The sequence below is a fragment of the Lontra canadensis genome, unplaced genomic scaffold, assembly GCF_010015895.1.
Source record: "Lontra canadensis isolate GAN:19392208 unplaced genomic scaffold, GSC_riverotter_1.0 scaffold1, whole genome shotgun sequence".
Classification (NCBI taxonomy): Eukaryota; Metazoa; Chordata; class Mammalia; order Carnivora; family Mustelidae; genus Lontra; species Lontra canadensis.
In genome coordinates, this window is record NW_022630995.1 from 97511337 (window position 1) to 97583425 (window position 72089).

General features: G+C 38.9%; 2 protein-coding genes across 3 annotated transcripts in view; both read left to right on the forward strand.

Annotated features, from left to right (window-relative positions):
* The first annotated feature begins 6226 nt into the window (after positions 1-6226).
* Positions 6227-55115, forward strand: CFI (complement factor I). 2 transcript variants are annotated; one of them, XM_032859940.1, is made up of 14 exons: positions 6227-6340; positions 19183-19224; positions 21254-21533; positions 23191-23344; positions 26738-26919; positions 28183-28296; positions 28394-28504; positions 35720-35761; positions 36944-36979; positions 38768-38871; positions 39048-39151; positions 48027-48304; positions 52647-52751; positions 54784-55115. In XM_032859940.1, exons 1-14 carry the CDS (start codon positions 6284-6286, stop codon positions 54999-55001), a joined length of 1827 nt encoding a protein of 608 aa, XP_032715831.1. In that variant the 5' UTR covers positions 6227-6283; the 3' UTR covers positions 55002-55115. The 2 variants fall into 2 exon arrangements, with proteins under 2 accessions (XP_032715831.1, XP_032715840.1); XM_032859949.1 differs by lacking the exon at positions 19183-19224 and having other exon boundaries at positions 6235-6340.
* Positions 55116-63465: 8350 nt separating this feature from the next.
* The window catches only part of PLA2G12A (phospholipase A2 group XIIA), a 10825-nt gene continuing 2201 nt past the window's right edge, over positions 63466-72089 (forward strand). The window contains exons 1-3 of the mRNA XM_032859963.1: positions 63466-63795; positions 70203-70279; positions 71457-71622. Coding sequence (XP_032715854.1) covers positions 63585-63795; positions 70203-70279; positions 71457-71622 — 454 coding nt within the window. The 5' untranslated portion in view covers positions 63466-63584. The remainder of the gene's footprint in view (positions 63796-70202; positions 70280-71456; positions 71623-72089) is intronic.

Consider the following 72089-nt stretch of genomic DNA (forward strand, 5'->3'; position numbering starts at 1 on the left):
GTCTCCACCCAAGATTATATATTCCAAAAAAACATCAAGGCACCTGATAGTCAAATTGAGGAATCATAATTGTAGGTATAATCTCTTGAAAGCCGCTAGGATAAAGAGGCCCCTTACTTACAGAGGAAAGCCCATCAGAAGAACGTCAGACCTGTCCACAGAGACCTGGCAAGCCAGAAAGGGCTGGCAAGATATATTCAGGGCACTAAATGAGAAGAACATGCAGCCAAGAATACTTTATCCAGCAAGACTGACCTTCAAAATGGATGGAGAGATAAAGAGTTTCCAAGATCGGCAAGGCTTAAAAGACTATGCAACCACCAAGCCAACACTGCAGGAAATATTCAGGGGGGTTCTATAAAAGAGGAAAAATCCTAAGAATAGCATTGAACAGAAATATAGAGACAATCTACAGAAAGAAAGACTTCAAAGGTAACACGATGTCAATAAAAACATATCTATCAATAATCACTCAATGTGAATGGCCTAAATGCGCCCATAAAATGGCACAGGGTTGCAGATTGGATAAAACGACTGGACCCATCCATATGTTGTCTACAAGAGACCCATTTTGAACCTAAAGATACACCCAGACTGAAAGTGAAAGGATGGAGAAGCATCTTTCATGCCAATGGGCCTCAAAAGAAGGCTGGGGTAGTGATTCTCATATCAGATAAATTAGATTTTAAACTAAAGACTGTAGTCAGAGATACAGAAGGACACTACATCATTCTTAAAGGGACTATCCACCAAGATGATCTAACAATTAAAGGAAATTCATATGGGAGACTTTCAGAACAAATACAGTTCTTTGATATGTTGAAATCCTGGAACTGAATTTCTACAAGTAAAAGTTGTTCTCGGACTAAACCAGAATTAATACGGTGACTCAAGGTAAGAATGTCTCCAGGAGCTTTCCTGGAAAGGCTAATTGAAGCCTATAAAATGTATAGCCCGATCGATCCTGAGGCACCCAAAAATCAGAGAGCAGTGAATCTTGCTTTGCCAGTCAGTCAGCTCCAGATATAGGAAACTTCAGAAAATTGAAGGATTTGAAGGGAAGAATCTGACTGAGTTAGTGGGAATAGCAGAAAAGGTGTTTAACAACAAGGATGCGCAAGAGGATGAAAAACGGACCAAAAAAACTGGTTAAGGTTTTGGCATCACATGAGGCAGAGAGGAGACAGGTAGGGGATAGTAAATGGAAGGAAAAGCCTAAGCACAGAGAAGGCAGGCAGGAAGACTTAGATTCAGATCAGTGCGCTTACTGTAAGAAAAAAGGACATTGGGCCAGGAAGTGCCCTAAAAAGAAGACAGCAATGCTTGCCTCCAGAGACTGAAGGGGCCATGGTTTGGAGCCCCTCCCCGAACCTCAGGTAAAAATTGAAGTGGAGGGGAAATTAGTTGATTTTTTGGTGGACACAGGAGCCCAATTTTCATCATTACTTAAACCTGTGGGAAAACTATCTGGAGAGGAAGTTTGGGTACAAGGAGCAAATGGCACAGAGAGACATAAATGGACAACAGAAAGGACTTTACATTTGGCCTCGGGAGTAGTTAAACATCGATTTTTGGTCCTCCCTAATGCCCCATAAAACTTGATGGGAAGAGATCTCCTCCACAAGTTAAGAGCTGGCATTCAGTTCTCTGAAGGAGACATGACTATAACCCTGAGACAGCCCACTGTACAAGTGCTTATGGCAGCAGTAGATGAATACCTCCTTTACGAGCCAGTCTCAAAACCAGAGGAGACAAAGGGGGAGCCTTCTCCAAATCCTACAGGATGAGTTTCCCGAGGTCTGGGCAGAAGGGAAGCCCCTGGCTTGGCCAAGGAACAACCTCCAGTGGTGGTACAATTAAAGGCGACAGCTACGGCTTTTCGCGTTCGGCAGTACCCCCTTCCCCGGGAAGCAAAGGAAGGGATCAGGAAACACATTAACCGCCTCAGAGGAGATGGGATCCTAGTTCCTTGCAAATCTCCATGGAACACACCTTTGCTGCCCATTCAAAAGGCCGAGACTGGGGAGTACCGACCCGTTCAGGACTTGCGGGAAGTTAAACGGGTTGAAGATATCCACCCAATGGTGCCTAACCCCTATACCCTACTCTCCCTCCTGGGCCCCCAAAGAACTGTATATACTGTCTTAGATCTCAAGGATGCATTTTTCTGTATACCTTTAGCAAGGGAATCTCAGCCCCTCTTTGCTTTTGAGTGGTCTGACCCACAGGAAGGGTTTCAAGGCCAGCTCACCTGGACAAGACTTCCCCAACGATTCAAGAATTCACCCACCATTTTTGACGAGGCCCTACACGAGGATTTGCGTGAGTACAGAACCTCCAACCCGGGAGTCACTCTGTTACAGTACGTTGATGACTTGCTAGTAGCCGCTGAGGACTATGAGTCATGTTTGCGGGGTCGAGAGCTCTCTTACAGACTCTGCAGGGAAAAGGGTAGCGGGTGTCAGCGAAGAAAGCACAGCTCTGTCAGAGCCACGCCACTTATCTAGGCTTTGATCTCCACGAGGGAGTGCATTCACTGAGTCCAGGAAACAGGTGATCACCCGATACCCCCACCCCACCACATCCCAACAAGTAAGGGAGTTTCTTGGGACGGTGGGCTACTGTAGGCTGTGGATACCACGGTTTGCGGAGCTTGCCCGACCTCTCTACGAACTGACAAAAGGAGGGTTCACTATGATAGAGTGGACAGCTTAGGCAGAAGGAGCATTTCAGGAATTACAAACAGCCTTGCTGAGTGCCCCAGTGTTGGCCATCCCAGATGTTACCAGGCCCTTCCAATTATATGTGGATGAAAAAGCAGGGGTAGCCAAAGGAGTTTTAACTCAGACTCTGGGGTCTTGGCTAAGGCCAGTGGCCTATCTTAGCAAAAAACTAGATCCAGTAGCAAGAAACTAGATCCAGTAACTGGGTTCCCCCCTTGCCTCCACATAATTGCTGCAATGGCCCTCCTGGTCAAGGATGCGAGTAAATTGACTTTGGGTCAAAATGTTATCATAACCACCACACACGCTATTGAGGGCCTTCTCCGGCCTCCACCAGACCGATGGATGACGAACGTCCAAGTAACAGGGTATCAGGCCCTTCTCCTCAATGAACCAAAAGTGACCTTCTGACCCCCAGCGGTGCTAAATCCAGCCATACTGCTGCCAGAGGAGCTGGCTGACCATCCACACGACTGTGGGGAGGTCCTAACCCAAGTCACAGGAATAAGGCCGGATCTCAGAGACATTCCCCTCCCGGATGCCAAGATGATTCTGTTCACAGATGGGAGTAGCTACATGGTCAATGGAAAGAGGTATGCAGGGGTTGTGGTGGTTTCTCCTGAGCAGGAACTCTGGACAGCAGCCCTGCCACATGGAACTTTGGCACAAAGAGCGGAACTGATTGCACTCACTAAGACTAAGGCACTGCAGATGGCCAAAGGTAAAACTGCCAATATCTATACGGACAGCAGCTATGCCTTTGCTACTCTCCATATACATGGCGCTATTTTTAAAGAAAGGGGCCTATTAACAGTAGAAGGAAAAGGTATTAAAAACAGAGGAGAAATATTGGCTCTCCTCCAGGCTATTTGGGACCCAAAAGAGGTGGCTGTTATGCATTGCCCAGGACACCAAAAGGGGACTGATCTGATTTCAAAAGGAAACCACTTAGCAGATCAAGCCACAAAGCAAGCAGCTCAAGAAACAGTGCAAGAACTGGTTACACTCCCGGCTCCAGCCCTACCAGAAAAACCGAACTATTCAGAAGAAGATTTAAAGTATTTGCGGAAATGGGTTAAATTGGACTATGAAGGGGACTGGGCTAAGACTAAAACAGGAAAAATAATTCTTCCTCGAAGACTAGGTAAGAAGTTAGTAGACCAGATACATCGGGGTACTCATTTGGGGACACGCAAACTCAAGGAGCTTATAGGCAAGCAGTTCCAGGTTTCTAAATTAGGGCGTATGGTTCAGGATGTAGTTGATAGAGGTGCTTAATGCCAGGCAGTTAATGTGAGAAGAGCTAAGATGGGAAGAGGGAAAAGAGAAAGAGGTAAGGAACCAGGAATTTATTGGGAAATAGATTTTACGGAAATGAAACCCGGAAAATATGGGCACAAGGATATGTTGGTTTTTGTGGATACCTTTTCAGGCTGGGTGGAAGCTTTTTCCGCCAAACATGAGATAGCAGGAGTGGTAGCCAAAAAGCTACTAGAAGAAATAATTCCTAGGTTTGGGCTGCCTCTTGCGATTGGGTCAGACAATGGCCCTGCATTTGTGAGTTCAGTCTCACAGGCATTGGCCAAGGCCATGGGCACAAATTGGAAACTACATTGTGCCTATCAGCCCCAGAGTTCTGGGCAAGTAGAGAGAATGAACCGGACTCTTAAAGAGACGTAGACAAAACTAATTCTGGAGACTGGCAGTGGATGGGTAGATCTCCTTCCTTTCACCCTCCTCAGGGCCCGATGTACACCCTATTTAAACAAGGTGACCCCATTTGAAATAATGTTTGGGAGGACCCCCCCCCACTCTGTCCTTGGCTACAGGAGGTTGTCCTAGCAGAAATGACTGATCAGTCTGTACTCCAGTCACTGCAGGCCTTACAGTCTGTCTTAAAAAGAGCCCACGCAAGGATCTGAACTGCCCACACTGGGACGGAGACGGGGGTGGGGGGTGGGGAACCACATCCTTACCAACCCGGGGACTTGGTTTGGATACATCGCTATCAAGTGGGGAACTTGGAGCCTCGCTGGAAGGGACCGTTTACTGTTATCCTAACCACCCCCACGGCAGTAAAAGTAGAAGGCATTAGGGCCTGGGTTCATGCGGTCATATCAAATGAGCCAAGAGTAAGGACGCCCCCCAGAAATGGAAGCTGCAGCCAACAGACCCCGCTGACCATGGACTAAAACTAAGACAAAAAAAAAAACAAAAACCTAAGTTTATTATTGCTGTACTAAAGAAAATTGGAGCGATAAAATGTTAGTCATACATGCTCAATATAACATAGAACTAACTGAAAAGTCAAGGATTTGACTAATCTCCAAAGAAAAGGAGGGAATGTAAGGGCCTGCCCCTCCCAGAGGAACTGGCTTGTGGACCCCAGATGTAGGGGCGGGGCAGGCCGGGTGGAGACATCAAATCGGTGGGGCGCGCATATATCCACTGGGGTGAATTGGGATTCAATTGGCCGCCTGTGTAGGGGTAGGGCTCAACCACCCCCATAAAGGTTGGTCTGCGAGGCTGTTGAGGGGAGAAGAAGGAGAGCTGTCAGAGGAAGAAGGAAGAAGAAGCAGCAGAAGGAGAAGAGTCAGCGGGAGCAGCAGAAGAAGAGTCGGCGGAAGCAGAAGAAGAGCTGTAACAGGTCTTGTAAGAGCTATAAGCGCTGCCGGCGGTCCCGTCCCGGGCAGCCCTGAACCACCGGCGGCCCCGAGTCGCCAGTGGCCCTGAGCTGCCGGGGGTCCCAGTGGCCCCGAGCAGCCAAGCCGCCAGTGGTCCCACCGCCTGCGGCCCCAAGCTGCCAGCAGCCCTGAGCCGCCAGCGGCCCAGACGCCAGCGGTCCCAACGCCAGTGGTCCAGACGCCAGCGGTCCTGTGCCACCAGCACCCCGACGCCCGTGGCCCTGAGACGCCTGTGCCCCAAGACACCAGCGGCCCCAACGCCAGCGGTCCCAACGCCAGTGGTCCAGACGCCAGCAGTCCCGTGCCACCAGCACCCCGACGCCCGTGGCCCTGAGACGCCTGTGCCCCAAGACACCAGCAGCCCCAACGCCAGCGGCCCCGCCCACACACCGCAAACCTCAGCAGATATCATTTGATCACAGCATAACTGATGTATGGTAAAGGAACTGTTTTGTGGAGGATTAAAAATGTATTCATCACAGCCTTCAATGTAATGTACTTGTACTTCTTATCTCCTGTTCTTCAACCTTAAGGGGAAACCATCATTTTATTTTACCAAAAACAAATTTTCTCTCATTGTAGTTTCTGTCTTCCCTAGAGAACAGAATTGAGGCGTTGTCTAGCAATAAAGTGGGGAAATCATTTCCTCTGGAGAAAACATACTCCCTGTTGGTCACCTCCCTCAGCTATTCACTGAGAAGATCTTTTGTGGTTTCAGTTACGGTAAAACTCTGGATTTTAGCCAAATCCTCTGAGTTCAAAAGTACAAAGCACTTTAGGACGCTTGCTCTTTCTGAATGTTTTTTCAAAGGTTAAAAATTAAATTTTGAAAGACTACCCAGGGTAAAGAAGAGAGACAGACACTGAGTCTCCAACATGAAGCTTGCTCATGTTATTTTGTTACATTTGTGCTTCTGCCTAAGTTTTTGCAAGGTAAGTAATTCAATATTTATGTAGACTATTTTAATTTGTTTTTTAAATATTATCAAAATGTAAATAAGGTGTTAAAGACATGGGGGAAGTGATGAAAAAATAAAATAAGAGGAAGTCAGAGAGGGAGACAAACCGTAAGAGACTCTTAACTATAGGAAACAAACTGAAGGTTGATGGAGGGGAGGTGGGTGGGGAGATGGGGTAACTGGGTGATGGGCATTAGGGAAGGCACTTGATAAAATGAGCACTGGCTGTTACACTTAACTGATGAATCACTGAACTCTACCTCTGAAACAATACACTATGTGTTAATTGAACTTAAATAAAATAACATTTTAAATAAATAAATAAGATAAAAAGTAAAAAAAAAAAAAGAAACCTTAAGTATATTATTTTGACTTAGAGATTACATAGTTCAGATACCAACATCTGCAGTATATAGTCAGTAACAAAGATTTTATGTTAATATCTTGATGAAAGAGCTTTAAAAAATTGCTTTTTTCATGTGCTCTTATCTGTACATAGAAATTGAACTGAATGAGAATTTTACTAATATAGGTCTGTAATTTATAGTAATTATATTAAATCAAAAAAATATCTACCAGACTCCTCCTACATGCAAGGTGTAGCGCTGGGCAAAGAGCATGTCTGATCTCCAAATAGCTCTTTGTACGGTTGTAGAAAAATGACATAAACATGACAATGAGGAAATAATAAGATTTAAATAACTTTTGAGAAGGAACTTTTGAAAGATATTTAATTGCCAAAAATGTTACAAATATCATGTGTCAAAGGACCTCAATGAGAGGAAAAATCCCTTCCTGCTGAGAGGTCATGAAGAGTTTATGGACCAAGTGGGATTTGAGCTGGATTCATAATTCTGGGTTACTGTAGAGAAACAGAGTGATTTGCATGCTTTTCAGCCTGGAAAAGCAGGAGGTGCTACGGTAGAAGATTGGTAAAGCCCTAGTCTCCTCCAGGTGAATAAATCCATTTGATTAGAATGGAAACTTTGTGGGGAACTTGGGTAGTCAAAACTGGTATGACAGATTATAGCCAGGTTGGAAGGTCATCTATTAAGGTTAGATAGACTTAAGATCTCTTAGACAACTGTTGATGATTGCCTACTTTTGTGGTCAAATCATTTTGAAACAAGATTACAAAAACTGTCTTAATGCCAGCTTAGAGAAGCAAATATTTAAAGAAAACTAAGAAATGAGAATTACTGATTTTAAGTTTCCTGTAATTCTAAAATATATATGCAGTGCTTGTAACAGAGAACAAATGGAAATAAATTAAGTGTTCATTGAAAAGAAATTGATTAAATTATTGTACATCTATAAAGGAACTATCAGGTAGCTATTAAAATGATGCATTTTATATTTGTTGAGAAAAAAGCCTTACTAAAATCTTACTTTTGTTAAAGAAGAAAATATACATACATTTATGTATCCATGTGTATGTGTACATATGTGCACACACACACACACACATACACACACACAAATACACACATATAGCTGCTCATGTAAACAGCAATTTAAAAGTTCCTGGAAGGTATATATCAAATAGATACCAGTTGGTATCTCAGGTGATGCGATTACTGGTGATTTTTATTTTTTGTTTTATATACATTTGTGAATTTTCAGAACTAAGAAATTCTGTTTTATTCGTTATTCATTTTTTTAAAATACCAAATAAATATGTATTACTTTGGAATAGGAAAAATTTATTTTTGAGGAAAAGACATTTCAGCCACATTTTTGATTCCCAGAACAAAAACAAAAGAGTATTATTCACTTATAGAAAGGGAAGAGCCTCTTTTACTGAATAATCATTCAATAATAAAGTTGTCTTCTTTTCTTTAAAAACAGAATTTTGTAGGAATATTAGTTTATAAAATATTAGTTTATAAAAGAAAAATATTAGTTATAATATTAGTTTATAAAAGAAAATGGAATACTGAGAGATAACCATTTTTTATTAGCATATAATATATTATTTGTTTCAGTGCTACAGGTCCGTGAATGATCAGTCTTACACAATTCACAGCACTCACCATACATAGCACACACCCTCCCCAGCACCCAGCCATCTCCTCCAGCAAACCTCAGTTTTTTGAAATAACCATTTTTAAATGGAAGTTGCCGTAGAGACAACATAAATGTGTTCAAAGAAGTTTTAAAATGTGTCTACATTTTCTAAATGAAATCAAATACATACATCTGGGAGAAATTTTTGTTATTTTGAAAGCTAGGACCAGATTTCCCTCTAAGGAATAAAAAGTCCCATCCCTTTTATATCAAAACTTTTTGATGGATTTATTTGAAAGTGGATTATATCGATGGCAGGAGTGAACTGGCAATGGGATAGACTTAGGTTGTTCTGAATAGTGAAGTGAGAATTCTGGTTTTATTGCCCAGACATAGAGATAAGGGGACTCAGGTTTCTCTGGGAGATAAAACCAGAACACGGAGGGATTGGCTGCTGTATTAATAACCAAGGTATATTAAAGAGTAGAAATAGAAATAACCACTCAATATGGTTATTTACTACTGTGAAGTGTTGTGTTATAACATAAACTCTGACCAAACCTTAAATTTTTATTTATCCTTAAAGTTTATTACAAACCTGTTTATATCAGTAATATTTTGGAAAGAAAAAGCTAGGGTGATGTTCAGCAGAGTGAAGAGATGATGGAAAGACAATATGCAAAGGAAGCAACATGTAATGCAGAGAGTGAGGTCAGCAAAAATGGCAGAGTAGGCAAATCCAAACACTGTCTTTACATACACACACAGTCATGAAGACTGTCAGAAGAAACTTTGTCAGAACTCCAGTTATTAAACAAAGCCCCACAGCACCCAAATGAATACTGAATGAAGGAAAAGGCAACTTAAAAATGGGAGGAAAACTTTGTGGCATTTCAACTTGCCCTAGCCCTACACTGTCCCCAGTTCAGTAGCAGTCTTGAAGATAGCAGTCCACATGTGGAACTCTCATCCCTAGCTCTAGAAGGAGCAGAGCAGACATTATTTTAGAAGAATGGTGTTTGTCTATTTTAATCTGCCTGGAGGATACTGGAAAGACTGATCAAACATATTTGTCTTTGTTTTGCCTAACTCAGAACGCACTCAGAATGGAAAGCCAGTGGGCATTCCTCGAAAACATTGTGAGGCATCAAACAACCTGCAGCTACCCGGGACAAAAGATTACAGTTGAGACAAACAGTAGAGTGCCAAAGCCTGGGAGGAAAAGTTAGGGAAAGAGTTTCTGTGGGAAAATAACCATTCAAAATTCCCTGTGAATACTTAGGAATTTTTTAAAAAGCAGCACATATGTCCAGGGCAGGATGCATGTTCAGAAAAGGTCTAAGAAGACCCTAAACCAACACCTCTAGGTGATCTCTAGGCTCAGTGCAGGCATGATGAAGTGAAGGCTAAGAGAGAATTGTAAACGGCCTGGCTAAATATTGCGGGGGGGTAATCAAGCACAGGGCCAATTTGCAAAGTCTAGATGAGGTTTTTTTGTTACTGATTTGAGGAGTTTCTTATTCTTTATATTTCATTTCTTTCTCTTCTCTTCCTTCTCTTTCCCTTTCCTTTTCCTTTTCCCTTCCTCTTCCCCTTCTCCTTCCTCTCTTTCTCTTTCTGTGTCTCATTCAAAGAAATATTTGTCTAAACACTAGCTGAGTGCAAGGTAAAGGAACAGAAACTTCAGAAACCACACATGACAAAAAACAAACTTTGTTTTACAAAAACAGTTTAGATAACTCACTAAACAAACAGCTACAGTCTATAGCAAGAAAGAAAAGCAAACCTTGAGGAGAAAGAAAAATCTGATTTCAAGAGTTACTGCATTATAATATTCAAAATGTCTAGTTTTAACAAAATGATGAAGCATGTAAGGAAACAAGAAAATATGGCCCTTTCACAGGAGAAATTAACAGAAATGAGTAAGAACAGACTTTGGACTTACTAGACAAAGACTTTAGACTGACTATCTTAAATACTTTCAAAGAGCTAAAGGAAACCAGGAAGATGATGTATGAGCAAATACAAAATATCAATGAAGGGATACATAGATATCATAAAAATCAGAAATTCTGGAGCAGAAATGTATAATGACAGAAATGAAAAACTTACTAGAGTTTTAATAACAAATTTGAGCAGACAGAAAAGTAAGTGAACTTGAAGATTAGTCAATTAAAATATCAAGTTTGAAGAGCAGAAAGAAAAAAATAAGAGAAACAGAGCTTAAGACCTGTGGGACACCATTAAGAACACCAAAATATACATAAAAGGAACCTCAGAAGAGAAGAGAACATGTTAGAATATTTGACAAAATAATAGCCAAAAACTTCCCAAATTTGAAAAAAGATATGAATCTACAGATTTAGGAAGCTTACCGGCCCCCAAAAGATAATGCAAAGAAGTCCACACCAAGGCACATTGTAATGAAATTGTTAAAAGCCAAGGAACAAAACAATATCTTGAAAGCAGCAAGAGAAAAGAAACTCATCATGGACAAGGAATTTTCAGTAAGATTACGAGTATATTTCTCATTAGAAACCATGGAGGCATGGAGAAAGGAGTGGGATGATACTCTTAAAGTGCTGAAAGAAAAAACTGTCAATCAATAATTCTATATAGAACAAAACAAGCCTTTAAAAATGAAAGAGAAATTAAGATATTTTCAGATAAACAAAAGCTGATGGAGTTAGTTACTAATAGACAAGAAACTCACTCTAAGAAAGTCCTGTAAGCTGAGCAAAAATATGCTAGACAGTAGCTGGAAGCCATAAGAAGAGATAAAGAACTTCAGTAAAGATAACTAAATAGGTAAATACAAAAGTCGGTGAAATTTTATTTTTGGTTTGTAGCCCCTCTTTTTATTTCACGTGACTTAAAAGAAGAATGTAGAAAAAATAATTATAAATCTATGTTAACATGCATAAAATTCATAAAGATGTAATGTGTGACCATAACAACATAAAAGGGGGTGGGGTTTACAAGCAACAACATGTAAGAGCAGGGTTTTTATATGCCCTTGAAGTTAGGTTGGTATCAATTCTAACTAGATTGCTCTACATTTAAGATGTTAAGTATAATCTCCATGTCAGCCACACACAAAAAAATCTTAAAAATATATAGAAATAAGAAAATCAAAAGAGTTCACTACGAAGAAATCAACATACACAAAAGAAGTCAATAACAGAGGACATAAAGAACAATAATTACAATACAGAGAACAAATTGCAAAACAACAAAAGTTAGGCATTCCTTATAAACAACTTAAATGTAAGTGGGTTAAATTCTCCAATGAAAGGCATAGATTGGCAGAATTTATTTTTTAAAAAACTAACCATGGTCCAACTATATGCTATATGCTATATACAAGAGACTCTATATACATGATCCAGCTATATGCTTTATAAAGAGACTTTAGATCCAAAGACACAAATAGATTGAAAGTGAAAGGATGGAAAACAATATTCCATACAAAGAGTAACCAAAACAGAGCTGGAAGTAACAGCACTAATATCAGATGAAACAAAGAACATTAGATATTGATAAAAGAGTTCATCTAAAATATATAATTATAAACATATACACACCAAACGGTCGAATCCAAAATACATGAGACCATGACATAACGGAAGGGAAGAAGAGAATTCTATAATAATAATTGGAAACTTCTATATCCCACTTTCTGTAATAGAATTTCCATAATAGAAAATCTAGACAGAATATTAATAAGAAAATAAAGAATTTTAATAGCACCATAAATCAACCAGACCTAACAACTAGACAGATAGAGCACTACACCCAACAGAAGCAGAATACACATTTTTTTTCAAGTGCACATAGAACATTCTCCACCATAGGCTATATGTTAGGCCACAGAACATATCTCAATACATTTTAAAATGTTAAAATAATAAGAAATAGTTCCTCTAAAGATGATGGAATAAAACTAGAAATCAGTAACAGAAAGGAAACTGGAAAATTCACACATATGTGGAAATTAAACAATATACTTAAAACAACTGGTGGTCAAAGAAATCACAGAGTAAATTAGAAAACACTTAGAAATGAATGAAAGCAAAAATACAACATACCAAAACATATGAGATATGGCAAAGCAGTTCTCACATGGAAATTTATAGCAGTAAATGTCTACACTAAAAAAGAACAAAAATCCTTAATCAAAAACCTAACCTTACACCTTACAAGAACCAGAAAAAGAAGAGCAAGCTAAATCCAAAGCTAGAAAAAAGAAGGAAATAATAAAGATTAGAATGGGGAATATACTGAATTTTGTCAAATGCTTCATATTTCTGTGGTGTTGGTAATTATTTCTGTTTCATTTCTGACTTTATTTATTTGGGTCCTCCATTTTTTCTTGATGAGTCTGGCTGAAGGTTTATCGATTTTGTTTATCTTTTCAAAGAACCAATTCTTGGTCTTATTGAGCTTTTCATTTTTCTGTCTCTATTTCATTTATTTCTGCTCTGATCTTTATTAGTTCCTTCCTTCCACCAACTTTGGGCTTTGTTTGTTCTAGTTCCTTCAGGTATAAGACTAGATTGTTTATTTGAGATTTTTCTTGTTTTTTAAGGTAGGTTGGCATTGCTATAAATTTTCCTCTTAGAACTGTTTTTGCTGTATTGCAACAATTTTGGACCATTAAGTCTTCATGTTCACTTGTCTCTATTTTTCCTCTTTGATTTCCTCACTAATCCATTGGTTACTCAGTAGCATGTTGTTTAGCCTCCCAAAAAAGTAGAAGAGGAAGATGGTGAAGGAGGAGAAGGAGGAAAAGAAAAGAATGTAGATGGAAAAAAAAAATGGTAAGATAATAGAATCAATTAAACTACAAGCTGGTTCTTTGAAAAGATCAACTAAATTGACAAACCTTAGCTAGATTGACAAAAAAAGAAACAAATAAAATCCGAGAGTGAAAACATTACTGCTGACCTTACAGAAGTCAAAAGAATGATAAGAGTTCTGTGAACAATTATATGCCAACAAATTATAACCTAGATGAGTGGACAAATTCCTACAAACACATTACCAAAACTGAATCGAGAAGAAATAGTAAATATGAATAGACACATAACCAGAGTTGAATCAATAATTAAATTTTTTTTCATCAAAGAAATGTCCAGTATCAGATGGCTTCATTCATAAATTCTACTAAATATTGAAAGAATTAACATTAATTCTTCTCAAACTCTTAACTCAGAAAAGGAGTGAATACTTAATTCATTTTATGAGTCCAATATTACTCTGATAACAAAGTCAAAGATACCACAAGAAAAGGTACAAAGCAGAAATAAAAGCTATTGTCTTCACTGACCTCCCCCCATATCAGATATTCCCAGAGATTTCCAGCATTCGTCATTCCTCTGTGTAAGTCCAGAATTCCATCCAGCATAACTTTCCTTCTGCTTAAAGGACTTTTTTTTTAACTTTTCTTGTAAGGCAGATATACTGGTGATTAATTTTTCACCTTTTTTGTCTTAGGAGGTTGTTATTTGCCTTAAACTTTTAATGATGGGGCACATGGGCGGCTCAGTGATTAAGCGTCTGCCTTTGGCTGAGGTCGTTATCCCAGGGTCCTGGGATCGAGCCCGACATTGAGCTTGCTGCTTGGCAGGAAGCCTGTTTCTCTCTCTCCCACTCCCTCTGCTTCTGTTGCCTCTCTCACTGTCTCTCTTTCTCTCTGTCAAATAAGTAAATAAAATCTTTAACGAGAAAAAAACTTTTAATGATATCTTTGTTAGGTATAGAAGTATAAGTCAACAGGATTCCCCCACCCCAATATTTTTTAACTGTTACTCCACTATCTTCTTACTTGCATTAGTGATGAGACCTCTGCTGTCACACTAAACCTTTGTTCCTTTGCCCATATTGTGTCTTGTCTCTTTGGTTCTTTGAAGATTTTCTCTTTGTCGCTGGTATTATTTGAACAGTTTGAGTATGATATGCCTTCATGGAGTTTCCTTCATGTTTCTTCTGCTTGGGGTTCATTAAACTTGTTGGAACTGTGAATTTATATTTTTCATCAAATTTAAAAAAGTGTCAGCCACTGTTATTTCAAATATACTTTTTGTTCCCATTTCACTCATTCCTTCTTTGGAACTCCAGTTACACACATGCCATGCCACTTGAATTTGTTGCACAGCTCATTCATACCTTGTTTGATAAATCTTTGGGTTTTCTAATCTTTTCTTCTGCCAAGTCCTACCTGTAGTTAGTTCCATCCAGTATAGTACTTTTTTTTTAAGATTTTATTTTTTTATTTGACAGAGAGAGAGAGATCACAAGTAGGCAGAGAGGCAGGCAGAGAGAGAGGAGGAAGCAGGCTCCCCACTGAGCAGAGAGCCCTATATGGGGCTCGATCCCAGGACCCTGGATTCACGACCTGAGCCGAAGGCAGAGGCTTTAACCCTCTGAGCCACCCAGGTGCCCCTATAATACTTTTTTAATCTCAAATATTGTAGTTTTCAACTCTAGAAGTTCAATTTGGATCCCTGATGTTTTTCATGTTTTTGATTAACCGTTTTAACATGTAGAATACAGTTATAATAAATATTTTAATATCCTTGCCTGCTTATTCTAACATCTGTGCTAGTGTTCTGGGTGAATTTCAGCTGATTGATTTTTCTCATTATGAATCATATTTTGCTGCATCTTTGCATGCCCAGTATTCTTAATTGGATATCAGATACTATGAATCTTACTCTGCTGGATGCTGAGTATTTTTGTATCCTTATAAATATTCTTGAACTTTGTTCTGAGATGTAATTAAGTTACTTGAAAACAGTTTGATCCTTTCAGGTCTTGGCTTTAAGCATTCTTTTTTTTTTTTTTTTTTTTAGATTTTATTTATTTATTTGACAGACCGAGATCACAAGTAGTCAGAGGAGCAGGGGGGGGGGGGGGAGGAAGCAGGCTCCCCGCTGAGCAGAGAACCCTATGCGGGGCTGGATCCCAGGATGCTGGGATCATGACCCGAACTGAAAGCAGAGGTTTTAACCCACTGAGCCACCCAGGCACCCCGGCTTTAAGCATTCTTACATAGGACCAGAAATCCCCAGGAATCACAAGTGGTGAGAATGAGCACTGTTCATGAGCCCTGTCACCTAGAATTCATTTCGGTGGTTCCTTCCCCAGTCTGTGGTAGTTTCGTCACACACACGTGCTGATAAATAATCACTGAATACTCAGAGGGCATCTGCTAAGAAGCTCCAAAATCACTATCCTTCTTTGCCTGATGTCCAGTATCTTAAAAGTCATTGCTTTCCATATTTTGTCCATTTCTTGGTTGTTTTAAACTGAAATATACACCTGGTCCCTATTATTCAATCTTGATGGGAAGCAAAAGAATTCTTATTTAATGTAATTTTAATATATTTTAATTTAGATAGCCACATTTGGCCAGTGGCTCTTATATTAGATAGTACAGTTAACAATTGCTGGTTTTACCGAGATTGATTTTTTAAAATACAAATGTAAACTACAAATGAGCATATTTTTAAAAATGTATCCTTTAATAGTCATTATATTGAGTTAATTCAATGATCTCTCAGTTCAGCCCTGTTAGAGGCAGTCTCATATACATTATACATTGGAATTGTTCAAGTTCATTTCAGGTAGAGCTCCTGTCTCCAAACTCCATGTTATCACATTTTTCTGAATATAAATAGATTCAAAATAAACAGTGTTGTCAGAGTGAATTTTAAGGATGAAGGGATGAAGAAACAAGTTGAGCTTTCAGTTTTTTCATTCTAATGACCATTTGGAATTTTTGTTTTTAAAATATAAAATAATAAAACAGTGCAGACCAGCAGGTGTGCCAAGTGCAAACAATAGTATATACAGGATATATTTTACCAAATTTGAATAGTATTTTTTAAATAAATTTTATTCTTATAAATGTATTTACTTGTTCTTAAACTGCAATATTATTGGGGCATCTGGGTGGCTCAGTCAGTTAAGCATCTGCCTTCATCTCTGGTCATGATCTCAATGTCCTTGGATTGAGGCCTACATCCGGCTCCCTGCTCAGTGGGAAGCCTGCTTCTCCCTCCCTCTGCTGCTGCTCCTCTCCTTGTGCTCTCTCATTCTCATTCTCTGTCAAATTAATTAATTAATTAATTAAATCTTTTTAAAAGCCTGCAATATTATTATTCATTACTATAACAGACCTATATATAGGTATAATTTTTTCCCTTTTTCACCAAATGCATTTATTATGTAGTTAAAAATATTTATCTAATTTTTCCTTATTTGTACTGTACTATATTTTTTATTCTTTTATTTTTATAAACATGGTTTTATATATATGAATTTCAGTGAAAGAAGATGTTTGCTCTATACATTTTTCTGCGTAATATATCATTCATTTTTTTCATGGTTTTTACTGAAAATAATTTTATTGTGTAGGAAGTAATGTTTTATAAAAGTATCTGTTCTGGGGGCACCTGGGTGGCTCAGTTGGTTGAGCGTCAGACTCTGTTTCCACCCATGTCCTGATCTCAGGATCATGACCCCAGGGTAGTGAGATTGAGCGTGGTGTTGGCCTCTGAGCTCTTGCTCATGCAGAGCTTGAGATTCTGCTTGAGTTTCTCTCTCTCCCTCTCTCTTCCCCCCCTCCCTTGCTTGCTCTCTTGCTGTCTCTCTCTAAAATAAAATATATATATTTTTTAAGGTGTATGTTCTGTGTGTCAAATACACTAGGCTTGCCATTTTTCAATAGACGAACACTTTTTTGCAACTCCTATTCCAAAGGGCTGGTTTCTTTAACATTCAGAGTTCCTACAAAACAAAACAGCCAAACAAACAAATAAACAAGACAGCAATCCAGTATACATCAGCAAAAGATATGGTTAGTGCAAGGAGAAAAATAAAAATCTCTCTTAAAGTTTGAACGTATTGAAAGATGTTCAGCCTCACTCATTGGGGAAAATTGCAAATAAAACTGTACTCTGATAACATTTTCATATGCTAGATTGGCTAAGATAAAAAAAAGTTTAGTGAGGCATGTGTTCTGTGGTCAAGATTATGGAAAATAGGCACTGTCATAGATTGATGATGGGAATGCAAATGAAAACCTTTATAGAGAGAAATTAGGCAATATCTATCGAAGTTAAAAGTGCTAATTTTTTTTATTCAGCAGTTTCACTCCCAGGTAAGTACTGACATGTATTTAGTATATGTGGGAAATGATGTGTATTTTATAAAAAGATTCACTGTAACATTAGTTATAATGACAAAACATTGGAAAGGGCCACTGGTTGCAAATTGCACTAGTGTTGGGCGACAGAGGTAGGAAAGAAAACATGAGCTCATGTGCAGTGATGATCTCTGGAAAGATTCACAAAGAACTATTAAATGGTTGACTCTGAGGTGGGCCTGTGTAGGTTGAATGGATAAGGAAAGAAAGGGAATATACTTTTTATAGGCACCCTTTTGAACCTATTTGTAATATTCCTTTGTGTTTCCTGTTTTTAAAAAATTAATTAAAAATAAAAACAACAAAATTTCAGCCATCTTACCTTCATAATAAAAAACAAAACAAACAAACAAACAAACAAAAACCCAATAAACTAGGCCAATGATTTTTTTTCATCTCTGAGGCAAAAATAATGGAATTGATCCCAAAGCAATGTTTTCAATTTTTAAAGAGCAAGGTATCAGGGTCCACCCTACCTATGCACACCATACAACCATTTTCCTACCATTTCCAACAACAACATGCTGGTCCTAGGACAAACAGGGTAGTTATTTAAAAAAGAAAACAAACAGCAAAAATATCAAAATTCAAATTCTTTATGCAAATTAAAACAATTCATCATTATGTATTAGTAGAGAAATATTACTTTTTTATCTGAATAGGACAGCGGCTGCTTACGTATCTGATTGTCGAGGTATCAGAGCATGACTTTATATCAGAAACAGGTGTAATGCAGGATGGACAGATCAAAGGAGAGAAAAAAATGTAGAAAAAATTGCTAGCAAAGACCAGGATGAGAAGAAACTGAAGCCACAGAGGGGCTAAGACTCTTTCAATGGAAAGACTTCCCATATAGTGATTAACTTTCAGAATAGAAGCTCTTTATTCACTTCTGGAAAAAACCCAAAATTTCATATTATTTACTCTTTTTGAATCTTTTCCATTTTTTTCTCAGTGTTTTCCAGGGATATGATGATTGTGCCAGTTAGTTAATGCCATGATAATAAAATCACCATAAAATCTCAGTGGCATAAAATTTTATTTAGTGTACTAGTCTGCAGGTTGGCTGGTGATCAGGTGATCTAAGCTGGACTCTGTTAGAGTGTTTCTTTGCTAGCCTGGCCTTGTTCTTCTCATAGCTATGGCAGAGAAGCAAAAGGACAAACCATTTGGACAAATACTTTCCAATCTCTTGTGTCCCATCTGCTAACTTCCTGTTAATTAAAGCAAGTCACATGGCCAGACCCAGAGTTTAGAGTTAAGAAAATACACCCTGCCCCCAGTGAGAAGCACAGCAAAGGACTGGAAGGTAGGGAGGGTAGAACTGGAGCCACTTGGAATCCGCCACAGTTGCCATCATATTTGCATTTCTATAGGGACTTAAATGTTTATTTGGTTTTCCCATGTATTTTTCATTTGATCTCTCAAACAGTTCTGTGAGAATATTATTTTTATTTTCCACATTTTATGGAAGAACAGAATCAGAAAGTAAAGTCATTTACTGAAGATCACATAGCTACGGAGCCGTGGAAGGGGAGCAGTGGAGGCCTTTTCTGTGCTTTGGTCATTGTTAATGGTTCTTTTTCCTTTGTTTATAGGATATAGATGAAAAACAAAAACAATGGACAAAGACAACACAGGTAAAGCTATACAGCTGTATATTGGGGCTAATAGGAGTTTGTTTCTTGATTTCTAATTGCCAACCATCTATTTAATATTGTATCATTGTAGCCGTGCCTAGAATAAAAAGACAAAATTCACATCAAAATAATTGCTACATCATTGCAAATAACCAAGGAAAGGGTCAAAAACAAACCAAACCAAAACAAACCCATATGCACAGAAAAGTAAGGTAACTAAAGGAGTTGAGTTATGTTTTGTAGATGAATAGACTATAGTCATGATTGCTAAAAATTTTTGAACATGTGCTTCTAGTGTATGTGAATATATTTAGTAATAAATAATAATTACACTGCTATATAAATAATGCACCCTAAAAAACAAATACAATTTTAAGCACATAAATAATATTTTAATAATGTTCATCAATCTCAATGAAATAATGTCATTAAACACACTTTATTATTTTTTAAAATTTTTCATTTGCCTTAATGGCATATTAGCTGCAAAAGATACTTCAGAAAGAGGAACACACAAGAAACACATAGGGAGAGGTTCATCATTAATGATACCAGATATAAATCTATATTTCAAATACTCATTTTAATTCTACTAACTGGGTGACAGGACTGACTTCTGTCATATTTTATTTTATTTTATTTTATTTTATTTTATTGTTAAATAATACAAATAAAATTATTTAAATAATATAAATAAAACTATTAAATTTTATTTATTGTATTTTATTAAAATATTTTATTATATTTATCATATTTTATTGTTTTTACTCCCATGATGTGGCTGATGAACAGCTTCTACTAGGGTTAGAGTTGTAGACTCTGCCATTTGCTTTTCCAGTGGTGTTGCGCTTTGGCATTTTTTTCAATCCAACATTCATTTCATGCTATGAATCTTTAAACCACTTACCCATTTGTGAAGATTATTTTTAGTTAAAACTAAATCATATAATCCATAACAGTCCTTAATATGGCAAATGTATATGATCCTCCATCTTTATACAAAAACCTTCTCCTTACTCAATATCCCCTTCCAATTATCACCCCATTTCTGTGTCCCTTTACATCTAAACTCTCAAAAAATTTCCTATTGCTTTTGCTTGCTTGAGTGTCTTTCTAAACCATTCCCATACTGTACTCCTGCTGTCTCTTACCAGTTTCCTGACCAGTGACCATCCCATTTAAAGCATACAAAATCCCATATTCCCATTCCCTAAATACATTCTGCACCATCCCTCCTGTGTTTTGCTAACATCAGCCCTCTGCCAGCATCTGTCCTTTCTCACCTTGCTCAAATGCTACCACCTCCATGAGGCCTTTTTAAATTCCCCGAGGAAAGTTAAGCAGTTAATTTATTAATTCCCCTAGAAAGCCTAGCTCTCTTCCATTCTGGCTCTCCAAGAGTACTGTGTTATATTTGTACCACTGCTATATCAATTACCACAATCTGCCTTCTCCTCAGTTATTATGTTTCTGTCTTATTGCCTACATATCAAGCCCTTGGAAGACAGAGCCCATGTACATTCATCGAAAAGAAACTTTATACACAGTAGGAGTTTAACAAATGATTTTGCATTTATTAATAAAATTGACCAATTTATTCATCAGTTCATTCCACGAGACTATATTTAGCACCAATTTTGTTACTTCTTAACATGACTTATGAGATTCATTGATTTCTTCCAAGGCAGAATTTTATGTTGTCTTTAGGATAATAATAGCTCCTATTGATTTCATGCCTCGTACCTGTCAACCATTATATGTGTAGAATTTCTAAACCTTGCAATAGCCTTGCAAGAAGCTATTACCCCCATTTTCCAGATGAGGAAACACACATTTCATGATGGCAAGGGCATATAACTTTAAGTACCCAAGCTAGGAATTAAAGTCACATTTGTGATTCTGTAAGCGACTACACCACATCTCCTCATCTGTACTGTGGGCTGGGTGAGTCTGTTTTGTTCCTTTCTGTCACTTAATCATCTTCAAAAAGAAGACTTTAGTTTGTCAATGTTTATTTTGTGTTTTACAGCTTTCTGCAATAAAAAACACACCTCAAAATGATCTGGTAGACAAAAAGTGCTTAACTGAAAAATACAATCATCTCTCCTGCAGCAAAGTCTTCTGCCAACCATGGCAGAAATGCATCGATGGGACCTGTATTTGTAAACTCCCATATCAGTGCCCAAAGAATGGTACTGCAGTGTGTTCAACTAACGGGAAAACCTACCCAACTTACTGTCAGCAAAAGAGTGTTGAATGTCTTCGTCCAGAGTCAAAATTTTTAAATAGTGGAGCATGCACAGCTCAAGGTAGGAAAAGCCTAGTTGAATCTGTGACGTAACAAAGAAATTGTTTGCTCTACTTTCTATTAGAAAATAATTTTGCTATGAAATGTTACGATGCCAATTCAAAATTCCTCTCTAGACCCAGTTGCAATTGCGATGATAACCAAAGAAATTCAGGTCACCAGAATATAGTTAGCCTTCGAGTCCACTGCACAAGGCCCTGAGGCCAGTCCTTCCCCCTCAGTGCCTGTGCCACTCTCTGCTGCCTGGCCCTTCAAAATTATCCCCACCCTCACTTTGACTTGGCTAGCAGAACTATGCCCAGAGCCGTTAAGTTGGTTTAGAACCCAATGAACAAGTCTTTATGTGAGGTTGATACTAATAGAGAGGTGTACCTCTAGACCTCCAGTTCCAATAATTTCTTCCAGCATCCATCCCATCAGCCCCTACCCTTAGGGAGCCCCAACCCCACTGACCTTGATCTAAGGGGAGCTCAGGCCACTGCTAACCTAGGACATGCTCTAAGCTAGCAAACTTGGCACATCAGACAAAAGAGCTTGTCTACACTCCATCCAGGTTTCTAATGCAGTGAGGAGACTGGGATGCCAGTAGGTGGATTTGTGGAGTGGTTAAGGTTAGGAGTCTTATTGTCAGATTGAGTGGCAAGCCCCTCCACCCAATCTCAGTTATTGACAAGCTATGTGACTATCAGACCGCATTTTCCACATCTGTAAAATGTGAATGACACTAGTTCCTAACTCATATGACCCTCATAAAAATCAAATAAAATGATGTATATAAAGGTCTTCGCACAGTGTTTGGCACACAAAAAGAGCTCATGAAATTTTAACTATGACAGCAAACCTCAGGCTTATCTTCTAATATTAGTTATTGCAGGCACTTCATGAACTGATTGAAAAAACACTCAAAACATTCTCTCTTTAAGGATTTGTTTATTTGTTTTAGAGAGAGAGGGAAGGAGAGGGTGCAATGGGGAGGGACAGATGGGGAGGGAGACAAAAACTCAGAGTCCACGCTCAGTGAGGAGCTTGACTGGGGCTCAGTCTCACAGAGATTGAGATCATGACCTGAGTCAAAACCAAGAGTCAGGAGCTCAACCCACTGTGCCACCCAGGCACCGCAAAACATTCTTTTTAGTTACCATGACATATGATGGCACACAGCACCTAAATCTCTGTGTGATGCTGAGTGAAGAGGTTGAGGCACTGTAGAGCAGGAAGACGAGAGCTCCCTACTGCCTGTTGGACAGGAGGGAAGAAATACTGGAGATTACTTTGTCAGTGGCAGACTTTTGTTCTCTTGAGTCATTAAATGCCATAAATATATGAGAATACATAAAACTTTTTTACGTTCTAATTATTGTTTGGCTTACATTGAAGAGCACACACTTGGGAGTGAGATCAATATGGTAGCTTTCAATTCCTGGCTTCCCCACTGGAGCAAACAACTTAACCTCATGTGAAAACATGGGATAAATAATCAGTATAGTCTTCACAGGGCTGCCTCATGAAATAATTGCTTACTATTATTTGTTAAAATCTTCATGGTTTTCAAAGTTAATTTGAAATGCTCTTTTTTGTTATTTTAAAGGCTTTTCATCAAGAGGAGAAAAGGTGAATGCCTAAATATTGCTCATTCTTTTGGTTCTTTTAAATTTTAGGACAATTTAGTGTTTCTGTAAAGTACGGGGATACCACTTCAGAAGGAATCGTTGAAGTAAAACTTGTAGACCAAGATAAGGAAATGTTCATATGTAAAAAACCCTGGAGCATTATAGAAGCTAATGTGGCCTGTCTTGAACTTGGATTTCAGCTGTGAGTCCTTGTTGTCAGTGGATTTTCCCAGGATTGGTTTTATTGTTCCACCTATTTGCTTTTTTTTTTTTTTTTTAAGATTTTATTTATTTATTTGACCGAGAGAGAGAGAGCGCGCAAGCAAAGGGAGTGGCAGAGGGAGAAGCAGATTCCCCGCTGAGCAGGGAGCCTGAGGCAGAGCTGAACCCCAGGACTCTGGGATCATGACCTGAGCCAAAGCAGAGGCTTAACCAACTGAGCCACCCAGGCGCCCCAACTATTTGCTTTTTGATTACCCACTCTTTCTCTGCCTTAATTTCCTCATATGTAGCCTGAGAATATTAACTACCTGTCTCATAGCATTGTTATGAGGATTAAATATGTTCATGTTTCACTAGCACTTAGAACACCCCTGAGCACAGAGCACTTGTAAGTTTGTTGAAGTATCTGGATATATGAATCCTTTGTAGTTCCAGAGAATTGTAAATATGTTTATTACCATCTGTCTCTACTTGTCTATAATTATGTCCACTTTTTCATACCTAACATTGTTTATCTATGCCTTCTCTTTTTATCAATCTTAAAGAGATCTATTTGATTGTGCTTTTGATTTTTACATTTTATATGTAAATTGTCTACTATGACTTTCTCTCAACTTCATTAAGTTTGTTGTCCCTCTCCTTTTCTCTACTGTATTTTTCCTCATTCCTTGATTTAAATGCTTACTTAACTCACCAATTTGTAACTTTTCTTATTTTCTAATATAAGCATTTAAGGTACAAATATCCCGCTAGATAATGCTTCATCTGCATTCCATAAGTCTCAGTGGCATAAAGGTGGTGTTTATTTATTGTTCAATTAGAAATATTTTTAAATTTTCAGTATAATTTCTTTTTTTGATTTAGAAGTTTCTTTATTACTTCCCTAATGAATATATATCTGCTTTTAGTTAACTTTTTGTTATAGAGTTCTTATTTAATTGTATTGTGTTAAGAGAATGGTCTCTATATGATGATAATTGTTTAAATATTTGTTGACACTTGCTTTGTGCTAAGTATATTTTATTTTATTTATTTTGTGCTGAGTTTATTTTAAATGTTTCGTGTGCAGGGTTCTATATGATAAATATGTTGTCCATTAAAATAAGTCATCCTGTTAACTGCTTTGTTCAAATCTTTCCCTAATTATTTACATACAAGCTTTCTATGTCTTTATCTTTTAAATGTGTCCTTTATAAACAGCATGTATCTAGATTTTTTTAAAAAATCCAATATGACAATAACTGTCTGAATTAGTCCATTTACAGTATTGTGATTATTTACATTGTTGAATTTATTTTCCCTATCTTATTTTAGTAGTATTATTTACCCTGCCTTTTCTGTGTACTTGTTTCTTCCTATTCTAATTTCTATTGGGTTTAATAATGTTATTGTATTTTTTAAACCTCCCACCCCCCTCTACTTGGTTTGTAAACCATATACATCCTATTTCTGTTCCTTTAGTGGTTATCATCACATTTATACCATGAATTCTTGACTTAGGAAGTCCTCACCCTCTTAGGAATAATATAAAAAGTCACTATTTCTACCAAGTTTCCAGTATTTAGTTCCACATTATTTTTATATATCTCTGAAGTTAATTTCTATTTTTATATAATAAGCAGTTGTTATTACTGTCATTCAACTAGTGTTTACTCAGATTTATTTCATGTTTACCAACATCTTAGTTTGTTGCTGCTTCTTACATTTTTCAACTTTATTCTGAATTTACTTTCTGTCTTCTTAAACCACATCTACTAGTAGTTAATTAGTGAGAGTATCTTATTAAGTTGAGCCACAAGATATTTGTGATTTTTGACAGTTTGTGACCTACAACCTATAATTCAACCTAATGGGAAACTCTCTCAGTCTTTGATCTCCCAGTATTTTGCTCTTACCATATTTTGTATGAGCTCATGGACAGACTTGTCTTACTTTGTTTATTTATTTTTAAAGATTTTATTTATTTATTTATTTGAGAAAGAATGAGAGAGATAACAGAGGGAGAGGGAGAAGCAGATTGCCTGCTGAGCAGAGAGCCCCACTTGGGATTGATCAATCCCAAGACCCTGGCATCATGACCTGGGCCGAAAGCAGATACTTAACCTACTGAGCCATCCAGGAGCCCCCAGACTTCTTCTCTTATTTTAGCCAGGGGTATTTCCCTTACTTCTTTAAGAGCTCATTGAGTCCCTTGACGTGCTCCCTGCTCAGCTGGGAGTCTGCTTCTCTCTCTCCCTCTGCTCCCCCTCACCCACATGTGCTCTCTCACTTTCTCTCAAGTAAATAAATAAAATCTTAAAAATGAAAAAGAAGAAGAACTCACTGAATGCATTTTATCTAGTACTTTTAGATAGTTTTAAATTGAGATTTTTTTTTTTTCAAATCATTTACCTGTGAGATTGCCCCAATGGCTCTCATTTGTTTTGATGCTGTTTGGCACAGTTTTATGACTCCTTTTTACCATCATTATTGATCTGAAATCATTAAAAATGCCTTTCTTATTTCCTTTAAATACCTAATATTTATATTGCCATTATGGCTTTGTTATTGTTTATATTTATCTGATGCATCTTTGCTCAACCTCTTATTTTTAACACCATTTCTTTCTAAAGAGAAGCAGGGAACAATTGAATGTTCTAGCAGAATATTTTACTGGAACTCATCATCTCTAGTATATTGAGTCATAGAGGTAGCACAAATTCTGAACAAATTGAGAAGTCCAAGCAATGGCATATAGATGCCAAAATATCCCCTTAATATTGTCGAGGCTACATTGAGGACATGGCTAGGTTTAAAAAAAAAAAATGAACCTGCTATAATTAAACCAACTTAATCTCCCAAATTCTAAGCAACAATGGGACCAACCAGGTAAGGCTTACAGCATGAGGCCTGTGAAGAGGTCCCCAAAAGAGAAAAGGAAAGGTGAGATAACCTTGCCTGATTTGTAATTCCAAAATTCCCTGATTGATTATTCTACTCCTGTTCCTTGAGCAAAAAGGAGTTAAGAGATGGAGAGAAGCCAAGAATGATGCATCTCAGGTTGGAAAGAAATATCAGGAGTGTGGAAGAAAGCATTTTTAGCAGGAAACAGAGAAGAGGAAAGTAATATTTGCTGTGTTTGCCAGCTTTGAATTTTGGCTAGCCAATGTAAATTGATTGTTTTCATCACTCTTTACAAAACCAGCTGAGAATATCATATTCCCATTTACAGGTGAAGATACTGAGGTTCAGAGAATTTAAGCATCCTGTTCAATGTATTGCTCATATGTAAAAAATTAGAGGAAATTACTTCAGTTCCTTACCTCCCAAGGTAAGGTTATAAATGCAAAGTACTAATCATTCTACCCTAATGTTTCATTTATCCTAATTGTAGAGGTGCTTTTGATATTCAAAAACAGTTTGAGTTTCCTGAAAATGTCTCTGTAAATTCCACTAAATGTCTCCAAGTGCATTGTCAAGGATTCGAGACAAGTTTGGCTGAATGTACTTTTACTAAGAGAAGAACTAGAAATGACCAGGATTTTGCTGGTGTGGTTTGCTACACACACAATACAGGTTGGTAGAGGAGTTGCATGAAACTTCCAAACTTCCTTCAAAACTGTTTATTGCATGCCACATCTGTAGTAAACAAACATGATAGATACTCAGTTGCTGTAATAGAGGCAAAATCATTTTGGGGGCGGGGTGCCTGGGTGGCTCAGTGGGTTAAAGCCTCTGCCTTCGGCTCAGGTCATGATCCTAGGGTCATGGGATCGAGCCCCGCATCTGGCTCTCTGCTCAGCGGGGAGCCTGCTTCCCCCTCTCTCTATCTCTCCTGCCTCTCTGCCTACTTGTGATATCTGTCAAATAAATAAATAAAATCTTAAAAAAATCATTTTTGGGGCTTTAGAACGTAAATTGCTGCTTTTCCTCTATTGTACCTTTTTTGTGTTCAAATATTACTTCTCTCCAGGTTCCTATATGGGGAGCAAAGTTGCCTGACTCCTCTTTGCTTGCTGAAACACCTGGATTAAAGTTAATACAACAAACATAAGTAATGCAAATATCAGAAGAAACCTCAATATCTCCTTTGAGAGGGCCAGCCTACACCCTTCAAAATATCTTTAAAATATTCAAGTGACCACAGTCTCAAGACAGTCACTGCCACTTTTCTCCTCGGTCCTGACACTGGAATATTTTAGTCACATGTATGGTTTTAAAGGCTAAACACTTTTTTGGTGCTTAAAAAAAAAAAAATACCATCGAAATATAAATGACACTGCCCAAGTCAGAGGATGGAAGGGAGGATTCCTGCAGGAGCACAAGAGGAATGGGTGAGCACCCATGCTTGCCAGTGTGAGCAAGGACCTGTGGTCCCTGAGCCCCTTCCCCAACCTCAGCAAGCACAGACCTCTGCGGTAAATACTGGTTTTCAGAGATACAAAGGACTCCATAAACCAGCTTTGGCATATGTTTTCCTTATTAACCATATATATTATGTTGATGCTACCAAAACGTTTTATATCATTTTCTATTTGATGCCTGACTTTATCTTAATGTCCTCGTTATTCTAAATGTAATCAAGATGTCACCTACAACTCCCTACATAAATTTCACAAAGAGGGGCTCCTGGGTGGCTCAGTGGGTTAAGCCTCTGCCTTTGGCTCAGGTTATGATCTCAGCGTCCTGGGATCGAGCCCCACATCGGGCTCTCTGCTCAGCGGGGAGCCTGCTTCCCTCTCTCTCTGCCTGCCTCTCTGCCTACTTGTGATCTCTCTGTCAAATAAATAAATGGAATCTTTAAAAAAAAATTTCACAAAGAGAATTCCTAATTTACAGCTCCTCCAGCAAATGACTCCTTTCACTGTGTGAATGGGAAATACATTCCTCAGAAGAGAACCTGTAATGGTATCAACGACTGTGGAGACCTGAGTGACGAACTGTGCTGTACAGGTAGAAGATTCGCCCACTGCATCTCAGATTCTATCCTCTGTATTTTAAGTATGAAAAAAACAAAAATAAAAACCTTCTTCTATTTATGTTTGTGTAGGATGCCGAGGGAAAAGTTTCTTCTGTAAGTCTGGTGTTTGTATTCCAAACAAATATAAGTGCAACGGCGAGGTGGACTGTATTACAGGAGAGGATGAAGTTGGTTGTGAAGGTAATTAAGTGTTTGTGTTACGTTTTTCTATGACTTGATCTGGGGACCCAGAAACTTTCTTTTAGGTAAATTGTAATCTTAAGCAAGTATAGGGGAGTCTTAGTAAGAGTACTACTGAGTGGGCATTTGAAGAACTATGGAATGTTCGTTTCTCAAATTTTCTTTTATTAAATACATTTGTTATTTCAGAACTTTGAAATAAAGTTTCGGGACTGTGACCTGAGCCGAAGGCAGAGGCCTTAACCCACTGAGCCACCCAGGCACCCCCAGAACTTTTTATTAGTAAAGCTCCCACATAACAAAAATAGATTATGAGAATGAACCAATATGTGCCTCTCTCTCCCTTGAACAATTAGCAGTGTTTTGCCAGTCTTGTTCAGCTTGTTTGTTTGAGTACTTTAAAGCACACTTGAGATATCATGTCACTTCACCTAGATGCATTTCTAATGCTACACTTTATACATACACAAAATACTCTCATTAGTATTCCTAATAATAGTAATTCCCTAACATTGTTTAATAACAGCCCATGTTCAAGTTTTCCCAGCTGTTTCAAAAATATATTTTTTTAAAGATTTAATTTATTTATTTGAGAGAGAGAGTGAGCAGGAGGGAGAGGGAGAGAGAGTCTGAACCAGACTCCAAGCTGAGCCCAGAGCCCAGAGCTCAATGGGGGGCTTAATCCCACAACTGTGAGATCATGACCTGAACTGAAACCAAGAGTCCTCGGATGCTTAACTGACTGATCCACCCAGGCACCCCTCTCAAAAACAATGTATTTGAATCAAGTTTCAAAACAACCTAACATTGTATTTGATTGTTAAGTTTTTAAAGTAGCTTTTATTCTTTAAGAGTCACCCACCTGGAAATACAGTAGTCTAATATCTTTGGGACACAGCAAAAGCAGTTCTAAGAGGGAAGTTTATGCCAATTCAGGCCTGTTTCAAGAAAGAAGAAAAATCCCAAATAAATAATCTAACATTATATATAAAAGGACTAGAAAAGGAAGAACCAAAAAAGCCCAAATTTAGTAAAAGGAAGGAAATAATAAAGATTAGAATAGAAATAAATGAAATAAAGACTAAATTAAATTAAATTAAATATGCCAATGAAACCAAGAGTTGATTCTTTGATAAGATAACCTAAATTGATAAATCTTTAGGCAAAGTCATTGAAATAAAAGAAAAAAGAGTCAAATAAATAAAATCAAATATGAAAAAGGCAAAGAAACTGACACCATAGAAATACAAATATTATAAAAGACATTTATGAAAATGATATGGCAAAAAATTGGACAACCTAAAAGAAACTGAAAAATTCTTAGAGACATACAATTTTCCAAAACTAAATCAAGAATAAATAGAAAATCTGAACAGACTGATTACTGGTAATGAAATTGAATTGGAAAAAAAAAAAAAACAAAAACTCCCAACAAACAAAAGTTCAGTACCAAATGGCTTCACAGGTTAATTCCACCAAACACTTAAAGAAGATTTAATATATATTCTCAAATTATTCCAAAAAGGAAGAGGAAGGAAAACTTTCAAATTCACTCTACAAGGCCCGCATTACCCTGATACCAAAACTAGACAAAGACACTACAAAAAAAGAAAATTACACATCAATATCCCTAATGAACATAGGTGCAAAAGTCATCAACAAAATATTAACAAACCAAATTCAACATTACATTAAAAGAATCATTCACCGTGATCAAGTGGGATTTATTCCAGGGATGGTGGTTCAATATCCTCTAATCAATCAGTATGCTATATCACATTAACAAAATGAAGGATGAAACATATTATCATCACAATAGATTCAAAATAAGAATTTGACAAAATTCAATATCCATTTCATGAAAAAAACTCTCAACCAAGTGGGTTTAGAGGGAATACACTTCAACCTAACAAAAGCCATATATGACAAACCTACAGCTAATATCATACTCAGTGGTGAAAATCTGAACGTTTTTCCTCTAAAATCAGGAGCAAGACAAGGATGTCCACTATTGCCTCTTTTGTTCAACGTAGTACTGGAGTCCTAACAATCAGACAAGAAAGGAAGGAAGGAAGGGGAGAAGGAAGGAAGGAAGAGAGAGAGAGGGAAGAGAGGGAATTAAATTTGTAAAGAAAAAACTGTCACCATTTGCAAATGACATGATACTTTACATAGAAACTCTAGGGTGTCTGGGTGGCTCAGTCAATTGAACATCGAATTCTTGGTTAGACTCAGGTCATGTTCTTTTGGGTCTTGAGATGGAGCCCTGCATTGGACTCTGAACTCAGTGGGGAGTCTGCTTGAAGATTCTCTCCCTCTTCCCCTCCCTGCAAACAAATAAATAAATAATTAAAAAAAAAAAACCACAAAAACTAAAGACTATACACACACACACACACAATAAGAACAAATAAATGAATTCAGTAAAATTGCAAGATACAAATTTAACATTCTGATATCAGTTGTGTTTCTATATACTAGTAACAAACCATCAGAGAAAGAAATTAAGATAACAATCACATTTACAATTGCATCAAAGGAATAAAATGCCTAGGAATAAATTTAACCAAGGAAGTGAAAGACTTACACTCTTAAAACTATGAGACATTGATGAAGGAAATTGAAAGTGACACAAATAAATGGAAAGATATACCATGTTCATGGATTGGAAGAACAAGTATTTTTTAAACATCCATATTATCCAGAGTAATCTACAGATTTCACATAATCCCTATCAAAATATCAATAGTATTTTTCACAGAACTAGAGAAAAGAATCCTGAAATTTGTATGGAACCACAAAAAACCCTGAATAGCCAAAGCAAGCTTGAGAAAGAACAAAGCTGGAGGTATCAAAATCCTAGATTTCAAGATATACTACAAAGCTTTAGTAATCAAACAGTATGGTACTGGCACAAAAGCAGACACATAGATCAATAAAACAGGATAGAAAGTCCACAATAAATTGATGCTTATATGGTCAATTAATCTGCAACACAGGGAACAATAATACACAATCTAGAAAAGACAGTCTTTTCAATAAATGGTGTTGGGAAAGCTGGAAATGTACATTCAAAAAAATGAAACTGGATCACTTTCTTTCACCATACACAAAATAAACTCAAAATGGGTTAAAGACCTAAATGTATGTTGGTTAATTGAATTTAAATTTAAAAAGAAAAGATCTAAATGTGAGATCTGAAACCATAAGACTCCTAAAAGAGAGCATAAGCAGTAATCTCTTGGGTGCCATAGCAACATTTTTCTAGATATGTCTCCTCAGACGAGGGAAACAAAAGCAAAAGCAAACTGTTGGGACTACAACTAATTAAAAGCTCTTGCACACAAAGAAAAACATCAAAATAAATAGATGACCTATTGATTGGGAGAAGATATTTGTGAATGATATATCTGATGGGGGTTAATATCCAAAATATATAAAAACTTATACAATTCAACACATACACACACACACACACACACACACACACACACACACACACACAAACTTGATTAATAAATGGGCAAGGACTGAATAGACATTTGTCCAAAGAAGACATAGCGATGGCCAACAGACACATGAAAAGATGGTCAACATCCCTAATCATCAGGAAAATGTAAATCAAAATCACAGTGAGATACCACCTCACACTAGTCAGCTTGGCTAGTATTAAAAAGACAAGAAATAGTATGTGTTGGCAAATATGTGGAGAAAGAGAACCTTTATGCACTGTTGATGGGAAAGTAAGTTGGTACAGCCACTATGGAAAAAGGTATGGAGGATTCTCAAAAAAGAAAATTATATATATGTATATACAACTACCATATGATCCAGCAGCTCCACTACCAGGTATTTACCCAAAGAAAGCAAAAACACAAATACAAGAAAGATTTATGCATTCTATGTTTATTGCTGCATGATTTACAATAGCCAAGATATGGAAGCAACCTAAGGGTCCACTGACAAATGGATGGATAAAGAAGATGCAATACACACACACACACACACACACACACACACACACACACACACTGGAATATTACTCAGGTCATAAAAAAGAATGACATCTTTCCATTTGCAACAACATGATAAACCTAAAGAGTATTTTGCTAAGTGAAATAAGTCAGAGAAATACAAATACCATATGATTTCACTTACATGTGGAAATTAAACAAAACAAATGAACCAACAAAGAAAAGCAAAAACAGATATGTAAATACAGGCAACAAACTGGTGGCTGCTAGAGGCGGGTAGTGGGGAGAATGGGGGAATTAATTGAAGGAGATTAAGAAGTACAAACTTCCAGTTATAAAATAAGTAAGTCATGGGATGAAAAGTACAGCATAGAGAGTATAGTCAATAATATTGTAAGGATGTTGCATGATGACACATAGTAACCACACTTATTGTGGTCAGCATTGCATAATATATAGAATTGTTGAAATATGAGGTCATATATCTGAAACTAATATAACATTATATGTCAACAATAGTTCAATTTTAAAAATGTTACCTACTGGGGCACCTGGGTGGCTCAGTGGGTTGAGCCTCTGCCTTCGGCTAGGGTCATGTTCTCAGGGTCCTGGGATCGAGCCCCGCATCGGGCTCCCTGCTCAGCGGGGAGCCTGCTTCTCCCTCTCTCTCTGCCTGTCTCTCTGTCTACTTGTGCTCTCTCTCTCTGTCAAATAAATAAATAAAATCTTAAAAAAAAAAAAGTTACCTACCAATCCACCCCCAATTTTTTTCATGCCATTGATTTTTAGAGAAACTTGATCATTTGCCTACAGGATGTCCCTTATTCTGGATTTATAGAGTTTTGATTAGATACAAATTTCAATATTTTAAGCAAGAATTCTTGATGGGTAGTGTTGTGTCCTTTTTACTACATAAAATGTCATGTTCTCTGTGTATCCCACTTCTAATGATGCTAAAATTGATCACTGGACCAGTTTGATCTTTCCTTTAAAAATTTCCCCCACAGTCTTTCATCTTAATGGTTTTTAGTGGCCTGTGTGATTGTTGCCTAGATCCAATTTGTCTACAGGAACTGTAAGATGGTGAATTCTAAATCAGCATTCCTTCTGCATTTATTAACTGGTTTTCTATAGAGAACTTTCCTTTATCAGCTGTTTTGTTTCCATGAAATGCAATTCATAGAAGAAAGGAAACATAGTTTTTAATTTCTTCCCTTTACTTACCAAGTTTCAGAGCAATGCGTTAATGCTCTTTTTTTTTTTTTTTTTTTGGTGCTCATCGTTAATGCTCTTTGTTTTTTGGTGCTCATTGAAAAACCTCTGATGGTAAAAATACTTACTAGGTATCTACTCTGTGTCACACAGACCAACTTCTTGCTTACATCAGTGCTTTCTTGAAGTTATTATATTCATTAATTTTCTCAGTGACTATTTATTAAGTTCTTACTATGTGTGTCAGGCCCTGTTCTTGAAAATAGAATCTAATTATTTTTATATTCCAAATGTGATTTAGAGCTAAGCATTAAATACATGGTAGATATATATATGGATAAATGAATTGATAATAATTACATTTTGTCACTGCTTGGTATTGGACTTTATTGAAGTCTTGTTTAGTTTCCCATTCACATCAGTTCTTAAATGTAAAAACACACTTTTTAGGATCTCAAATCATATTATTTCTTTTGAAGTTTATATAAGCAGTTGAGCAAAATACTTTTATGTCCATCAAATATAGTTAAAACCTTAGTAAAGAGAGGAGAGAAAACTTTCCAAACATCTTTTAGGGAGGAAGACAGTAAGTCATGACTCTTGCTGGTGAAGCTTGAGAGTCATTCCCTCCTGGTTCATCGAGATAGAATTGGGACATACAACACAGAGTATAAGTTTAAGGTGTACAACATAATGGCTTGGCACACATATATTGAGAGACGATGACCACAGTAAGTTTAGTTGACATCCATCATGTCATATAGTTACAATTTTTATGTGTGTGTGTGATGAGAACGTTTAGGATTTACTCCCTTAGCAACTCTCAAATATACCATACAACCATGCTAACTCTAGTCACCGTGCTGTACATTACACCCCCAGGACTTACTGATCTGGAAGTTTGTACCTTTTGACCAGGTTCATGTAATTTCCCAGACCCCACCCCTGCCCCTAATAACCACAATTTGATCTCTTTTTCGATGAGTTTGTTTTGTTAGATTCCACATATAAGTGAAACCATGTAGTATTTGTCTTCTGAAGTTCTATAGTTTGATTTCACTTTTTCAGTATAATGATATTTGAGGTTTCTTCTCATCTTCTGTCTGTTTTACCTCCCTCTCCTTCTTCTGATTCAAAACTCTAAAGTTTAAGTTCAAAGAACACAATTTGTTAGCTTATCAGGAAGGAAAAAATCCCACTATCAGGGAGAAACTATAACTTTTTTTAAGAGATTTTGTTCATTTATTTGACAGAGATCACAAGTAGGCAGAGAGGCAGGCAGAGAGAGCGGGAGAGGAAGCAGGGCTCCCTGCTGAGCAGAGAGCCTGATGCAGGGCTCGATCCTAGGACCCTGAGATCATGACCTGAGCCAAAGCCAGAGGCCTCAACCCACTGAGCCACCCAGACGCCCCAAAGCTTGCTTTTTTTTTAAATCAAGTTCTTGAATCCATATAAAAAATACATTAAGTCAACTGTCATTGTTACTTCAGTTTACCCTTCTTTAAAGTGAGCACCACCTTTTGTATTTCAGTAATGGTTCTAATTTTTCCTTCTCTAAGAAAGAGCAAGTGAGAGAAGAGATGTAAAATAAAAACATTAATATATTCATTGATCTGTCAGTGGACAGATCAGAATCACTAAACCAAGGGAAGTTTGGAGTATAACTTGATTTCATGTATCCTGGAGAGCTCACCTTTAATAAATATAAGTTTAAAAGAGTTATAAATTTATATAACTGTATAGTAAACTTGCTGTCCATATGTGTTCAAATATATCCAAAATATACACCTTTTTAAAACTCAAGTAAAAATTATTTCCTTGATATAATGAAATTGGTGTGTGTTTAAATGCAATATGAAACATCTGTTATGTGGTATTAAAAATCAAAGAAAGATGACATACTGTGATTCCCTTTTATCTTTGTAAAAAATTAACTTGTCATACTGTTTCTAAGATATTAATGATTGGTGTATATTTTATCCAGGTGAATATCATCTCTGCTACAAAAAATGTTTTGTTTTATTTTTAGGAAATGGAAATTCTGAAATTAAAGGCCATCCTGAAATTAAAGGTAAATCCATTTTTATAAGAGAAAATTTATATTACAGAAATGAAAACAAGGATAAAGTTTTATAGTTTTATGATATATGTATATCATTGATATGGTACACATTTTTCTCAAAAGTTATCCTCTGCTGTGGTAAATTTTCATTTTTTTTTCCATGGGACTTTTTACATGTGGCTCAAGATAAAAATTTTATTGAATTCTTGGAATATTGCAGCAGAATTGAAGCAAAACAAAGCAACTGTTGTCTTCTTATATATATTTTTAAGGATTTGTTTATTTTAGTGAAAGAGTGTGTATGAGAGAGTGAGTGAACTTGGGGAGGGGCACAGGGAGAGAGAGAGAGAGAATCTTAAGCAAATTCCCCGGTGAGCGTGGAGCCGGATGCAGGGCTCTATCTCATGATCCTGAGATCATGACCTGAATGGAAATCAAGAGTCAGATCCTTAACCCACTGAGCCACCCAGGTACTCCTCTTCTTGTATTTTAACGTAGCTATTAATTGCACATGTTATGGCCACGTGTTAGCAATTACTCAGCTTTCTCATTAGTGTAGGCAGAGAGGCCTTTTTAGCGTCAGCTCAGTACTCTCAGTCAGTGTTAGTAACTGTTCTCTACCTTATGTAAGGACTTTGTGAATCGGAGTTGAAGAAGCAGCTTTCCTTCTCTGACCCAAGCATTTTGCCTATTCTAAATGCAAAAAACCACAGCACCATGGGTCTCACCATTCACTGTACAACAGACACCTCTAGTTGGTGCCTGCAAAATTTCTCCATAGTTCCTCCTGAGCCTTCACAATAACCTAGGTATAGAAAGGAAATAAGATGGTGTGCTTTGAGGATTTCTACTGTCCTTTTTAAACAGAGGACAGGTTTTTGGATACCTGGGTGGCTCAGTGGGTTAAGCATCCAACTCTTGATTTTGGCTCAAGTCGCAATCTCAGGGTGGTCAGATGAAGACCATGTCTGTGGAGCCTGTCTGTTTAAGATTCTCTCTCTCTGCCCCTCCCCCGCTTGTGCTCACCCATGCATGTGCATGCAATTTCTCTCTCTCTCATAAATCAATCAATCAATCAATATAGGACGGGTTTTAAGATAGAAAATTATGATCAAAGTTTAAATAATCTTAATTATTTGATTTTTCTTATGAACACAACCATAAACATTGGAACTTTTTGTTTTATTTTAGAAGAGACACAATTTTTGACTGCTAATATGGATAAAGGTAAATTAAAATTATTCTTTTTTACTAGTGCTTCCCTGGTTTACATCTGCATTTTAATGTTGTGTGTGTATGTATGTATGCATGTATATGTAATTAATTCAAGCAACAATTACCTTTGCTATCAATGTAAATAGAAAAAAATAACATTACTCTTCTCCTTATCACTTTTAAGAAAAACAAACAAATGCTCCACATCACTGGGCATCAGAGAAATACAAATCAAAACCACAATGAGATACCACCTCACACGTCAGAATGGCTAAAATAAACAAGTCAGGAAATGACAGATGCTGGCAAGGATGCGGAGAAAGGGGAACCCTCCTACACTGTTGATGGGAATGCAAGCTGATGCAGCCACTCTGGAAAACAGCATGGAGGGTCCTCAAAAAGTTGAAAATAGAGCTACCCTATGACCCAGCAATTGCACTACTGGGTATTTACCCTAAAGATACAAACGTAGTGATCTGAAGGGGCACGTGCACCCGAATGTTTATAGCAGCAATGTCCACAATAGCCAAACTATGGAAAGAACCTAGATGTCCATCAACAGACGAATGGATAAAGAAGATGTGGTGTGTGTATACACACACACACACACACACACACACACACACACAATGGAATACTATGCAGCCATCAAAAGAAATGAAATCTTGCCATTTGCAACAATGTGGATGGAACTGGAGGGTATTATGCTTAGTTAAATAAGTCAATCAGAGAAAGACAACTATCATATGATATGAGGAAGTGGAGATGCAATGTGGGGGGTTTGGGGGGTAGGAAAAGAATAAATGAAACAAGATGGGATCAGGAGGGAGACAAACCATAAGAGACTCAATCTCACAAAACAAACTGAGGGTTGCTGGGGGCGAGGAGGGTCGGGAGATGGTGGTGGGGTTATGGACATTGGGGAGGGTATGTGCTATGCTGAGTGCTGTGAAGTGTGTAAACCTGACAGTTCACAGACCTGTATCCCTGGGGCTAATAATACATTATATGTTTATAAAAAAAATAAAATAAATTTTTAAAATGTGTTAATTCGCAAGGCTAATTTTGAAGTGAAAACAACATTTTAGACCTACATTTTTTTTATTTGCTATGAGTTTTGTCATATCAGTTTTGTCAAAAACAACCGGATTTCAATCATGACCCATGAAAATCTTTAAACCTTTAGTTAGCCTCTTTCTGCCCCACCCATGTACCTTTAGGCGGAACTTCAGAGAATCAAGGCAATTTTCATATTAAGCTAGAATTTTTTTTATTATGTTATGTTAGTCACCATACAGTACATCATTCGTTTTTGATGTAGTGTTCCATGATTCATTGTTTGCGTATAACACCCAGTGCTCCATGCAATACTTGCCCTCCTTAATACCCATCACCAGGCCAACACATCCCCCATCCCCCTCCCCTCTAAAACCCTCAGTTTGTTTCTCGGGAGTCTGAAGTCTATCATGGTTCATATCCCCCTCCGATTTCCCTCCCCCCTTCATTTTTCCCTACCTTCTCCTAATGTCTTCCACTATGTTCCACAAATAAATGAAACTATATGATAATTGCTTTTCTCCGCTTGACTTATTTCACTTCTTGTAATCTCCTCCAGTCCCAACCTTGTTGATAAGCCAGAATTTTTAAACAAGGTCAATAGTACCAATTAATATCTAAAATAATTTATTAATCTATCCAGCCTGTTTTGTTTTAGCAGTGACTTTGCTGTTTGGGTGGCAAAAATAATCAAGAAGTAATGGGTTCAAAATCATAATGATACAATCTCTTCCTTTCTTGAAGAAAGAAAACGGATAAAGTCATTTCTCCCTAAAGTGTCCTGTGGAGTTAAAAACAGTGCGCCCATTCGAAGGAAACGAGTTGTAGGAGGAAAGCCAGCACACATGGTAAACCTGTTACTTCCCAGGAGTAGCCCAAGTTTGAAAAACAAAGAAAGGTGGGGGAGATATGTAATGATAAGAGACTGGGACTTTTGCAATGGACATATCTTAGAGCTACCTGTCTATCACTATCTGGTAGAATGGCAGTGACCACACTAATGTCTCACTAATGTCTCTTACAGGGTGACTTCCCGTGGCAGGTGGCAATTAAGGAAAATATGAAAATCAAATGTGGAGGAATTTATATTGGAGGGTGTTGGATTATAACTGCTGCACACTGTCTCAGGTAAAAATGTCTCCAAAAAGATTTTGGATTCCCTGAAATAAGGAAAGTGTGTAATAGAGACTGTGGCAGATGCTAGATAAAAACATGTGACAAATTCCACTCTCTTGACAGCTAAATCCCCTCCAGTATTCATGACTGGAACCCCAGAGGCCATGGCCCTAGAACCTACTGTGGTCTTCCCTCCCAGATCAAATTATGATTCCAGATGGCAAGGTCAGATCAAAACCAGAGGTACCAAGTTATGTCACGTGACTCATTTGCAGGATGGGAAAGCAAGTAGATACTCTGTACATTTTATAGAGTTAGGACCAAACTGCTGAGAAGAGTTTATGACTGAAAAGCTGATGAAGAGATGATGCTAACCAGGCATTTTCTCTGGTCTCCCTTCGACAAGGATGTTGTTTAAAGAGCCACGTGCATTTAAAGTCTTCAAATGCACAAATCTTTTTGGCCCCTTCCACAGACCCTTGCATGTATTTGATGTGCGTTCCAGACAGTAAAGGAACTGCTCTAAACTCTGAGCTAATTGTCTCACCTGCTGCTCTAGCACTGGCTTGCTCGTCTTCTGCCTGTGTGTATCTCTGATGTTTCTTCTTCTTCCCATAAGGAGACGAATCATATGGGACTACAACTCCACTATGTCCTTATTTAAACTTTATTACCTCTTTAAAGACTCTCCCCAAATCTAGTCATATTGGGGGTTAGGTTTTCAATATATGAATTTGGGGGGAACACAATTCAGTCCATACCAGTGGCTAAAGGGCAACACACAAAAGGTGTTGATAACAAGTTAAGGTCAGCAGGAGGACAGAGTTTGGGATTCCAGTCTCAGTTCTGATCTCTCGAATGAATGAAACGTCATCTGTTGAGCGCCTCTTCCAGACCAGATAATGCGTGTGGCACTTTCCCATATGTTATTTTGTTTTAATATTCTTAACAGCCCTAAGAGGTAAATGTCAGTCTTCCCATTTTGTGGATTAGCAGGAGACTGAGAAGTTATATAACTTGGCTAAAGTTACACTTCTAGTCAGCCCCAGAAACATAGTTGTCATTACCATCTGTCACTGTACAATGCTTTTGCAATCTCGCTGACTATATTCTCTATGCTGTATGTTAATCCCCTTGGTTTATTTACTTTATTGCTAGAAGATTGTACTTCCTAATCCTCTTCACCTATTTTGCCCTATTTCTCATCTTCTTTCTCCATTTATCTATCAATAGATGCTTAGGTTCTTTTTCATATCTTGGTTGTTATAGATAATGCTGCAGTGAACATAGGAGGCACATATGCCTTTAAATTGGTTTTCATTTTCTTTGGGTAAATACTCAAAAGCAGAATTGTTGGATCATATTGTAGTTCTATTTTTAACTTTTTGAGGAACTTCTGTACTGTTTTCCTTAGTGGCTGTACCAATTTACATTCCCACCAACAGGGAACAAGTGTTCCCTTTTCTTGAAATCCTGGCCAACACTCGTTATTTCTTGTCTTTTTGATACTAGCCATTCTGATGGCTTTGATTTGCATTTCCCTGATGATTAAAGATGTTGAGCATCTTTTCATGTGTCTGTTGACCATATGTATGTCTCTGTATATCGTTGGAAAAATGTCTATTCAAGCGCTCTGCCCATTTTTTAGGTTTTTTTTTAAGTCATTTAAGTTCTATGTATATATTAGATAGTAACTCCTTGTCAGATTTAGGATTTGCAAATTTCTTCTTCCATTCAATAAGTTCTCTCTTTGTTTTGTTGACAGTTTCCTTCATCATACAAAAGGTTTTTAGTTTAATATAATCCTATGTTTATTTTAGCTTGTATATTCTTAGCTCCTTTGTCATAGGTTAATTGACCATATATGTACGTGAGATTTTCTCTGGGCTCTCTACTCTATTCCATCAGTTTATGTGTATGTTTTCAGGCCAGTACCACAATGTGTTGATTATTATAGCTTCGTAGTATAGTTCAAAATCAGGGAATTTGATACTTCCAGCTTTGTTCTTCTTTCTCAACATTGCTACAATTTTGGGGGGTTTTTTGTGGTTCCATACAAAGTTCAGGATTCTTTGTTCTCGGTCTATGAAAAATACTATTAGTTTTTTTAATTTAAAAAATCACATTAAATGTGTAGATTGCTTTGGGTAGTCTAGACATTTTTAAAATATTGGTTCTTCCAATCCACATGGTATTTCTTTCCATTTATTTGTGTCACTTCCAATTTCTTTCATCAATGTCCTATAGTCTTTCACTTAAATTTATTCCTAGGTATTTTACTCTTTTTGATGCAATTTTAGAAAGAATTATTTTTATTCTGGTAGTTCATTTTTAATGTATAGAAACAATTAATATCTGCATGTTAATTTTGTACCCTGTAATTTTACCAAATTCATTTATCAGTTCTAATAGTTTTCTGGTGGCATCTTCAGAGTTTTCTGTATGTATTATCATGCCATCAACAGATAGTGATAGTTTTATTTATTCCTTATCATTTTGGATGCCTTTTATTTCTTTTTTTTTCTCTCTCTCTCTCTTTTTTTTTTTTTGTTTGTCTGATTGCTGCAGCTAGAACATCCAATACTATGTGAAATAAAAGCAGCAAGGTGGGCATCCTTGTCTTGTTTCTGAACTTAGGGGAAGAGCTTTCACCAGTGTGTATGTTAACTACAGATTTGTCATCTGTAGCCTTTATTACACTGAGGTACATTTCTTCTGTATCCCCTTTGATGAGAGTTTTTATCATAAGTGGGTGTTGAATTTTCTTTCCTGCATCTGTTGAGCTAATCATATGATTTTTATCCTTTGTTTTATTTATATGGTATATCACATTGATTGATTTGTAGATGTTAAGCCATCCTTGCATCCCTGGAATAAATCCCACTTGATCATGGTAAAGATCCTTTTAATGTACTGTTGAATTCAGTTTGCTAATATTTTGTTGATGGTCTTTGCATCTATGCTTATCAGAGATATTGGTGGGTAATTTTCTTTTCCTGTAGTGTCTTTGTCTGGCTTTGGTATCAAGGTAGTGCTGGCCTCATAGAATGAATCTGGATGTATTCCTTCCTCTGCAATTTTTTGGAACAATTTAAGAAGGATAGGTGCTAACTCTTCTTTAAATATTTGGCAGAATTCACCTATGAAGCTGTCTAGTCTTGAACTTTTGTGTATTGTAAGTTTTTAAGTTAATTTCATTACTTATAGTCATCTGTTCAGATTTTCTATTTCTTCGTGATTCAGTTTTGGAAGTTTTATGTTTCTAGGAATTTATCTATTTCTTTTAGGTTTTATAGGTGTATAGTAATAGTTCATAGTAATCTCTTATAACCACTTCTAATTGTGTGGTGCGAGTTTAAACTTCTCCTTTTTTTCTGATTTTGTTTATTTAGGCTCTCTTTTTCTTGATGGGCCTGGCTAGAGGTTTATCAAATTTTTTATCTTTTAAAAAATACGCTTTTAGTTCTATTGTTTTTTCCTATTTTTTTTCATTTATTTATTTTTTTCTGTTTCATTTTATTTCTGTTCTATTTCATTTATTTCTGTTCTAATCTTTGTTATTTCCTTCCTTCTACTAATATGCGGCTCTGTTCTTTTTGTAGTGCTTTTAGGTATAAAGTTAGATGGTTTATTTGAGATTTCTCTTGTTTCTTTAGGTAGACCTATATTACTAGGAACTTCTCTCTTAGAACAGTTTTTGGTGCATTCCTTAGATTTTGGACTGTTGTATTTCCATTTTCATTTGTGTCAAGGTGTTTTTTTTTTTTTTTCTCCTTGATTTTTCATTGACCCATTTGCTGTTTAGTAACATGCTATTTAGCCTCCATGTGTTTGTGTTTTTTTCCAGTTTTCTTCTTTTCATTGATTTCTAGTCTCATACTTACATGGTCAGAAGAAATGCTTGATATGATTTCTATCTTCTTAAATATATTAAGACTTGTTTTGTGGCCTAACATATAATGCACTGTGGAAAACATTCCTGTGTGCTAAAAAGAATGTGTATTCTGTAGTTTGGGAATAAAATGTTCTGTATATATGTATGAAGTCCATCTGGTCTAAAGTATCACTTAAGGCCCATGTTTTCTTATTGATTTTCTGTCTGGTTGCTTTATCCATTGATGTAAATGGTGTATTAAAGTCCCCTACTAATATTGTATTACCATATCTTTCTTTATGTATGTTAATACTTGCTTTATATAATTAGGTGATCCTATATTGGGTTCATAAATCTTTATGAATGTTATAGCCTCTTCTTAGATTTACCCTTTATCATTATGTAATGCTCTTCTTTTATCTTTTGTTACAGTCTTTCTTTTAAAGCCTATTATGTCTGTTTGAGTATTGCTACACCAGCTTCCTTTCTGTTTCCATTTGCATGGAACATCTTTTTCCATCCCCTCATTTTCACTTTGTGTCTTTAGATCTGAAATGAGTCTCTCATAGGCAGCATATAGCTGAGTCCTGTTTTTGACCCATTCAACCACTCTATGTCTTTCAATTGGTGCATTTAATTCATTTATATGTAATTATTGATAGGTATGTACTTATTGCCATTTTGTTCATTGTTTATTGGTTGTTTCTATGGTTCTTTTCTGTTCCTTTCTTGTTCTCTGCATCTCTTCCATTGTGGCTTGATGATTTTCTTTAGTTTTATGTTTAAGTTCTTTTGTCTTTATCTTTATTTTTTGTATATCTATTTTATGTTTTTGGTTTGTGCTCACCATGATGCTCATATATATTAACTACATATATAGCAACCTCTCTCTCTTCCTATATATATATATATATATATATACATATGTATATATATATATATATACACACACACACATATATAGCTGATAATCACTTAATATGAACACATTCTAAAAGCACTACATTTTTTACACCCTCCCTCATATTTTAAGTTTTTAATGTCTTAAATAAAAAATGTATCTTTTTATTATGTGTATCCCTTAACTGCTTATTTTAGCTATAGTTGATTTTACTATTTTTATCTTTTAACCTTCATATTAACTTTGCAAGTAGCCAATTTACTTTACTGCCTTTACTCTATGTTTACCTGTCTCAGTAAGGTTTTTTTCTTTCATGTATTTCCTTATTTCTAGTTATGGCTTTCCCTCTAACATTTTTTGTAAGGCCAGTCTAGTGGTGATGAACTTAAGCTTTTGCTTCTCTGGGAAATTTTTTATCTTTTCTTCAATCCTGAATGATAATCTTGCCAAATAGTATATTCTTGGTTGTAAGCTTTTCCTTTTCAGCACTTTAAATATATCCTGCTACTCCCCGTTGGCCTGAAAGTCTCTGCTGACTTATGGGGTTTCCCTTGTTTGTAGCTGTTTTTCTCTTTCTGCTTTTAAGATTTTCTCTTTATCTTTAATTTTTGCCATTTTAATTATAATATGCCTTGGTATGGATCTCTTTGGGTTCATCTTGTTTTGGGACTCTCTGTGCTTCCTGGACCTGGATGTCTCTTTCCTTCCCCAGGTTAAGAAAGTTTTCAACTATTATTTCTTCAAGTAAGTTTTCTGCCTATCTCTATTTCTCTTGTCTGTGGACACCTAAAATGTGAATGTTAGCATACTTGGTATGCTAAACCAAGGTCTCTTAAGCTTATACTTTTTAAAAATTATTTTTCTTTTTTCTGTTCTGCTTCGGTAATTTACACTATTCTGTCTTCCAGATCACCGACCTGTTCTTATTGATCATCTAATCTGCTATTGATTTCCTATAGAATATTTTTTAGTTCAGTTATTGTATTCTTCAGCTCTGTGATTTCTTTTTGGTTCTTTCTTATCCTTTTCAACTCTTTGTTGAAGTTTTCTCTGTGTTCCTCCTTCTCCCAAGTTCAGTGAGCATCTTTATGACCATTACTTTGAACTCTTTACTAGATAAATTACTTACTTCCATTTCATTAGGGTTTTGTTTTTTGGGTTTTTTAAAATCCCTGGGGTTTTGTCTTATTTGTTCTTTTATTTGGAATATATTCCTCTGTCTGCTGATTTTGCTTGACTTTCTCTGTTTCTGCGAATTAGGCAGAAAAGCTACCTTTCCCAGTCTTGAAGGAGTGGTCTTGTGCAGGTTCTTCCCTGTGTTGACTGTGTGTACTGGAGGCTTTGGTTGACTGGTCAAAGCTGAAGCAGGCATGGGCTAGTGGGTCTTAAGGCATGCTGCACTAGGGCCACCCTACAGGAACAGCTAAAGCTGGGGTGGGTATGGGCCTGGGGGTCCCAGGGTGCTCCATGCTGGAACCACCTGGCTGGAGAGCTGGAGCTGAAACTGGCCTGGCTTGGCAAGTTCCAGGGTGCTCTGTACCAGGGCCACTATGGCAGGATACCTGAAGCTGGGGCCAGCAGGCTGGGGCACTCCATATGGGGCTGCCTGATGGGATGGATGGAGCTGAAGCAGGTGCCGACTGGAGGTGTCCTGGAGTACTTTTCACCTGGTCCACTTTGGAGTGATGGTTGTAGATATAGTGGGCACAAACAGGGGGTGTCTGGGTGTGTGCTGTATTGTGGCAGCCTCAGTGAGATAGCTGGAGATGGGATGGGTGCAGGCAGGGGCTTACCTATAGGGGATGGCTGGAGATGTTAGGGCTAGGAATCTGGGGTCACTGAGGCTATAGGCCACCCCAGAGTGTCTGGCCCCTACACCCATCTGAGCTATCAAGATGGGGGGGGGGTGATATAGACAATGGCACTCACCAGCATCTTCAGGTCATTGAATCAAGTCTGGAATTCCCATTATTTTTTTTTAAGATTTTATTTATTTGACAGACAGAGATCACAAATAGGCAGAGAGGCAGGCAGAGAGAGGAGAAAGCAGGCTCTCTGCTGAGCAGAAAGCCCGATGTGGGGCTTGATCCCAGGACCCTGGGATCATGATCTGAGCCGAAGGCAGAGGCTTTAACCCACTGAGCCACCCAGGCGCCCCTGGAATTCCCACTATTACCATGTCTCTTTCTCTCCTACCATTCTCTCTGTGGTACCTCTGTTGTTGTTGTGCAGAAGTTGTTCAGTTAGCCTCCTGTTCTTCTTCAGGAGGTATTGCTTTGTATGTAGGTGTAGATACAGTGTGTCCATGGGATAAAGTGAGTTCAGGGTGTTCCTACACTGTCATCATGGACTACCACTCTCAGTAGTCTTAATCTATGTTGTTTCTACTTTTTTAATGCATATTCTCATGAATTTTGGTGGGAGGAAGTGTCCTCTTCTCCCTGAGGGAGGCTGAAGATGTCAGACACTTGTTTTCCTAGGTTTGTTTGCTTCTAAAATATCTAAACAACATTTTTAACATGGCCCATGAGGCTCCATATGATCTGACCTCTAATTACCTTTGCCAATCTCATCTTGCCCCATGACTTCAACTCTTGCGGTCTGCTCTACCTGCTGTGGACTTCTTTTAGCTACTCATGTACACCTTGCTCCCTGTTGCACAGAGATCTTCATATATTATTTCTCGTGCCTGAAATGATTTTTCCCAACCTGTTTCTCTAGTTAGTGCTACTCTTTATTCAGATCTTAGCTCAATCTTCACTTCTTCAGAGAATCTTTCCTAACTCCCGTAAGTCAAAGCCTTTTGGATAAGTTCTCAGAACCCCATGTGCTGTTCATTCCTCTCACTTTACACAGTAGAATACATATCTTCACTATTATCATTATCCATTTACTACTGCATCTTTCCCTAGATCCTGAACTCCATGAAACCAGGAAATATTTCTGATTTTGTTCATTTCTATGTGCCAGTGGAAAGCACAGTAGGTACACACTAAGTATTTGTTAGTAAATTGAATGAATAAACAGGGTTAACCTTTAAACGATATTCATGACCTCTTATCCTAAAAAAAAAAAACAAAATTAACATGATTCACAGCATTCTTGGAATATTACGTATAAATAAAAAGAATCCTGAACACCTCATTGGTTCCTAGAACAACACTATTTAACTGTTAGGTGATTACCTGAGAAAATGATGGTAAATGCCAATTTGCTGGAAACCATGAGGTAAAAAATAGTATGAAAATTGAGTGAGTCATTGGAGCAAGCAATATTTGGCCCATTAGCTATTTCAACTAAAATTTAAAACAGTGAATATATACCAGGTACAATACTGGATGCAGGCATATATCCACAGATGAATTAGACCCTATCTTTGACCTCCAGTAGCACAGTCCAACAGGAAGAAAGGCTTGAGAGCAAATAAATACAATGCAATGTTAATGTGAAGTCAGTCTTTTTTTTTTTTTGAGATTTTTATTTATTTATTTGACAGAGAGAGAGATCACAAGTAGACAGAGAGAGAGGGAGAAGCAGGCCCCACGCTGAGCAAAGATCCCAATGCAGGGCTCGATCCCAGGACCCTGAGATCAGGACCCAAGCTGAAGGCAGAGGCTTAACCCACTGAGCCGCCCAGGTGCCCCAACATGAAGTCAGTCTTAAACACAGGATAATGACTGCCATGGTCTCCACCCTGAGAACCTCTGGGTTTGGCAGAGTAATAGGAATGTGTGTCCTGATTTCCCCATTTCCTCAGCCACATTTCTGGCTACGTGCTTTCTGGTCTCTGCTTGAACACCTTCAGTGATGATGGTCTCACTCCAGAGGTAGCCAATTCATTCCACTTCTGGGCATCTCTGGTTGTTAGTGGGTTCTTTATGTCCCTTGAGCATTTAAGTGGATTATCCATCTCTTCATATTACCCACTGACTTTAATTCTACCCCATAAATTTAATCACACTTCTTCATTATGCAAGAATTTTTTAAAAAATCTGGAAAAATGAAGAAAGTCCTTTAAAAGGGAGGATATAAAGATAAAGCATCAGACGTTCATGTTTATATTTGGTATTTTTCCTCAATATATCGTCTCTCCCTTTTCCTTTCTGTTACAGCGTCAGTAAACTATATCATTACCAAATATGGGCATCATTTCTAGACTCGTTAAACCCGGACAAGGAAGTAATTATTCACTTCGCAAATCAAATTATTATTCATGAAAAGTACAACGGAACCACCTATGAAAATGACATAGCTTTGATTGAATTGAAAAAACACTCAAACCGAAAAGATTGTGAGCTGCCTCATTCTGTCCCTGCCTGTGTACCCTGGTCTCCATATCTATTCAGACCTAACGACAAATGCATTGTTTCTGGCTGGGGTCGAGAAAAAGGTACATGTTTTAAAAGTTGTTCATTAGACTCCAGGGGTTGAAATTAATGGGAACAGAAATGGATAGGGGCTAATTACCTAGTACTCAGGGAGAAATATAGAATCAAATCCAGAAAAATGAGCATTCAGCCAGGGCTGGCTTCCTAGGCATTAGACCTGTACAATTGCCCAGCATCCCAGGCTCCAAAGGGCCCCTTGCTTAGTGGACTGCCCTGATGTCATCATCAATGTCATCATCATGAAATTCCTTTTTTTTTTTAAGATTTTATTTATTTATTTGACAGACGGAGATCACAAGTAGGCAGAGAAGCAGGCAGAGTAAGAGGAGGAAGCAGGCTTCCCACTGAGCAGAGAACCCCATGCGGGACTCGATCCCAGAACTCTGGGATCATGACCCGAGCCGAAGGCAGAGGCTTAACCCACTAAGCTACCCAGGCGCCCCCATCATGAAATTCTTAATAATTTTTGCAGCAGCCTCCACCTCACATTTTTATTTTTCACTGGGCCCTGAAAATTAGGTAGCTGATCCTGACCCAGAGTTTCAAAGGACACCTACACACTCTGTGATCTTGAAGCAAATATTGAGGGGTAACCATTTTCAGAAAAAAAAAAAAAAAAAGGCAGAGTGATGGGGACATATATAGCGTGGACTTTATGGGTTTGTTAGAGAGAAAGGATGGAAGAAAAAATGGTTTTCAAAGGAATAGTCAAAGTATAGGTGAGTCAGTAATCCCACAACCCTCTGTTCTCTCTTCCACTCCCCCATTTCCTTGCCTCACCCCACCCCATCACATTCCACAAAGAAGAAGAAAACATAATTATTTCTTGAGCTTCTAAGAAGACTTGAGGTGAACATTTGTATGAATAAGCTATGTAGACACTTAGGGACAAATTATTAGAAAAACTGGCTAAATAAGAAGTTGGATTAGAATTAAATTAGCCAATGCCTTTCCCTTTATCTTGAAGAGTTAGCTTTGAAATTTAGCTTCCTTTTGACTTTCTACATTCTCTTTGTAAATAACTTCACTACATTGGTCTTATAGACTCCAACACATTATTTAAAATTGCCACATGGAAAAGTATAAAATATGTGTCTAAATTAACCTGGACTTGCAGACTGTTTGAATACCCAAGACTAAATTTTATTAGTAATTAGTTTATCCAGAAGGCATTATGTCCTTACATTTGTTCCTTAAAAAAAAAAAAAACTTTTATTATGTACATTTACAAGTATACAGAAGAGTAGAGATAAAGTATAATAAACCTACTTATTCATCACCCAGTTTCCAGTTATCAACACTCTACCATTTTTGTTTTATCTCTCTGAATCAATCACAAGCTCAATAGGATAATTAGGGAAGATTATTTATAAAGGGATTAATTACAGGGATGTGGATAGGGGGTTGGGGAACCACAGGGCTATGCAGCAACTGGGACCAACAGTTCCAGAACTGTCTCTCTTAGATTGGAAGATGTGAGAGGAAGAATTTACCAAGAGAAAGAGCTGAAGGAAGAGCAGGCTGCCTTAAGAGAAGCGGGGACTTTGGATGGAAGGTTATAGCCAACCCCAACACCTATCCTCTCTCCTTACCCTCCCTTCTTCTGTTGAGGTTTTATATTGAAAACCAGGGGCTAAGAGATTCCTATTGGGGCAGTCCCTCAGATCAGGCTCTTTGGGCAGGGGCCATGGCATTGATGGGTGGAGAATGGATCTGAAGGACAATTGAACATATCCCTGCTACCCCACACATTTTTTCCCCTGGAGCATATTAAATCAAACCCAGATATAATGTAATTTCATCCATGAATATTCCAGTAGATACCTTTACCAGGTAAGGACTTAAAAAAACAAAAGCAAAAACACAACACCATTAATACACAATAAAATGAAAGTGATCCCATAATATCATCTAATAACCATCCCGTGTTTAATATTCTTCAATTATTTACAAAATATTTTTATAATAAGGGTTATTTCCATTGGGATCCGAAGTCTGCACATTGCATTTGGTGGCTATTTTTCTTAAGTCTCTTTTAATCTAGAACAGTTAGCCCTTCCTTTTATTTAAAATGTATTTATTAGAGAAACTGGTTCATTATTTTGGAATTTTCACATCTTGAATTTGTCTGATTGTATCCTTGATGTGGCATTTCACACATTCTTCTATTCCATGTATTTCCTATAGACTGGTAGATATGTTCTTATGCATTGATTTACTCATTAATCAAATATAGTTTAACACATTTTTTGAGCCCTTCACAATAGTAATGCTAATGTGCTAGGATTTCACTGATGAAAAGTATGGACCAGGTCAACAAGGAGTATAGAAGCTATAAGACTGAGAAACAAAGACCAGCTCTCAAGGTACTTACAGTACAGAGGAGCCATCAGACGTGAATGCCACCATCAGACAGCAGAATGTGACAGGTGCCTAAAGAAATATACAAAACACTGGGGTGCCTGGGTGGCTCAGTTGGTTAAGCGTCCAACTCTTGATTTGGGCTCAGGTCATGATCTTGGGGTTGTGGGATCAGGCCCCACATCAGGCTCCATTCTGAGCATGGAGTCTGCTTGAGATTCTCTCCTTCTCCCTCTGCCCCTCCCCACTCACACTCTCCCTTTAAAAAATAAAAAAAAAAGTATACAAAACAAGAATTCAGGAGAGGGAGTAATCTCCCAAGCCATTAAAAATTGATCACATGGTATAGGAGCTCCCAGTTTTTAAAGACTTCAACTGAGTTAGAAGAAATAATAAATTACTGGGGTGCCTGGATGGTTCAGTGGGTTAAGTCTCTGCCTTCAGCTCAGGTCATGATCTCAGGGTCCTGGGATAAAGCCCCACATTGGGTTCTCTGCTCAGCGGGGAGCCTGCTTCCCCCTCTCTCTGTCTGCCTCTCTGCCTACTTGTGATCTCTCTCTGTGAAATAAATAAATAAATCTTTAAAAAAAAACAAAAATAATAATAATAAATTACTAATTTCTTAAAAAACTCTTAATCTAAAAAAGATAGCATCTTAAAACTAACTTGAAGTAAGACTTGGAGGAGAAAAAAAGAAACTCTTTTCTAATTTGCACTCTATTTGGGTGAATTTTTGTGTCCCCCTGTTTCTCAGAAGAGAAGAATATTAGTTTTACAGTTTACTATATCCCCACACCACTGCTAGGGTCTGTGGAGGTGTCTTTTCAAGGTAATCAGAAGCCTCTGTCCACTGATAGTTTCTACAGTAAGTGAGGGGGTAAGTTATTTGGCATAAATTGTTTAGTGTATAATTGGATTAAGGAGTTCATGGATGAATTAATTACATAAATATTTATTAAGCAACTACTTTGTGCTAGCATGAGGCTGCCTGTCAATCAGGTCGAGTGCTTGCCCTCCTAGAGTGTAAAAACTGCCGAAAGCTTGGGGAAAAGGAGAGGAAGATGGGGCAAAGACTTGCTCCTTACACCCAAGACATCTCATCCCTGTTCTTAAGTTTTTCTCATCTTCCTGGGCTGTCGATCAGCAACAGTATCTGCCCCTTTTCTCTCCTTACATGAAAAAGTTCAAGCCCCACATCTCCAACTCAAATGAAAAGGAAATCCTAAATCCTCTTTCAAATCACTCAGGAGACAAACTTCAGACACACAAAAACATATACGCTGATAACTGCATATGTATTTTCTTCATTTAACTTCTTATATTAAAAGGTTGTTTTCACTCTAACAAGCACTTTCAAAGAAATCAGGGATGTAAGACGATAGGAGCTATTCATGTGAGAAAAGCCCATTCACCGACTTCTCCCCACCACCCCCCCACCTTCCCCTTACCCTTCCACCTCTGCTGGACTCAGCAATCGGAGGGGAGGGAGTTTCTCTTGTTCATCTCAGAGCAGCCAGGTCTCTGTGAAATGAGAACGACTTCAGGCATGTGTTCAGGACTGCCCTTTAACTATTTTTTTTAAGATTGTTTATTTATCTATTTGACCGAGAGACAGCGAGAGAGGGAACACCAGCAGGGGGAGTGGAAGAGGGAGAAGCAGGGAGCAAGGGGCCATGGAGCAGGGAGCCCCATGCAGGGCTCAATCTCAGAACCCTGGGATCATGACCAGAGCTGAGGGCAGATGCCTAACCCCTGAGCCACCCGGGCGCCAGCCCTTTAACTGGTTTTAAAAGACGATTGGAGATACTGGACATAGGAGTGGTGTGTGATTAAATATGTTAATGAGCTCTCCTCAAAAGCTGATATATGTGTTAAGGAGTATATATCATCTTCTCTATGCCTCGTGGCTTACTAAGTGATGAGAGCATTTATTTAGATTTCTCATTTGCGACTTCTCAATGTTTGTTCTCTCCCTTTGCTTAGATAACCAAAAAGTCAATTTACTTCAGTGGGGCGAAGTTAGCCTAATCAACAACTGCTCCAGGTTTTATCCGGGTCGCTATTATGAAAAAGAAATGGACTGTGCAGGTAAGCACGGAGTGGTTTCCGTAAGATCTGTGTCCATACGCCCTACCAGAACCTCTCACCTCCTCACCAAATCCACCCCTCGCTCTGGGCCGTGGGCCCTTTCATCAGACCTCCTGGCTGGTGCTTCCCTTGTCCTTACCTCAATTCCTCGTGCTAAAATGAAGAAAACAAATCTTCCTTACGCCACCGTATAGTAAGGTGACTAAAAGCAGAGAGTCTGGAACCAGGCTGCCTGGGTTTATATCCCAGTTTTTACCAATTACGACTCATGGGGCCCTGAGCAGGCGTCCCCATCTGCAAAACTGGGGATGTTCATAAAGGAGGAAACTGAGACACGGAGCAGTTACCTGATTTGCCCAAAGTCTTATAGACGATCAGTGGCAGATCCAGGATCAAAACCCCAACTTTTTTAAACAAAAATCTGAATGAGTCATTTCAGTCGTGTCCAATTGAAAGTAAATCCTCCCTCCTCAGCACTGCCATGGCACTTTGGATGGCCCCTGCCACGGTCTCCTTTACTGTCCCGCTGGGGCTAGCCCGCCTACCTTAGATCGCAAGCTTGCAGGGTTCTCGTTTCACAGAGTGGAAGAAGGAATCTCGTAGACACAAAAGGGTGAGCTGAAGTGAAAGTTTATTAAGTGGAGGTGGGAGCAGAAAGGAAAGAAGAAGCTCTCCAGAGTGAGAGGTCCTGAATGGGTTGCCACTGAAGGCTTTTCGTGGCAGTCTTTTACTGGGAACTGAAGGGGAAGCTCTTGTGTCTTGGTTTGTTCCTTTATCTCTTGTTCTGCTCTGTCTCCGAGTCTCCCTTGGCCAGGAATAATTCCTGTGCCCAGTCAGGGGCTTCCTATCTCTCCTGCGGAGAGATACCCCTTCCCTACTCACAGGACGGCACCCGGGGGCAGAAGGAGCTGTCTGGGACTGTGAGGAATGACTGACTGTATACGTTTTAATTCGTGGGGGTGAGGGATAGCGCAAGTCTCCAGGGAATCTGGAAGCAAGGCTTTCAGGACCTTGAAGGGCAGCTGCTGACAAGATAAAGTTCCTTTTAAACGTCAAGGCACTAAGGCAGCCGGGAATTCCTTGAGGAAGGTCATGCTCTGCATGTTTCAGGTATCTCTCGGTGGACTGCGAACTGTAAGGAGATTTTAATTTAAGCCACATTTCTTTTGCTTTTGTTTCCCACATCACTAACACAGCGACAACACTTCTGCTTTTGGTGGTGACGCAAAGGCAGGGAACCAAAGCCAGGGTAATGCATTGACGATGCTTTATAAAAACCACTTATTAAATAGTGTAGTCCAGAAAAAGGCAAAGTCATTGACATCCCATAACTTTTGGGATCAGTGATTTAAAAACCTTAGAAAGTCCTAAGAGTGAGAGGAAAGTAAACAGACCATTCCCTGTGCCCTCCCTTCTTAAAGGGAGTTCAGGATGACAGAGGACAAAAGGGGAGAAGAGCACAAAACATACCAGGAGGCAGTTTATCACAGTTAAGAGGAAAAGCTCAAAGGGTTCTGCCTCCTTGAGTTCAAGTCCAACCTCTTGCCACTTAGTAGCTGTTTCGTCTTGGACAAATTAGTTAACCTCTCTGTGCCTTATTTGTCTCATCTGAAAATAAGGATATTAATACTTATCTCATCGAGTTGTGGTTTAGGATCAAAACTATGACTGACTAATACATATTAAGCACTCAATAAGCATGAAGTATTTCATCATTTTCCCAGTCAGTATTGGATGCTGCTTCCACACTGCAATCTCGTCAGAGTATAAACTTGCAAAAAATGGAGGAAGCACAGGAAGCACTCACTAAATATGGAGAATGAGCAGAAGACAAAATGTTTCCCAGCCTGCACCTCTCCAGCTCTATGGCCCAGCAGGGGCCTGTGAGGGAGAATATGTGCTATTTCCTGTGAGCAAACTGTAAAAAAGCCAAAGCTGGTACACACATTGGCAGAGGAGATAGGAAGTCGGCATGGCAGCCTCAACAAATGGAAGGACATGTGTGATTTTCTTTTTCCTTTGTCTTTTTCAGGTACAGAGGATGGTTCCATAGATGCCTGTAAAGGGGACTCCGGAGGTCCCTTAGTCTGTAAGGATGTCAACAATGTAACTTATGTTTGGGGTGTTGTGAGTTGGGGTGAAAACTGCGGAAGCCCAGAGTACCCAGGTGTTTACACCAAAGTGGCCAATTATTTTGACTGGATTAGCCTTCATGTGGGAAGGTCTCTTATTTCTCAGCACAATGTATAAAATTGTGATCTCTCTCTTCTGCTCTTTTTCCCTTGGGATTTGGATTTTAGTTGAAATGATACTGTGTAATTAGTACCTCTCTAGGAAAAAGATAATAAAGCACATTTTATTGGATATTTTTAAGGTCTCTGGGAAGCTTCTTTCATATTGGAACTTCGCTGTATAATTATCAAAGAAATATTTTAGTCAGGCATACATACTTTATTTATTAGAAAATGTGATTAAATGATCTCTTTATACAGGGAGGATATATTGACTATACTAAAGGTTTTGCTCATTGATTAGCACTGGGTTCACATAAGCCTGCATTCAAACCCCAACAACTAATTACTTGGCCTTGGGCAATTTATTATCTTCTTTGTGTCTCATTTTCTACCTTTAAAATAGAAACTAGAATTTTGAAAAAAATGAAACCACATACTAAATGAAATGTTGGCATAGTACCTAACACAGGAACATAACTGACCTCACAGCTCTTGTCCTGTTTCTCTGCTTCTGAAAGTATTAAAAATTCTCCTGAAAGATTTGTCTTTAGTTCCCCATTTCACAAGTCCTCCTTGACCCTCTCTTTAAACCTCTCACAGATACTGCCACATAACCACTGACCTCCTTGGTGTCAAACCCACAGTCACTTAGCTACTCTCTTCTCCCCCTGCCTCAGCAGCAGAAGACACAGTGGGCCCTTCAAGACATCACACTCTCCTCCTGGCCCGCTGCCTTCCAGGGCTGATCCCAGCCTCCTTCCTAGTCTCTTCTTTCTGGTCACTTCTTAAACTTTGTGCTTTCCCTAGCAATCTTACCTAGAGTCAGTTCTAAATCCCACCCATATTCCAATGGCCCACAAATCTGTTATCTCCAGCCCTGATCTTCCTAAATCCCAGACTAGTATTTCACTGAGCACTTAACTTCTCCACCTGGACATCTAATAGCATCTCAGAAGAAACAGAGCCACCCCAAAATGACCCCTTCTTTATCCAGTTCCTCCCCTTTTAGTAAATGGCATTTACTCAGGGCTCTCCTGTGGAACCACTGTACACTGGGCAACAGTCTCTTTCTATCACGTGACCCTGGTTTGTCTACCTCTACCCCAGGATGCTCACAAACCCACTCCTGCCCTTTGCTTACTACACTGTAAGACAGAAGAGAGACTGTCTTCCTTCTGTCCGCAACACCAGCACTTGGTTCATAGGGGTCCTCAGTGAAGAAACATTAGCTGCTTTTATTATAATTTAAAATGCAGCTGTCATCATCCTGAAGACTGAGGTTTATTTTTCACATAGATATTACCTTCAATCCCTAGGTTCAGTCGTAGATAAAGCCCAATTGTTTTAATAAGAGAAATGCCCATTTTTATATATATTCCAAAGTTGTTTAGTGCCCAGATTTTTTTTCCTTTTTAAAAATTTTGATAACATAAACATACAATTTTTTTTAACTGCTTTAACCATTTGAAGTGTACAGTTCAGGGCACCTGGGTGGCTCAGTTGATTGGGCAACTGCCTTTGGCTCAGGCCATGATCCTGGAATCCCAGGATCGAGTCCTGTGTCAGGCTCCCAGCTCCATGGGGAGTCTGCTTCTCCCTCTGACCTTCTCCCCTCTCATCTTCTCTCTTACTCTCTCTCCCTCTCTCTTAAATAAATAAATAAAAATCTTTTTAAAAAATGAAGTGTACAGTTCAGGGACATTAAATATGTTCCCTTGTTATGCATCAGGAATTTTTCATCTTCCCAAACTAAAAATCTGTGCCTATTGCACACTAACTCCTCCTCCCCTCCCATGCTGCCCAGGCCTTTGTCACTGAATTCAGGAAAATATATGGCCATCTATGGCTGTGGAAGAAAGAACCCCACATATTTACTTAAATAACAATTGTTTATTATTTTGTTCACATGTCTGGGAATTCACTGGGGTCAGCTGGCCATTTCTTCCATCCTCTAGTGTAGTCACTATCAGACAAGGAGGGTTGCGCCAAGGATCATCTTGAAGGCTTCTTCACTCATGCGTCTGGTGCTTGGGCTGGGAGAACTCAGACAGTGGGGCTTCTCAGGCATCTCTGTCTATGTGGGCTTCTCCATTTGGGCTCTCAACATGAGGACTCAGGGGCTCTAGACTTCTTACATAACAGCTGACAAGTGTTCCAGGAGAGCCCGAAAATGAGGACAACCTCTATAAACCCAGCCTTGGAAGTCATTGAGCCTCGCTTTCATCACAGACCTGAGCAGGTTGAAGGGAACAAATATAATCCATCTCTTGATGGGAGGGGTGTCAAAAAATCTGTGGCGTGTTTTAAAACTTCCACCACGTCCTGGCCCAGCAAACGTGGAGCATGTAGCATCTTTGAAGATGCCTGGATATGAGGACTAAGGGCTGAAAGCTGGGAGAAAGTAGCATTGTGGCCCTGGAAGGATGAAGCCAGTCCGCACAGTGACCTGGGACCTGGAGGCTTCACAGTAGAGTGGACCAGAATTGGAGCCTGAAGAGTGAAGAGCCAGCTTCCCCGTAGTGACTCCATGTAGCAGAGCCTGGAAACAGCAGGAGGGAGATGACTGGACTCCAGGGTTCTCTTAGTCAAGAGGTCTACGAAAGGGCTCCTGGCTGCTGACCACAGAAGCCAATCTAATTGATTTAATGGGAGGAAGGAGATTTGTTCAAAGATATTATGCAGTTCACAGAATCTCCAAGAAAGCCAAAGAGTTGGCTGCTCATCTGGGGATAATGCTCAAGGAGCACTGTAGGCCTGCTTATCAGAGACTCCCACTGTCGCTAGCTCGGGCAGCAGGTTCCACGCAGAGGCTGGGCACTGGACCCGACGGTTGACCTGCTGCTGCTGCTGCTGCTTTGCCTTGGCGTGGTCTTTCCTGAAGGTGCTCAATGAACAGAGCTCGCTAGACATGGAGTGCTGCCTTCGTCTCATATTTAACTCTCAGAGCTCACTATCTTATGAGGGAGACAGAAAATATTATAAAGCTGCACTTTGCCAGGGACAAGAGAGAGGAAAACTCAAAGGAGACCCATAAATCAGCCTGAAGTGTCAAAGAAGCCCTCTTCCCCAGAGGTGAGCATGACAGCGGAGGGGGTGCCCAGGGTGCAACTGAAGAGCTGGAAAGGGAGAAAAGGGCAGATCAGAGAGGCAGTCATGCCAAAGAGTGGGGACCACTGAAAGACTTTGGGAACTTCACCGTGGAGGCATTGAGGAAGATGTATTGGAGGGGGTGAGATGGGGTAAGAAAGACATTTAAGAGACTGTTGGAACCATCCAGTGAAAAATGGTGAAAGTGGAAACTACAGCAGGACACTTTTTTTTTTTTTTAAGACTTTATCTATTTGCCAGAGAGAGAGAGCAAGCGAGTACACACAAGCAGACAGAGAGGCAGGCAGAGGCAGCGAGAAAAGCAGGTTCCCTGCTGAGCAAGGAGCCCAATGCGGGACTCAATCCCAGGACCGGGGATCATGACCTGAGCCAAAGGCAGCGGCTTAACCCACTGAGCCACCCAGGCGTCCCCAGCAGGACACTTTTAAAGAGGATGACACCGATCCCAGATATATTAAGGAGTGAAATAGATGGCAGCTGGGGACAGAAAGAGAGAACAGGGCACTAAGGAGAGGGATACGAGCCTAGAATAACTCCCAACTTTTCTCTTGGATAATGAGATGATTGCTGTTGCCATTGATTAAAGAAATAAAGGAAACAGAAAGAGAAGCTGGTTTCATTAGTGAAGGATATTTTGAAGATGTGAGGTCTGTGGGAGCCCAGGAAAGATGTATATAGCATGCAGCAGGAGATATGAAACTGAAAATCAGTCAGAGGTTTGGAAGTAACCAGAAATCCAACCTAGAGAGACCACACAGCTGAATTTAGCCTGAAGGTTTAAAACCCTGCAGTCGTACCCAGGTGGGTTCCTTTCCATCCTACCCAGCACATCTCTCTGCATGCCGAGTAATCTTACATTCTACCCACAAAGATCACTTGAAAATCTCCTCCCTGATTGCTGTGCTTTTAATGTTTTGTTCCTCCAAAACTCATGTTGAAATTCTAATGCCCAGTGTGATGGTATTAGGAAGTGGGGTCTTCAGGAGGTGCTTAGGTCATGAGGGTGGAGGCCTCATAATGGGGATTAGTATTTTATAAAAGAAACCCCAGAAATTCCACCCATCCTCCATCATGTGAGGACGCAGATATCAGCTGTCTGCAAACTGGAAGAGAGTCCTGTCCAGAACCTGATCACTCCGGCACCCTGATCTTGAACCGCCAGCCTCTACAAGTCTGAGAAATAAACTTCTACTGTTTATAAGTCACCTAGTCTGTGGTATTGTGTTACAGTAGCCCAAGCAGACTAAAACACTGATCAAATTTGCCTGATGACAGAACACAGAACACCTGATGACAGAAATGGAAAGCCGTCATTTTCAATATATCATGGAACCAACCCGCGCTTATAGATCTGGTGCAGCCATCTCTTGTCCTTCCCCTTGTCCCTGGTTTGGAAGCTATTCATGCTATTAATTTTTTATTTTTCTTAAAGGTAGAGGCTGGAAACTAGCACTTTTTTCCCCTTAAATTGAGCCCTGTTTAGAAACCAGTGTTCCAGCCTTAACACTGGGCAAAGATTGATCATTAAGGCTGGAATGGTCTCACCACATGTCATTTATTTTCATCATAATAACACAGCTCAGGCCATTGAACGAGACACTGCAAAAGACTAACAAATAGAAACTGCCTCTGATCATTTGTATTTTGTTGATTTTGTATTGTTTCAAATAACACAGAGGATTCCACTCTCCAAGCATTCTGGGTTAATACATTACATTAAACCCAATACATTTGGCATTCTCACTCATTAATAATATCATCACATTCCTTGACATCCATGACAGTGAAACGACCATTCGGGGTTTCCAGAAGGTGTATCTGCCTGACTACGCTTATAACTGGACTGGAAAGCTCTGCAGAGAAAACACAGCCTAGTCTCAGCCACCCAGAAGACCACATTCCAAGGCACATGTATCATGTAGACAAGAATCAGCACAAATACAGCATCTTTTATATTTTCATAATTTTGTTTTGATAATACTGGCCAAAACTGCTTTTTCCAATTCCTCTTCCTTTTTTTTCTCTCCTCTCACTACACATGTGTCTTGTCCCCAGTATTCCACTGAAAGTTTTCTGTGAAGTTCACCTTGACCTCCATGGTATTAAATTCAGCAATCAACATCAGGTCCTCATCTTCTTCTACACCAGCCAAACGGATGGTTCTGTTTTTCCTAGACACACTGCAATAAAGCACTCTCTTGCTGCACTTGGATGCCCCTTCTGAGCCTCTTTTGCCACTTCTTAGTTCCCCAATCTTCTATGACTTAGACTTAGTCCTGCTTCTCTACATACTCCTGTTTTAGAGGATCTCTGCTAGTCCCATGACTTTAAAAGTCATTTCTATGCTGAGGACTTCAAATAAATTTCTAGTCCTTATCCCACCTCTGAAGTACAAATTCAGAATAAGCTTCTCAAACATGGTATGTCCGAAATTAATGTTCTAAATTTTCCCTGAAATCTGCTCCTTCTGAAATCCTCCCCGTGTTATTTAGTGAGTACTCACTATCCTAAGTGCTAAAGCCAAAACCTCAAGTTCATTGATTCCTCCTTCCCTCGTATACCATCCTCAATCCAACAGTAATTCCTGTTGGCTCTACCATCAGGCTATATCTAGAATGTGACCACTTTCACACCTCCATTCTCCTTCCCTGGGCCAAGTCATAATAACGTGTTACCTGGTTTGTTACATCCTTACTGGCTTCCTGGCTTCAGCTCCTGCCCATCCACAGTCAAATTATATCTAGACAACCTAGCCTTATGCTAGCAGAAAAGACCTGGAAGTTGTGGGTTTGCAACCAACAGTGTCTGTCACAATAATAAGTTTTACTGATTAGATGAAAGTGCCCTGTAAAGAAGGCTCTTCTCAAACCATTTATGCTATTAGGAAGAAAGGATGGAAGGGGTCTTCTAGAAGTTACATGATATGACCAGTCAGGACTGGCTTCATGGCCATAAATCCTGTGTCGATGTACAAGGCACTGAACTCAGAAATGTCTCGTATTTGCTTTAATGTTCTCTAATGCTGTCATCCTCTTGAAATTCTTTTTTATTTTTAAGGTTTTACTTATTATTTATTTGACAGACAGAGATTATAAGTAGGCAGAGAGGCAGGCAGAGAGAGAGGAAGGGAAGCAGGCTCACTGCCGAGCAGAGAGAGCCCGATGTGGGGTTCGATCCCAGGACTCTGGGATCATGACCTGAGCTGAAGGCAGAGGCTTTAACCCATCGAGCCACCCAGGCGCCCCCCTCTTGAAATTCTTAATAATTTTTTAACAAGGAGCCCTTCATTTTTATTGTGTACGGAGCCCTGCAGGTTATGTAGCTGGTCCTGTAGTCAATGCCAGACTCTATTATCCGGCAGCAGGAATTAAGGGGGAAAAGTAAATCTTGGAATTACTGCAGCAGAACAACAAATATCTAATGACTGAATATGAAGTAAATGTAAAAATAAAACTTAGAATCTTTTTCTGGAAAGATGGTGGTGATTCCTAGGGGGAACCCAGTGGAAAAAGAAATTTTGTTTCAAAGAAAATGAGAACAACCCTATCAGTCCAAGGAACTGGAGTTTGAGAATTTAATCTCCAAAGAGAAGAGAGAGCAGACTGAATCTTTGGAACAGAGGCTGTAGTTAAGGTATAAGAAATTAGATGAGATCACCAAGGAGTAAATGTATAGAGAAAAGGAAAAAAGGAGAGCCTTGGGGGCTTCAGTAACTGAGGTTTGGAATGGGTTACTACATTCTCTCTTTTCTTGTGGAATATTTACTCACATAGGGGAGAGTTTCTCTGAAGACTTGAAAGAACCAAAACTGGTTTAAGGTTTGGGGTGGTGGAATTAGGTGGGACCTCAGAGATAATCTCATTCAACACCCACACTTTAGAGATGAGAAAACCAATGCTCCAGAAAACTTTTTTTAAAAAAATTCTGTGTTCCCTTCTCTGAATGTTTTTAAATGCGCTGTCCAAAAATGAAGGAAAAAAAAAATCTTTGGCAACTCATGAAGGTAGAAATAGCCCCTACTTTGACAGGATACCCTCACATGAATTCTCTGTACTTTTGAGTCCTCCACGGTAAAAGGGGGACAACACCTCTCTGGCACAAGTCTCCCCTTCCACCTTTGCCATAGACAGATCACAGCCCAAGACAGCCTGGCTGAGGGTGGCAGCCTGGGGTTGGGCTACATCTGTCTGCCTCTGCCAGGAGGGACTCCTTTTTGTTTCTAAGTCACCCAAAATCTACATCCCTGTAAAGCAGGGTTCTGAATGTGAGATGGTGCATGTGAAGTGGATGGCAGGAGCAGAGTAAGTTCTCAATAAAGAGGGATGTAATTCCTAGGAACTCTTTAGTGCGTATTTCTTACACTTAAGAAGCTTGTGTCAAACACAAAACACCAAACTAGAATTTATTGGTAATTTTAATAAGAAAGAACGTATCTATTCCCAACACTTGCAATATTGCCCTGGAATCTTACTGTAAAATTCTTAGAATTTCCGGGATACTAACACAACCAGATTATTTATAACTCTGGTAAAAAAAAATAAAAATAAATAAAAATAAAAACAAAACAACAAAAAAACACTACTGCAATTATTATTTAAGTATTCTGCACAGCGCAGGGGAAAAAATACTGAGAAATCTCACCAGAGTTCTCAAATTACAAAATATGGTGAGCACGAAAACAGTGATTTCCAATTAAGATTTTTTAAAAAACTGTATTCAAGTGTAGAGTACCGTTTCTTCCTAATCAGGAAAGAAAACTCATAGTTTTTGTCAAAACGGTTTTCTTTCAGTATTTCCTTTTTTTTTTTTTTTCTTTCAGAATTTGTAAATGAGGCTCTAGCTCATGCTAGCCATTCAGGGACCACCTCGCCCTTGGATTGACCGGTCCGGCTCCCGTTCCCCCAACCGCGACAACCGAAAGCACGCGAGGGGGTCCACTTGTCACGCAGAATCGCGTCCTCAAACCGAAACGTAGCTGGACCCCTCGCAGCGCTCTCTGTAAGGGGCTAGGGGAACTCGTTTTTCCCACGGCGTCCGCACCCATAAAAGCCTGTCCCTAGGGACGGGGGTGGGGTGGGGAGTGATGGCGATTGCTGGACTGAACCTTGACTGGTCAAGTGGGGGTTCTTCACTTGGCTGTCCCCTCAGACAGTACTAAATAGAGCCCGGGCGACGGAGCTCCGAGGCCACCGCTTAGACGAAGAGCTCCTCCCCACTACTGTGAGCTCCCGCTTCGCCGGCCTCTGACGCACCACGCTTGCGCGCAAGCGCACAGTAGGGGCCGCGGGGCCAGGCCAGCGCGTGCGCAGTGTCGCGCATCTTCGCGACAGCGCCGCCTCCGCGCCAGAGCTGAGTAAGGACGGCGAGGCCCGCCTACTAGCTCGGAAGGAGGCGTGGGCATGGAGGCGGCTGGGGACGCCGAGCCCGGGGCTGGCTCTGATGCCTAGGGCGCCCTGTGGGCTCCGTGGGGGCACGGCCCGGTGCTGCGCGGATGGCCCTGCTTCCGCGGCACGCGCTCGCCTTCGTCCTCCTCCTCTTCGTGCCTGCCGCTCTCAGGTGCCAGGAGCAGGCCCAGACTACCGACTGGCGGGCCACGCTGAAGACCATCCGGAACGGCGTGCACAAGATAGACACGTACCTGAACGCCGCCTTGGACCTCCTCGGAGGCGAGGATGGGCTCTGCCAGTACAAGTGCAATGACGGTGAGAGGGAGCCCAGGCCCTGCGAGGCCCTCGCTTTCTGGGTGTTGCGGGGACCGAGGTCGTGGAGGTGTGGGATGCAAGGCAGACCTTGACGTTGTCCTCTAGCCGTGGAGAAACTTAACCACTGCTAGAGTCTTAGCATTCTTGTGATTGAGCAATCAGGTTAGAAGTTCGCACCACTATTGTTAGAATATAAGAGGTCACAGGAGGTGTACACTCCGACCTGTTTTCATTGCTTTTGAATTACTACCTTTTCTTTTTCTCTCTCCCTTTTTCTTTTGCTGTTGCACGAAGTTGCCTCAGAATTTTGTGACGTACGCATCGTGGGACTGGAGCAGAACAGACCGATTTTAGCCCCATATTTTAGCGCCGTTAGTCAGCCGAACATGGAGAAGAGACACAATTTTAATCATGACGTTTTACTTTTCTTAAGAATTGCTTTTAATTGTTTTCTTTTCCTGCAGGGCTACAGAAAATAAATTGCGACCTTTGTACAGACTTTTGGTGTACTCTTTTGTTGAGAAAGAGTTCTGATAACTCTTCCAGAAATTGTCTATCACGACTTGATAGTGACACTTCCTCTCCATTGTTGGTTAATACTAGTAATTGTTTTGATTTGCTTTTCATATTTTTAAACTTTAGTTCTTTCTGAATCTGAGAACTTGTTCGGTGGCATTTTTGGTAATAATAAACTCAGAGTCTTAGCAGATATCTTTCTTTTCAAGTACTTGCTTTTTCTGAATGTTTAAATATTGTAGCAGCTCAGATAAAGTACCCAGGCTTCTCTTTGCAAATTCAAAATGTAAAGATTTTGATTGGAAAATCATGTTTCCAATAAGAGTAGACAAAATTGGGGCCTAGTTCATTTAATGCTTGGCAGCTTAAAGCAATGGGGAATTCGGTGACCAGTAAAACCAGATGGCATGTAGGTGAATTTAAAAGAAATCTGTGTCATGTAAAACTGTGATGCCATTTGCTGCCTTTAATTCTCAAAATAATTTCTAGTTTTATGTTAATGGAGCTAAAGAATGAGCCATAGCTCATGTGCTATGAAGGGCTAAATGTTTCCTTCCTAAATTTATGCCTAAATGTTAACCACCAGTATGCAATGGGGAAGGATGTTTTTGTCCTTGTAGAGCTTGTTAGGAGGAGTAAGTGAACTATTTGAAAATTAAATATTGCCTTTCCTGAGGCGGATGTCATCATTTTACTTAGTCATCCCCATTCATTATACAAATATTTGAGTGCCTGTTACGTCTCAAGTGTTCTACCAGTTGGAGATTCAGCAGTAAACAGAACACAAAATTCCTGTCCATGGAGCTTACATTTTGGTGGGGAGAGACAGTAAACTAAAAAATAAGTAAAATAAGCCCAAAATGCAGTATATGTAGGTCTGAAGTATGGCAGTGTTTTGAGAACTATAGTAAAAACAGTGATGGTGTTGGGAGGTAGTTTCCTCATTTAAATAAGTTGTTCAGGGAAGGTCTCACTGATAAGACAGCATTTGAGAAGAAATCTGAAAATGCTGAAGGTGACACTATGATGATCTGGGGATAAAACCCTCCAGGCAGAGGGAATGGCCAGTGACAACGACCTAGGAGAAAGGCCAGTCGAGAATGACTCCGAAGATTTTGGCCTGAGCCAAAGGAAGGATGTGGTTGCCATTTACTGAGATAGGAAAGGCTTACATCTTCAATAAGCAGTCTTCATAAACTTGTGATGAATCAGGGTTTCTAGAGTTTATTTATATTTGAAATAGCTCTGACGTTGAATGGATACTGTTCCTATTAATAAAGATGACTTTGATGTTTTATTTTACTTAACCCTTTTATCTTCAACAAGCCTCACTAAATTTACCATGTGGAGTCTCAAGATCTCCAGCATAAATGAACTTGAGAGTTTAGGAAAGGGTATGCTTCAGTGAACATCCTTTTGTGTCTTAGTAATGCTGTCGGCTCATAGAATTGTGGTTCCAAGTCACCATGTTGATAATTCCAACATAATGAATATTGTTCTTTAATTGCTATTACTTGAGAAGTCTCCCTGGAACCCTATTTCAACCTTTCCGGTATTTTGGAATGCAAATGATCAAATCAGGACCAAACAAACAGACAAATCCCAAAACTAGAGGAGCATGGCAATTAAGGGGTGTTCAATAGTTGCAGTAAAGAGGTTAAAGGGAACTTAAAAAAAGACTTGGTAGTAGGGAGAGGATGATCAGATTAAAGGGCATAGCCTGGTTGAATTCAGTTATCTTTGTTTTATCAAAAGGATTGGCTTTATGGAGACTTGCTCCCTTCTGGCCATCCTCCCTCGGGTGGGAAGAACGCTTTATTGAGATTGAAATAAAGTTTCTTAGGGGAACAAATTACATGGTCACTTTTTTTTCTTAATTTTTTTTTCCCCAACTGCAAAGAAGATTTGAGAAAGAAAACCTTGATTTATTTTGAAAAATAGAAAACAAAATTGGCTTGTAAAGTGTTCTAGAATTATGAATAAGTAGCTCCTTCAGTGACACATGTTTTAACAGGATTCCTTTGGCTCTTGTGCAGAGGATAAGAGTCCAGGGAGGTGGGAGAGCAAGAACGGAGGCAGAGTGACAGGGGCAGGAATTCCGACAAAAGATGGTGGTGGTTTTGTCCAGGTTTGAAGCAAGAAAGGTGGTGAGAAGTGGTTAGATTTAGGGATATATTTTGAAGGAAGAGCCTGAAGGATTTGCTGATAGCTCAGAAGGAAGGTGTGAGTAGGGTAAAAAAATGATTCCAAAACTTAATTGGCCTAAATGATTGGAAGGATGGGGTTGCCCTTAACTGTAATAGGGCAGACCATGGAAAAAAGTCATTAGGAAAAATAATAGCATGTTTGTATGCTTTTGAGAATGATTCAGTAGAGAATGAAAACACTGTGGAGAGAGAAATGAAGAATTATTGGAGTCAGTTCCTTAGGTAAGTGAGAGGAGTGGGTTCCAGTGCATAAATAGATTGGCCAAGAGCACAGATGGCCTATCGCTTTAATAGGAACAAAGATAGGGGATAGGGGCACAGATGCTGATTAGGTGGATAGATGTCTGAGTTCTCTTCCAATCACTTCACAGTTTTCTCAGTGAAGTAGGAATCAAGGTCATCAGCTAAGAACGAAGTTGGGAATGGAAGTGTTAGACATTTGAGGAAAGTAGAGTGAGTGAACTAGAAAAATAAAGTAGCACAAGGGCCCTCCGGAGATTAATTCATGAATTAAAACCTCAAGTGTTTGGAAAAGCTGAATTCTACATTGCATTTCCTATAAAGCACAGTGCTAAGGTGTTTGTCCCAACAGCCTTCCCTATCTGTTTCCCATCGACTTCAGTGTCATTCACGTGAAAGAAAATGGTCTGTTTGGAAGTATTTACATCAAATTTCTAAAAAAATATATAGAAAAGATCTGTCGTTACCTCAGTCCAGGCAAATCTTTAGATTTTATTTGTCCATACTGATGCTAAAACAAAGCATCAAGAGAGGAGCATTTGCCTAAGTCAACAAGTAGAATCAATGAATAGTATTTCCATGTAGTTGTACCCAGTGGATTTGGTTTGTTTTTTATATTCATCTCATTTCATTTTTTTCTTAGCTTCCGGTATTGGCTTACAAATTTCAGGGGGTAGTAGCTCTGATACATCATCTAATATTTAGGCTCAAAATTTCAGCTATAGAGATGCTGAGTCTCTAGTAGTAGATAGTGTTTATTTTAGAAAGAACTGATGTTTTTTTCCTACTGTCCAATGTATCTTAGTACTGAGACATAGCTAAAATATATGCTAACTGTCTTGGGCTCTGTTAATACAAAACTTTATCTACTTCAAAATAGGCCCATCACACCTACTGGTGTTCAGTTTGGGATGGCACATTTTAAAGAGATGTGACAAACAAGAAATGATCAAGCTTTGGAGGTTGATTAATGCTTGCCAAACTTAAAGGAGACTGAAGGATAAGCGGCAGTACCAGTTTATTTATAATGAATATTAGAACTGCCTTCCAGGTAACCTGCCTATTCATTCATTCATTCATCAACAAATATTTATTGATAACCTAACCATACGCCAGGCAGTGTTCGAGGCTTTGAAGGCACAAAACAGAAATTCCTGCCATCATGGAGTTTATATTTTAGTATGGGGAGACAGATAATAAATAAGTAGGTTAATAATATAATATGTTTGACAGTTATGCGTGCTACATATGGTATGGTCAGAGAAGGCATTGCTGAGAACGTGAAGGAAGAGCCTTCACATAGAAGAATAGCAGGTTGAGTGGCATTAAGGCAGGAGCAGACTTGGAGTGTCTGGAATAACGGAGAAGTCAGATGTGATGGATTGAAGTGAGGAAGAGGAGAGAGAATAGTAAAATGAGGTCAGAGAAGTCATGGTGTGTTGTGTGGTGGTGTAGATTATATAGAGTTTCTAGACCTTGGAAGGGAATGTGGGCTTTTATTCTGAATAAGGTGAGAAGCCATTAGAGGGGTTTTGACAGAAGAAAAACGTGATCTAACATTTTAATAGGATCATTCAGGTTCAGTGTTGAGAATAGACAATGGCTAGAGGTGGTGTGGGGGTGCTGTGGAGTGGCGAAAGCGAAGTAGGGAGATATTAGGAGGTTATGGCAATAATCCGTGGTGGCTTAGAGCAGGATGGTAGCAGTGGAGTTGGGAAGAAGTGATTAGATTCTGGATATTTTAAAGGTAGAGTCAGCAGGACATGCTGTGAAGTGGATGTGGGATATAAGAAAATGAGAGAATTAAAGATGGCTAAGGTTTTTTCCTGAGCGCTGGGAATGTTGGAGTTGCTTTTATCTGAGAAGATGGAACTATGGATGGAGCAGGTTTCGGGATGAATGTCAGGAGGTACATCTAAAGTTTGAGGTGCCCATGAGGTACCCAGGTGGTTAGTATATCCTCCCTCTTTGGGCCCTGTTAAGTGGAAAGCCAAATCATAATCAATTTTCTTAAGAATGAAGGACCAAAAGCAGGAGGTGAAGGATCACAGTGACTCATCTGTGATAGCTTGAGGCATGTACCTTCATTTTCCAAGGGCCTAGAAACAACCATCCTTCTTAAACAGTGCTGGAGAAGCAAGAACAACTTCTGTCATTGACCTCCTCATTCCTCGTTCCATCATAACCATTCTCTTCATCCATACTACTCTTCAGACTGGGTGGAGCAGGCTAAAGCTTTGTATCTTCTTGAGGTTACACTCTCTTTAGGCTCTAGTTGTCAACTCAGTCAAGCATGTGAGTCTTAGCACCTCACTTAAACCATTTTTACATCCTTACTTTGAGTTGATTTCTTATTTTGGTGGTTGATTACTGGAAGAGCTGCTTTTGTCCCCGCTCCCCCCCACTGTACTTTTGGAGGGTAAACTTATTTTTGGTCTTCTAGTAATAAATAGTTGCCTGAAAGTTGGTGGATACTTTGTGTTTTTCCTAAATAAGGAACTCTGGAGAGAGAGAATTTGGAATAACAGGGAATGTTTTGCTTCTCGAATTGAAGATAAATGGAAGTCCCAGATGTTGGGAGGATTGCTCATGTAAAATAGGTAATTGGCTTGTTTTGTGTTCCCCAGGGGTAGAGGGTTGCTCAAAAGAAAACAGGAAAGAATTTAACAGTTAGTGCCATTCCACAATGGAATAGGCTCTTTCTTCATGCTGTAGGAGGATCGTGGGAAACATTCAAGAGAAAGTAGGTGACCGTTTGGTATCTTGAGGTGATGGATATATTTCATGAGGAGAGATATTTTTGAAGTATTTTGCAGCAGTTAAGATTGCTGTGATAAGGTCATCTTTCTCCTTGTTACTGAACCATTGGTGCTTTTAGGGAGAATAAAACTGGAGTAATATGGTTCACCAAGCTATCTTTATTCCTGACCTTTTTTCTTAGCTGGCAAAGAAGTATATTTGTGAAATGGTTGGTTGGAGTCCAGGCTAGAATATGTGGTCCTGTAATGTCTTACAATGGCATTAAGGCAATTAAATGTTCATTGGGTGACCTTTTATCTTCCTTAGCTTTAAGCTCTTTGAGTAAACTGGTTAGTTAATGGTTATTGAAGTTTGTGTATAGTGGAGTATTGGCTGAAGGTTGGGAAGATACAGTTTTGCCCTATAAGCTTTTAACCAAAAAAAGGTGTTAGAATGAACAGGGAAACAGAGTGGATTTATCTTTCATATATATGGACCCAGTCTCGCATATACTCTTTGAAACCTCCTGAAGTCGAGAGTAAGCTTTTACATGTTTTGTATAGTATAGGCTTAGAATAAAGACATTCACTTATGTCAGTACCCAAATATTAAATATTTCCAAGGCTAATCTAGTAGTACATCATAGACCTTTCTGCATGTTTTTCATCATACTTGAAAATTAATTATACCATTTATATTTTATAGGATCTAAGCCTTTCCCACGTTACGGTTATAAACCCTCCCCGCCGAATGGATGTGGCTCTCCACTGTTTGGTGTTCACGTAAATACCATTATTTTCTTATTTGGAAAGCTTTATGATCAGTAGGCTATGTAGTACTCTTTTTTTTTTTTTTTTTTAAGAGATTTATTTATTAGAAAGCGGGCATAGGTCAGGGTGGGGAGGGGCAGATATCGAGGGAAAGGGAGAATCTCAAGCAGACCCCCTGCTGAGTGTGGAGTCCAGCAGCTCAGCCCTGAGATCATAACCTGGGCCAAAATCAAGAGCCAGACACTCAGCTGACTGAGCCACCCAGGCGCCCCAACTGTGTAGTACCCTTAATTATGCAAGACTGTCAGTGTGTTCTCAGGATCACAAATAATTTTGCTTGTTATAATGGTAATTGAGTTTATTATATTCTTTTATAGCTAAAACATATTAGTAAGTCCTAACAAAACCAAATGGAATAAAATTCATGTTTAATTTTTTAATCTTATAGATATTAATATTATTTAAAAGATATTTCTTTTTAAACGTGGTTTAAAAAATTTATACGAGTAATGCTACTTCGGATAAAAAAGTATAGATAAAGCATATTTTCTATACTAAAGCAAAGCTAAATAAGATAGCTGTGTTTTTGGGTAGGCGAAGCTGAATCTGAGCCAACTATTGTGAGAAAAAAATGTTGATGAGTGATTCCTGGACATAAGGGTCTTACGTATAAAGTTATTGAAACCAATTAAAGATAATTTATAGATTTGAAGGAACAGTATCTTTAGGGAATTGATACTTAAAGGTCGAACCACAATAAAATAAAATGTAAGTTGTAGGAGCTTTAAAGTTTTCAGTGATACTTTATGTAAAGTACATTTTATATGGGGAGAGGTACAGACTACTTTGGAATGTCCAAAAATCAGTCTTTGCTCTTAGCCTGACCTTTCTGTTCTTAAAACTATGTTTTGAGTTTTGGACAATTGGAAGTTACATTTGTTATAGCAGATAACTGAATATTGCAAAAGAGGGAGTTCTGAGGCATGGCTGAGAGGGAGAGCATGTAGGTGCATGTGGGTGAGTGATGGGCAGATGCATAAATAACATGGAAAACATTTGTAGACAGAAATGGATTTGGGGAGTTATGCAGCAGTCATCTTCCTCGTTTTCTAAGTCTACTTGAATGCATTACTTTAGCAGAGGAGTTTTTAATTTCACCAACAATAATCCATCCAAATGCCTCTTTCAGCTTAATATTGGCATCCCTTCCCTGACAAAGTGCTGTAACCAACACGACAGGTGCTATGAGACCTGCGGCAAGAGCAAGAACGACTGCGATGAGGAGTTCCAGTATTGCCTCTCTAAGATCTGCCGGGATGTGCAGAAGACACTAGGACTGGCTCAGCACGTTCAGGGTAAGAGTGATGCAGCAGGATGAAGATGAGCGCAGTTTGTCAGGTTTTACTGACTGCTTTATGTTTCACTACAGGAGGTACCACTAGAAATCTTTCGCTGTGTATTACTCTCTCTGTTGTGACACAGCCCCTTCAGTTTTCTGAGATGAGGAGTCGTTGATTTTGTCATCTCAAATGATTTATAGTTGTGGAAGCAAAAAGTGTTAGGAAACCTTGGGAAGAGGGTATGCGAGGCAGACAAGAATTCATCCATGATCTTGTACCCTGTAGTCTGTCTCTAATTATGAGAGCCTAAAGTTTGAAATCCTGGATCCAGTGATTTTAAGTATATAACACATAGGATTTCAAGTGGGAAGTTCTAGAGGGTTTGCGCTTAACTGTCTCTTCATATGTATCTGTGTCAGGAGGGTCCCCAAAACCACCTCTAGGTTTGCTAGGAGCACTCACAGGATTCAGCAAATAGTCAT

Excerpts from the sequence above, each read along its gene's own strand:
- CFI (XM_032859940.1), top strand. The coding sequence starts at position 6,284 with ATGAAGCTTGCTCATGTTATTTTGTTACATTTGTGCTTCTGCCTAAGT. Across the intron at positions 26,920-28,182 it reads TTGCTACACACACAATACAG|CTCCTCCAGCAAATGACTCC; the intron begins GTTGGTAGAGGA and ends CCTAATTTACAG. Across the intron at positions 28,505-35,719 it reads GGATGAAGTTGGTTGTGAAG|GAAATGGAAATTCTGAAATT; the intron begins GTAATTAAGTGT and ends TTTTATTTTTAG.